The sequence below is a fragment of the Mytilus californianus genome, unplaced genomic scaffold, assembly GCF_021869535.1.
Source record: "Mytilus californianus isolate M0D057914Y unplaced genomic scaffold, xbMytCali1.0.p SCAF_6, whole genome shotgun sequence".
Taxonomy (NCBI): Eukaryota; Metazoa; Mollusca; class Bivalvia; order Mytilida; family Mytilidae; genus Mytilus; species Mytilus californianus.
In genome coordinates, this window is record NW_026262712.1 from 114,924,400 (window position 1) to 114,996,488 (window position 72,089).

The 72,089-nt window shown below is 33.1% G+C and overlaps 3 protein-coding genes across 3 annotated transcripts; 2 read left to right on the forward strand and 1 right to left on the reverse strand.

Annotated features, from left to right (window-relative positions):
• Nucleotides 1-5,809: 5,809 nt before the first annotated feature.
• Nucleotides 5,810-9,989, reverse strand: LOC127704537 (pyridoxal 5'-phosphate synthase subunit PdxT-like). The gene is made up of 3 exons (XM_052208630.1): nt 9,882-9,989; nt 8,054-8,426; nt 5,810-6,232 (listed from the first exon to the last, which is right to left on the reverse strand). Exons 2-3 carry the CDS (start codon nt 8,414-8,416, stop codon nt 5,867-5,869), a joined length of 729 nt encoding a protein of 242 aa, XP_052064590.1. The 5' UTR covers nt 8,417-8,426; nt 9,882-9,989; the 3' UTR covers nt 5,810-5,866.
• Nucleotides 9,990-10,109: 120 nt separating this feature from the next.
• On the forward strand, nt 10,110-19,013 carry LOC127704532 (pyridoxal 5'-phosphate synthase subunit SNZERR-like). Its single transcript, XM_052208625.1, has 6 exons — nt 10,110-10,232; nt 13,305-13,364; nt 15,953-16,134; nt 16,862-16,982; nt 17,315-17,644; nt 18,638-19,013. The coding sequence occupies exons 1-6, from the start codon at nt 10,217-10,219 to the stop codon at nt 18,940-18,942; spliced, it is 1,014 nt and encodes a 337-aa protein (XP_052064585.1). The 5' UTR covers nt 10,110-10,216; the 3' UTR covers nt 18,943-19,013.
• An 8,691-nt stretch (nt 19,014-27,704) lies between these two features.
• Nucleotides 27,705-50,676, forward strand: LOC127704540 (peroxidase-like protein). The gene is made up of 12 exons (XM_052208632.1): nt 27,705-27,840; nt 30,791-31,034; nt 32,310-32,530; nt 33,047-33,235; nt 34,546-34,597; nt 37,477-37,577; nt 38,569-38,673; nt 39,100-39,192; nt 42,292-43,012; nt 44,864-45,039; nt 45,413-45,515; nt 50,434-50,676. The coding sequence occupies exons 1-12, from the start codon at nt 27,705-27,707 to the stop codon at nt 50,495-50,497; spliced, it is 2,205 nt and encodes a 734-aa protein (XP_052064592.1). The 3' UTR covers nt 50,498-50,676.
• The last annotated feature ends 21,413 nt before the right edge of the window (nt 50,677-72,089 follow it).

A 72,089-nucleotide genomic window follows, 5' to 3' on the forward strand; every position in this document is an offset into this window, starting at 1 on the left:
ACACATGTATATATATAACTGATTTTGCTAGTATAGTATTTCGATAATGGTGTTACCACTTGAAGGAAACAAACACAATTTCCCTATTCTGGATAAAAGTGCTGATTATAAAGAAATTTCAGTCTGTTTTCATGATCATGAAAAATATACAAGAAAAACAATTACTCAATCTAGAAAAAAAACCAAATAAAATCATGTAAAAAATTACAAATTCAATTGCACAATATTTGCCATTGACTGTGTTGCCATGGAAACAAGTAGTTCATTTGCAAAAATACGGATAAGTACTAACTTTTACAAATGCGTTTTAATGAACTTCGATACATATAACAATGAATGTATACAGTTTTGCTTATATGAGGGTAAGATTTTGTAAAAATGAAATGATCGATTAGTTATGGTTTGCTTTGTGTCCAGTGTCAAATATCTCATGCATATTTCATAAGAGAACAAAATCAATAAATTTAAAAGGAACATTGTTGGTCCAGTGCTAGTCTACTGACCCAAAATTAATTAAAGGCAATAATTTGATACACTTCAACACAATAAAAAATAGAACAAGAAGAGTCAGACGTTGGTCCTCTAAGTAAATGATAATTGACCATCTAACCTTTCTTTCTATAAAGGAAAAAATACCTATATTATGAGCTGTTTATTCATTATTAAACTCAATGTTGAAATGGCAAAGCATGTATAGCTATACGTTTTGAATATTATTGTATTATGAGATGATGAGTATCTACATGTAGATCATTTTTTGAGGTGAAGGTGAAAAAAATAGACAATTTCAAAAAGGTCCGGCAATATGGGTAGGCTGGGATGAAGGCGGACAATTTGAAATATCACTGGAAATCGGGATCAATTGGACAAGGACAGAAATTTCAATAGGTCAACTTGGTGCCCCTAAAAGAATTAACACAAGGGTTCTTAAGAAAACAAAGGGCGTAACCAACAAGGGCGGGTACTGTCGGCCGTTGACCCGATGGTCCCTGCTATCCATCCGACACATTTCTTGTTTGCCGTTCTGGCCGGGGAGGAATTTTCGAGATTTTCCAAAAATATTCGTTTCCCTACGAGGACCGACGGAAAATCTGTCAGATGGTGGCTGCGGGTCTTAAAACGAGCAGTGGGGGGAAATATACCATATGGACAATTTTCATATAACGGGTCCAATTGACTGCCTAAAGTGATGGCCCGCTACATTTATGCTTCAGTGATTCCATATGTAATCAACCAAATATTTCCAATAAATAAGGAGGGGACGGGCCCTCAGGGCCCCTGGATCCGCCTGTGGTAGCACTATCTTAACATTAGTATTAGGCATTGGATTATTGAAATTTGAGAAAATAACAATTATCTTAAGTTTATGGATTTTTAGCAGCAAATTAAAAAATATTGACCATAAATTATGCTAACTCTTTACCGTGAAAGGGTAACTTTAAGAGAATTATATATTACATGTACATATAATTTGATTTTCACTGAACATGCTGAAAGCCCCTTACAGAAAGATGTTTCTCAAAATTAGTATATTGTCTTTCTTCTAACAAAAAAAAAAAAATAGATTTTACTTTGAAACAGGACTCAATGTTTATTACATATAAAACATGTGACTTTTTGTCCTTGACTTTTTGTCTGTGACTTTCTGTCCTATATTTTGACCGTTATCATGACAAGGAAAAATGACTTTATACCTATTTATATGTAATAGGCTTGCATCAAATTTATAGAAACACTTAGATTGAACCATTAATTTTATCAAATAAGAAAATATAAAATGCTTTTCAAAAATATTAGAAAACGATAAATGTATTGACTTTCGGGAACATTTGGCATACCTCAAGTTAAGTCGTTGAATATGTTTACTTATATTTTATTAAAATATTTTAAACTACCAAGATATCGTGCATGCAGGGGCTCGGGCATACCTCAAGTAGTCCGCGAAATGTTTATTTTTTTATGAAAATATTTAAAACTACCTAGATATCCTACACAAGGCTCGGGCATGCCTTAAGTTGTACGTGGAAATAATTATTTACTGTTATGAAAATATTAAAAAACAATTATATTGGATTTATCAACTTACATGTATTTTTGGCCTACTTCACACCTTTTGTGTGTTACTTTGTGTTTGTGATCAAACGTGTCAAATTATAACCGGTAATATACAACATAATTTACAACACAGTAAAATACAATATACTACTCAATACCATAAAAAGTTTAAATAACCTGGTGCCCGTCACAGAACCCTAAACTTTTTTTCCCAGTTTTTATTACTATTTGATAAAGACTTTACCATTCAATCTTAATGTTTTTTTTTATATAAATTTTAAGCAAATCCTATAAGATATAAATAGGTATTAGGTAGTACAACGATCAGGACACAGTCAACGTTGGTCAGGTCAAGTATTTTTTTACCCAAAAATATATATTTTCCCCCTTTTTTAAATGATATAAAATAACACAGTAATTTTCATCGGTTAGGTCATTGCTGTTGTTGGTCAGGTCATTGTCAACGTTAGAAGGGTCACATTTTCGGAATTTTTCGGAATTTTTAAATATTTGTGTCTATATTTTTTCATATAGTTATATATTAAATGATCAAATTTTATTATATTTCAAATTTAACATAAATCCTTTAAGAAATAAAAAAAGTAATGAGCATTTTCATTTGGTCCTGTCATTGTCAGTGTTGGTCAGGTCACGTTTTATGAAGATTTAAAAGTTTTCTATATTTTTTCTTATATTTATGTATTAAATGGACTAAATTTATAGCAATTCAAATTTGACAAAATTTTTAAGAAATAAAAAAGTTATTAGCATTTTCGTTTTGTTCCAGTCATTAGTGTAACCCGTTTGTTTTCCCGTTTGAATGGTTTTACACTAGTCATTTTTGGGGGGCCCTTTATAGCTTGCTGTTCGGTGTGATCCAAGGCTTTGTGTTGAAAACCGTACTTTGACCTATAATGGTTTACAAATTATGACTTGGATGGAGAGTTGTCTCAATGGCACTCATACCACATCTTCTTATATCTATATACAACGTAAACCAGACGTTTCTCAGACTGTTTTCTTTTTTAATAAATCCTTTGCCGCGCGTTGTGTACTGATTGATACTTCAGTCTGGGAGAACAAGATTTATTTCAGTACTAGTTGTTATTAGCTTTGAGCAAACTTCCGCTGAGTAATTGAAAATACTCTAATGTCGGTGCTTTGTGTCTATTGTCTTAATGTTAGTTTTTTTTGTGTGTCTCGTACCGATCTTTTAACTAATTGCAACTGATTAGTGCAGGTTGTTCTTTTATTGTACTGTTACACCACTGTCCCAGCTTCGGGATGGGTTGAGTGCTCACAAACATGTTGTTGTACTGTTACACCACTGTCCCAGGTTAGGGGGAGGATTGGGATCCCGCTAACATGTTTAACCCTGCCACATTCTGTATGTATCTGCTTGACCCAAGTCAGGAGCCTGTAGTTGCCGTTTGTTGCTGTGTTATACATATTTGTGTTTCGTTCATTTTTTGTACATTAATTCGGCCGTTAGTTTTTTCGTTTGAATTTTTTACATTTGTGATTTCAGGGCCTTTTATAGCTGACTATGCGGTGTAGGCTTTGCTTATTGTCGAAGGCCGTACGGTGACTTATAGCTGTTGATTTCTGTGTAATATGGTCTCTTGTGGAGAGTTGTCTCATTTGCAATCATACCACATCTTCGTTTTTATATCAACCCTACCATATTCTTTATTTGCCTGTCCCAGGTCAGGAGCCTGTAATTTAGTGGTTGTCGTTGGTTCATGTCTCGACTCATATTTGATATTTTGTAAATTGTTTTGTTATGTATAATTAGGCCATTAGTTTTTTCGTTAGAATTGTTCACACTTTTATATCGAGCCTTTTATAGACGACTTTACAGTATCAGGTTTTTGTCATTGTTGAAGGCCTTACGATTGTCTATAATTGCTTAAATCCACTTCATATTTGAACTCCGGTGGATAGTTGCCTTATTATCAATTATATCCCATCCCATCTCTTCGTTTTTATATTATATACCTGACTTCCAAATTCGTGTTTTCCTGAACAAGCATGAAATATTTGTCACTGGGCGTTCAAAATTAGCAACAAACAATCAATCAATTTAAAATTGTGTTAAATAAGTGGAAAACCATTTGATATTTATCTATTTGTTGGGGTGGGGGACAGAAGGATTTCATATATGAATATGGTTGCCTGGTAAGAGCTGAAAAATAGGCATGATAAGCGACAGATTACAATGAATAAGAATACCCTCTATTCCCTTCCCCGTCCTTCATCTATAAATTTAAACTGACCACCACGGAATAGCTCAATAGTGTTCAAAGTAGCGTTTAACACCAATCAATCAAAATCCCTTCACTAGAATATCAAATAATCGTCCCTTCACTGTTATTGTCCGACGGTGTAGTTCTTGTATTTATCAAGCTCATCGTCCTACAGGGATGTCCTACTAAGGCTGTCATACCATAAAAACGTTTATAACACAGCTCACATTCTAATATATCTGCATTCATAAATTTATTAGTCATTTAGACTAAACGACGCCATATGCTTGTTATGTTCCTCTACCGTCTAAACAACCTATCAAAAAAGAATAGGTGGAAGAGAGCCAGAAGATCTTCCCAATGCAAAAAAAAAAAAAAAACAGAAATGGACTTCTTCTGGCTCACTACCGAAGAACAAAAAAACGCGCCCCATTAATATGTTTAAAAAAACGCCTTGTCCCTACCCCTTTTTCCCAAAAATTGGCATTGTTAAATATATATACATATATATAATCATCATTACAATGCTATTGTATTTTTATGACATGATCTGGGACTAATGACATCTATCTATAAGTCCAAGCATACAGTAAATTATTATAATATGAATATGTTTCTTGTTTTAATAACCACACATGATGCTATGCATGAGTCACCATTTATCAGGACAGGAATTGGGTTTACATAGAGAGAATAATGTGCAAAAAATAGATAAGGGGCGGGACCAAACCTATAGATAACATAATAAAGAAATGATGAAATATAAAGAATACGTTGATTGTTTTTGGTTGCCTTCTGTCCAGTGGCAAATATTTCACGCATGTTTAGGACAAATATAATAGAGATCAAAGGAGAAAGAAAAGAGTGAAATGGTAAAAACTAAAAGATTTAGAATTATAGAAACAATCTTTGATCTGAACCCCCTCCCCCTCCTCTCACACACACACCATAACCATTACTGCCAATACTCGCATATATACATCTCTATACAAATATCTAAATCTGAACCCCTCCCCCCCCCTAGACACCGAGGTTCTGGATCCGCCCTTGTTAAATGTCTCTTATTATATACATTTTGTACGGTTCTAGATAATAGCTAAACATACAATCCTACAAAAATATTGCATTTAAATGAAAAAATATACCATTTAAATGAAAAATTATACCATTTGAATAAAAAATATTGCATTTAAATGAAGAAATATACCATTTAAATAAAAAAAAAAAATGCATTTAAATGAAGAAATATACCAATTGAATAAAAAATATTGCATTTAAATGAAAAATATCAAATTTTTGCAACCAATACCATGCCATAGTTTTAAACACTTAAGTTATATATACTTTACCCAATTAAAGAAAAGAGATATAAATTTATAACTGGCCTTTAAAATTCATGATAGTAAAACAGCATTATAGCCGACAATAGTGCTAGTGTGCTTATAAACTCACCATAGATACATATAAGATCTGAAGTTCCATCGGGTGCACAATTAACACAATTTAAATATTGCTTTGAAATTTAATTGAATGAATAATTGTAAAATACAAATGGTAAAAGTGATTTATAACACATTGCTATTTCTCTTTGCCGTACAAATCATTTCAATGAAGTGCGCATGCCATCTCACATCATCTGTCAGTTCCGGGTGAAAGGCGGTAGCTAACATATTACCCTGTTGCACTGCAACGATAACTTCAGGCTGTTGACTACCTGATCTATCGAGTGTCGCTAAAACAGTTACTTCCGGACTGCAGATTTCCACAACTGCAGGTGCTCGGATAAAAACTCCATGATAAATGTCATCTGCATCGCAGTTTTTAAAAGCCTCAGAAACAAACAGTTTTTGCTTTAAATTTACTGGTGCTTCAAAGCTGTTGATCTGACGACCAAAGAAGTTTCTGGAAACGTCTATGTCCATTTCAGCTAGCTGTTGAAATGAAATAAAATAGGAGATTTAAAAGTATATTTGACAGTGTTATAGAAATTATTTTAGACCCTGTTTTGTCTGAAATATTATATATCTTTATGACTTTTAGATCTGGAGTATTTCAGTGGTGTCGTAAGCACTGTCTACCGGTCACTATGTGTATATTCTCTTATGGCTGTGGCCTTTTATCTATTTCTTGCATGAATAGATATTTTCTCGTATCACACTGCACGGAGTGTGATACGAAAAAGTGATACGAAAAGTGCTTTAATTTGATTGGTTTATCCAACATCATGAGACGATATTACAACATTTCCGTAGGCTATTCGTTAGGTCATTGGTGACTTTCAAAGGTTAAGACGATGTACATTTTGTCCATGGCAACGGACAAACATTGTAATTGAATTCTTCTATCATATATACAAAACACTCACAATTTTCACATGAATATCTTCTTTTTGTCAAATTTTATAACATTCTAAAACGTGCAAAAAGTTTTAAAATGTCTGATGTTAAAGTTTGACACTCGAACGGGACACATGATGTCATGCTGGTTGTGCAAAAGACTAGATCAACTATTCGCGGAATTTTTAAATTAACATAATATAAAAGTGTCGACCATAAGAGAAATAGGTTTAACAACTCGTGAGAATTGGATATCGCTTGATATCAACTCTCATTATTTATTTTTTTTAAATAGATGGCTCTTTTATTATTATATTGAAGTTAAATAACTCGATTTGATATCAAGCGATATCCAATTCTCACTCGTTATGAAACCTATAATTACAACAAAATTCTGAAAACAAAAAGAAACACGAAAAAGACGCTAAAAACACCGACACGGATTTTAAAGTTCCATGCGGAGACATTTTTATATATTCAAGAATTTTTTGACAAGACAAATCTATAAATGAGACATCGGACGGTTAATCTTGGTTATCAGTAGTTGAATTCATAAAACAAATCACTTCCAAAAGTATCATGAAATCCTTTCTTCAAAGGTCCTGTCTTTAAACAACCCTCGCTCTTGTGTCTTGTCAGATTCATAACATTTTTGTTGTACCGACTCTTAATCCCTTACTAAACTGTTCATGCCGCGGAAACCCCCCTCCTCTCACCTTGAATATTAAAATGGTCGTTCCCTTATCTTTAATCGCTAATCATCTTAAGCCAGTATATGTGACATCAGATTTTGGCAGACGACGCGAAATGTAATCTTTTAAATAAATATTTTAGTCTGATTTCTTCCCTAGAGGATAAAAGGTGTTCCTTTCCCTGAATATGACAAAGAAACAATATTTATTTAAATGATTTAATAATTGAAAAAGATGAAATAGTTGAAATGATCAAAATTTTACATTCTAAAAAGGCATCTGGTCCCGATGTCATAAGCCATAAAATGTTGAAAGTTTGTCCTGAAAAAGTAGCAATGCCTTAAAAAATAATATTTAATAAATGCCTGCAACAATGCAAATTTCCAAGCAGCTGGAATATTGCCAATGAGATTGTGTCTTAAAAAATGGTTGGTGGTTTTTATCAGCAAGCTGATAAATCGAGTGTATGGCTTATAATATAATGGTTTCCATACTCGCGTGCAAAATGTTGGGTCTGTGGTTTTTTCAGAAACAAATATTTCCTATTTAGAAAGATTATGAATATTAGCGTTTTGAATTCTTGAGGTGGTTTAATTTTTTTTTGTGAACCTGACAGAAAATATTCACTTATTCTGACAACATTGTTTCATTATAATTTAAGAGTTAGCACCAGGTTGGTGATATTTTATAGTGTAATATAAAGTAGCTTAACTTATCGTTATACCGAAGGTTGTCCTCCGATCTTCTGATTTTCTGTCTGCTTCGATAACAGTATCATTCCAGCACATGTCCCCCAGGTCACGTGATTTTTCGAATCAATCCACTTCCGCAATGGTTCGTCCATTTTATTACGTTTCAGAAATAAGCTAATGGTTGTACTTTCACCACCAGGAATTATAAGGCCGTCTATTTTGTCGGATATGTGGTCCGGATATCTTACACCAATAATTTCTAAGTCAGGGATATTAAAGCATTTTTGTGCTTTGCGCAGTGCCACGTTATGTTCATTGAATGCTCCTTGTACTTCTAAAATACCGATTGCTAATTTGTCTTCTTTGGGGGAGTTCGTTGGCATTGAAGATGGCATCCTATAATATCTATAAAACACAAGTAGTAATTTGTCATCTCGATGTGAACAGCGCTAATTAACTGTACTTTTTAGATGTTTAGATCTATAATTCCTGTTAAGATTTTACAACAGTTTTAGCTCCGTCTGATGTGTTTCAAAATCGGTTCATGAGAAATCATAAATTAAAAGGGTTCTTGTGTATAGACTAAGTGCTTTTGTTTCTTTCAGTTTAAAAGATCTTAAAGATGAGACAAAATTTATTGAACAAGGTAAAGTGAAGAGAAAAACGTAATATTTTTTTCATAAGATACCTCCCCCTTATTTATCAACTGTATTCGACGACAAATGATGAACGAAGTCTATTGATATGAATCTTATTTATTTTTATGCACATACTTAAAATATGAACCGCATTAAATCGTTCTCGAAATAGTACCTAAACAGGAATAAATATTTAAAAATCCTAATTAATTCCGTTTAGCAAAAATTGATCCAAATCTTATCTTTGTTTATTAGATTTTCTAAAATTTTCATTCATTTGTCCCCAGAAATTACAAAAAAAAATAGTTTAAAAAGGTTTCACGTTTAGAGAGGAGCCTTTCTCCCGTCCCTAACACTTTTGCAACCTTTATATTATTTTATATTTCGAAACGATGAAGTTGTATAAAGTTGTGAATTGGTCAACTGTTACAGTATGTCGTTATTGAAAGGCAAGAATACATTTTAAATGAGCAGTTTATCTGAGGTAGTTAATGTGTAAGAGATAAATTAGTCCTGGTAAAATGTGTCCGGGCGGATACGTATTACTAGTATAAAAAGGTCAGTGGTTACAGATTTTTCTAGTATTTTTATTCCGATGTCAGTAATTTATGTGCCCAGACTAATTTTCCTAGGAATTCATGTCCATGTCATTAATATTCCTAGGTAAAAACGTCCATGTCCTTTTTTTTACTAGGAAAAATTTGTAAGGAAAGAAATCATTTACATGTAAACAATGGAGTTTTTAATTGTTATGTTTTAATAATTTGTTTAACAGTTGTGCATAAATCTTTTGATAAAATTTATGTCCCCAGACTAATTTTCCTAGGAAATCATGTCTATGTCATAAATATTCCTAGGTAAAAACGTCCATGTCCTTTATTATAAGGAAAATAGTTCCAGACATATTTTACTAGCTTATGAACTTATTTTCCTAGGATAATTTATCCTGGGACTTACATTTCTAGGAAAATTATGGTCATGGACTTGATTACCTAGGAAACAAGTCCAGGGGACAAAATTTACTACCGGACCGAATTTACTGTTGATTATAGCACGGTTAGATAGAGATGTTGCCTATGCCATGTGCTAATTAATAAATAAACCCCATTTTTATTATTTTACATTCGTTCGTCAATAAATCATTTACTTGAAAAGAACATACTTACTTTTTATCTTGACAAACAAGGATAATAGATTAAAAGTATAAAACACAATTTCTTACCTTTTTCGTTTACATAAATTTGAGTTATATAAATCACTTGTATAACTTAACTATTGTTAACAGTAAACAACACGTTGCATAAGTCAATGGCTTAACGTTCTATAAACAAGATAATATAAGAGGCTCATTAAAGATATATCCGCAAACTAATTATTTATCTCTCGACAAATCCTTGTACTTATATGTCAGATAAATCTGTTAAATAATTGTCGTGTTTAATTACCCTCCATTGAACCCACAATCATATGTTAATGTCAGAACAAACTTATATTTAACCGGATGAGTTTAGTTCATACTTGATCTGATATAGGAGGTGTGTGGACAGAAAACAAATTATGTCGCAGAAACGTGGTAAGAAGTCTTTGTTAAATAATAATGTTTTATTTTTACACTTCTCTTAGTACTAAGTATAAAAATAGTTTCGATTTGATCACTATTGTCATCACTCTCCCGTCTCTCTCTCTCTTTCTCTCTTGTTTGGTTGTTGTTTTGTGTTTAATAGTTTTATTTTTTGGGAGGAGGGGGGGCTTTTTTCTAAACGAATAAATTATTAGGGGCGTTTCTAGGGTATTGGAAAGAGGGGGCGTAGAATAAAATCTTTTTTTTTTACCTTTTTTTGCTGAAAAACATAAAATAATTGTGAAATGCACTAATGTAACGGTTCCTGACTTGGAGCATGTATATTTTATAGTTAAAGGGTCAGGGTTTGACATTTTTTATGCCGAATTCTCTCCATTAATTGTCTATGGTATATTAAAATGATTGGATGCAGTAGACCAATAACGAGAAATTCCAAATTCTAGGGTATAAGGCGTTACCTAATATTTAAATAGTCCTAGGCCAGGATTTTATGAACGTGAGGCGAAATTACGGTTGCCCTGGTAGAGGGTCCATGGGGAAGCTCAGAAGCTCCTGGATTTCAACAATTTAGCATCAAATTATGAAGTAGCCAGACTGATAAATATCTCTCTATTTTAGATTAGTTCTGGTTTCGTTGAACGACATACATGATACAAGACAAACAAACACTGAAGTATAAAGTTCTTTCGTTCTAAATATTGTAGGCTTTAATGTGGAATACATGATTGAATATAAAAAAATGACGTCATTGTACTACAGTACTAAATTAAAGCAATCATGTCTAAACAGTCACTGTCTAGTTCCGATAGGTGGTATATGGTACATAAATAAATATGGTGCTTAAACTTCATGGCAAAATGTAGATCAATGTCACTTAGTTACTCACTAATGGATATTGAAACAATATGATACTACCAAAGGCTATCCAGATGGGAAGTAACAATGCTCTACCAAATATACATGTTACTAGTATAAATGTACCTTAACGCAAAACCTAAAATGAACACAGAAATATTGACGGACTCTCATTTTCAATGAATGGTTAGACTAGAGTGGATTCATTAGAACCATTTTCAGAGTATGTGTTTAAATAATGAATATGATAAATTGCCATATTCAATACAACATTAGCAGATTACGATAGTTTTTTTTTTGAAAAGGGGGGGGGGGGGGGTACGCCCATTACGCCCTCACCTGGACCCGCCCCTGATTATCTATTTACTTACCCATCATGGGCCTTTTATTTGGAATGAAAGTATCTTATGATGTTAAAAGTAACTTTCAAATCACATTCACAAATATATGGCCTTTATCTCTTATTCCACCCTTAAAGGGGGTGAGAGTGGAGGGTGGGGAGGGGGGGTCTAGGGTCCTTCCACCAGACTATAGTCCACAGTTGCATCATTTTCTAGAGAAAAAAAATCTGCTATATATGCGTCGCTACATTATTATGTGAATTATAAACAGCCCCCCTCGAAGTAAATATTTATTTATATTATTACAATGTAAACAAAAATATGTATTCTAGTCAACGGATTTAATTTGCCAATTCAGGCGTCACGTTGATTGCTCACACTAGACACAAAAACCCATGCTAGAGAGGGTGTTTGTTCCTGATGTTTGAATGCTGACACGCAGTCATGTCCGGTCTGATTTGGGACGTTAAATCCGATGTTTAGAATACAAGAAAAGTGCCATGTTCACTGCACGTTAAAGAAACATCCAATCAGTAGTCAGTGATTCTGTACTGAAATGATTTATAACATACACGTTTTTAAAAACATTCTCCGTGGATGAATTAAAAAAATATTAAGAAAATAAGATTCCAGCTCCCTCCGACAAATTAATTTTATGTCGATTTATTTATTGTTTTTATGTCTCTTTTGGTCTGATAGCTTTTCAAGTATGTATACATTCTAGTCTTTCAAATGTTAGGTTTCGGGCTTTCCTGATGAAGGTAAATCTAGAAAAGAGCTTCGAATGAGCTAAATTTATAAAGTGTTATCTTTTTTTTATTTTCCAACATCTCTTTTAGGTGCTCGTAAATGGTTGTTAGGCAACATTAATGTCCATTTCCAACATAATTATTTTGCAACAGTCTAAATGTCCCGCCCTTTCTCCCCACGTTCGACCAAATTTGCAGATATACCATTTATTTTTTTTTCTCGTCCTAAATATGCGTGAAATATTTGCCACTGGATGTTAAGTAAAAACTATAATAATGATAATCGAATACAAAATATATAAAGAGGCCTTATTCATCATTTATATGTTGATTAAACGATATTTTGATAGTTGGGTATTTATAATAATGTCATATGATGTTTTTGAAGTTCTCCGTTGCAGTTTAATACGATTGAGAAAATTATTTTTAAAAGTTATCAAGGCTCTCATGATTTATAAAAAATAAAGGACAATTGCACATGTTGACAAGTGTATATATGCAGCGTAAACAATTCCCCGGTGTGCCTTTTTTATGACAATTAATAGTAGTAACTCTTTGTTACATGTTTTTAACATTTAAATTTAACCATTACACGAGCTTTAACATGTATGCATTAGTGATAAATGACAATACATATTTCATAGGTTGGAGCTGACAGAACTATTTGTTTTTCTTCATTAAAATACATATATCTTATTAGTTTAACCATGAAATGTAGCAAAATTAATTTTGTTTTGTCGCATATATAATTATAAAGACATAATTTGTTGATTATCCCGAGACTAATACTATCGAAGACATGTATTTTGATATCCTAATTAAATTTGTGTTATCCAATGGAACGATCTTTACAAATATTGAGCTTGGTCTTCTTGAGATAAACAAAAGCACAGAAATGCGTTATAATTCGACTATCATCAGAATTCATTTGAATTAGATGTGCACGTTTCTTGTTTATATTTTTGTTTTTGTTTTTGTTTTTTTAAATTCTTGAACAGTTGAACGTTAAGACGATAGAAATATAATGTTCATTGAACTACTCATGTTTGTGCCTTCCGTGTCCTAGACTTAATCTGATATTCTTTTACACTGTATTTTCTTTTTTTCTTTCCGAACAGATATTTTAGACGTAATGAATTTGACGCTGAAGGATGGAGTAAAAGCTAACGGCCATACAGGTTAGTATAATGACGATTTCAAGATTTAACAAGTGTAAAGTGGATCTTTCTAATTATTAAATACATATCTGAGTTTACTTATCACTAGTCATCTTCTTCTTGGGATCTTCGATGTGTCACGGAGTAGGGCAATGGATGTATTATTGCTCACTTCAATAATCTGGTCGCTAATTCCTGAGGATCTGCAGAGTTCACCCCCGGTGTTTTGATGGGTAGCGTGTTGCTCAATCTTTTGTCTTGTATGAAGTGTTTTGATGGGGTGCGTGCTGTTCAATCTTTTGTTTTGTATGTAGTATTTTGATCGCGTGCGTGTTGCTCAATCTTTTGTCTTGTATGTAGTATTTTGATGGGATGCGTGTTGCTCAATCTTTTGTTTTGTATGAAGTGTTTTGATGGGGTTTGTGTTGTTCAATCTTTTGTCCTGTATGTAGTGTTTTAATAGGGTTCGTGTTGCTCAATCTTTTGTCCTATATGTAGTGTTTTGATGGGGTTCGTGTTGCTCATTCTTTTGTCTTTTATGTAGTGTTTTGATGTGGTCCGTGTTGCCCAATCTTTTGTTTTGAATGTAGTGTTTTGATGGGGTTCGTGTTGCCCAGTCTTTTGTCCTGTATGTAGTGTTTTAATGGGATTAGTATTGCTCAATCTTTTGTCTTGTATGTAGTGTTTTGATGGGGTTCGTGTTGCTCAATCTTTTGTCTTGTATGTAGTGTTTTGATAGGGTTCGTGTTGCTCAGTCTTTTGTCTTGTATGTAGTGTTTTGATGGGGTTCGTGTTGCCCAATATTTTGTCTTGTATGTAGTGTTTTGATGGGATTCGTGTTGCTCAATCTTTTGTCCTGTATGTAGTGTTTTGATGGGGTTCGTGTTGCTCAATCTTTTGTTTTGTATGTAGTGTTTTGATGGGGTTCATGTTGCTCAATCTTTTGTTTTGTATGTAGTGTTTTGATGGGGTTTGTGTTGCTCAATCTTTTGTTTTGTATGTAGTGTTTTGTGGATTTGCTCGTCTTTTCGTCGTTTTTCGTCTCTACCATGGCATTGTCAGTTTTTCATCGACTTACGAGTTTTGAATGCCCCTAGGTATCTTCCGTCTCTTTTTTATTGCATTTGTCTTCGTGTCTGAATTTATGCCACCGATCTTTTTATAATCAACATATTTTTGACGTTTGAAGTCGTTTGTTTGTTATGATCTGGTAGGCTAATTATTATTTCCTATCAGTATTAATTGAATCTTTAATAAAGCGTTAATTTTCAGTTTTATACCACAAACACAATCCGTGAGCACTAATATATAGATATTACAAGAGAGCTTTTATGCGTTGTCAACTACAACTGGCTAACACAGATATCTTCCTAACGGAATTATTGTTCCTATATCCTTGTGGGTCATCTGTTCCTGAAGGAATTATTGTTCCTATATCCTATTGGGTCATCTGTTCCTGAAGGAATTATTGTTCCTATATCCTAGTGGGTCATTTGTTCCTGAAGGTGGTTATTGAACAGATATATCATGTTATGGAGGGGTATTTGCGAAAAATACCAGTCAAGGGACTGTAAAATTTCCCGAGCCGCTAGAAATTTATTGCGAAAAATACCAGTCGAGAGAATGTTAAATTTCACGAGCCGTAAGGCGAGGGAAATTCATTCTCAAGACTGGTATTTTTTGCAAATACACCTCAAGAACATGCTATATCTGTTTAATTACACCGAATGTTAACGTTCAAAAACGCATTGATGATCGTGACGTTACAAGCGTCCAGTCGGATAGAGTATTTTTTGGCAAATACCATGGCAGAGAGGGTAAAAAAGGCATATCCGTTTTGCATATACCCCGGCGGCGTTAAAAAATGAACGATATTCTTTTGATAACAGTAAATTTGTGAAAAATACACTGGCTATCAACCAATCAAAACCCAGGATTCTTACATAAGGTGTAATTAAATGAAATAAACAACGGACTCGTTCTTTAATATGACATACCAAGGGGCACCAATAAGTCACCATTTAAATTGGTATCTTAAATGATTATACAATTTTGAAATGTTTGATTGACATTAGATCGTTTGGAAGTTAATCATTTGCCACTGGATGTTACAAACAGTCAGTTGTATTTAGCTCGTAGATTAGACAAAACTTTTAGCACAATTTTTTAATATAACGGGATTGAATTCGGATTGGTTGAGGTAAATTCAGAAGATTTACAAAGGTATGAGTTCTCTCCTGTAAGACGATTTAGTTTATTCAACCACTTTTTAACCAGTTATTTCCATGTTTCAGTTTCTATTTTGAAATTATTACATATAAGCTTTATTTGTCAGAATTTTACAAAAGGGTAATATTCATCGTATTTATACCTCCTTTTTGTAGCTTATTTATGTCTAAGGACTAACAATGACTCAAATCAATTTTTACCATAATTTTTCAAAAATACACCAATTTCGAGTTCCCGAATTTTGACTTCATTTCACTCTATGTTCTCAAGAAAAATTCATATACATACATTTGTAATTATACATAAACCAAATTGATGCTACTGAATATACAATGCACGTTATATATTGTCTATAACATTTAAAAATATTTGCATTTTAGGAACCTTTAAAGTCAAAGCAGGCCTGGCTCAAATGACAAAAGGTGGGATAATCATGGATGTCACAACACCAGAGGAAGCAAGGATTGCAGAAGAAGCCGGAGCATGCGCTGTCATGGCATTAGAGAGAGTTCCTGCAGATATACGGCGAGAAGGCGGAGTTGCGAGAATGACGGACCCAAAGGTAATATAATATATAATAACTTTGATTTGTTGTCCGTACACTTTCTACGATGAGCACAAATATGATATTGCAATACAAAACACTTATCAGTGTAAGTATTTTCAAAAACAAATTAAACACTCCTTGAAATTTGACAGCACTTACATATATTTTACAAAACTGCATATCCTACTAGTAGCATTGCGTCATTCCGTAGCAACGATATGCTTTAACTTGTACATTCCTGGAAACGTAATTTAGCGTAAGTTTCTTTTCAGTATAAGATACATTTCATTGTCTTGAAAGCGTTATATACGGTCTAGCTTAAAACCCTTGAGGTTGTGCTGAGTGAGATAGAAAGTTGTTTGATTATCATGTCAGACCCCCTCTTTCTATTAACAAAATGATAGGGTGGTTATAATAAAGGATTTGACTTATAGATGTCATATCAGAAAGTGTTTTGATTATTTATTTATATGGTTTGCTGGCCCATTGACTATAACTCAACATCTTCCATTGCTGGTCTTCACCTCGACGATGCGTTATAATGTCTTTATTTTTAGTACACTGATTTTGTCGATAACCGCTACATGAATGTATTTGAAGGAACATAGTATGTGTGTGAAGGGAGAGAAGTTAATGAAAACAACTATGATGGTTGTCAACAGATTCTACAGATCGTTTTGTCAATGTTGTCTTAACTTTTGGTCGCTACATCCTATCTTAAACATTCTGTTATTTTTTTCAGAAAATCAAAGGAATAATGGCAGCTGTAACGATACCAGTAATGGCCAAGTGTAGAATAGGACATTTTGCTGAAGGACAGATCTTAGAGGCTTTAGGTGTTGATATGATTGATGAGTCAGAAGGTATTGTTTTTAATGGCAAAATTGTGATTGACCCCCTAGGTAGAATTTAAGACCACTTGCATTGGTCAACCAAAAAAATAACCTACGAAAAAAGAATTTTCATGCAAACAAAATGGTTCTGTAAATGTCCGTATATATCTTGATATGCAAATGAATTTTTTAGAGCTTACATATATAATATAAAAAAAAAATAATAGTGTAAATGCTTATGAAACTACAAACCTTAAAAAACCTAATGCATATTTTACCAATAATAACTGGGTTGGGATTCATGGTTTACCATAAAAACAAATAGTCAGACGGCTTCATAAAACTGTCATAATTTTTTTCAGTTTTGACACCAGCCGACGAGGAAAATCACGTGAACAAACACGATTTTAAAGTGCCATTCGTTTGTGGGGCCAGAGATTTAGGCGAAGCTTTAAGAAGAATATCGGAAGGTGCAGCAATGATCCGAACGAAAGGTGAAGCTGGTACTGGAGACGTTTCTGAAGCAGTGAGGCACGCAAGGACAATTCGAAAACAAATAAAAATTGCCCAGGCAATGGACTCAACAGAACTATACACCTATGCCAAAGAACTCCGCGTCCCAGTTGATTTATTACAAAAGACATCTGAGCTTGGACGATTGCCAGTTGTTAACTTTGCTGCTGGTGGATTAGGTATGTATTACTGGAAGTGTCATTATCAATAGTTTAAAAAAGCGTAAGATATTAAGGGGACATTCAAAACTCAAAAATCGAGAGAAACTGACAGTGCCATGGAAAAAAAAAAATCAAAAGACGACGAAATGTCGAACTATTCAGAAAACACTGCATAGAAAACTAAAACCTGAGCAACACGAACCGCACAGAAAAGGGAGGATGAGACTGGTATTCATCAAAACTTCTTAAAGTTACTGGTAATTACCAAAAAATACCGCGAGACTACTTCAATCACATTCAAAGGCAGATGTATAAAAATAGAAAAAAAAAAAATTCATATATTAATTTATAAACTGATTTTTACCTGCATTACAAACGGAGAATGCATGCAGGTCTGATAACCGCTCTACCCTGAAGACTTTGTGTAGAAAATTTCGTCAAACATTTCTTAACTCCTATGAAAGGAAATGATTTTGTATTCGGGATACAACTTGATAATGTTGAGTTGTAGAGTGTAATCAATTTTAAGTTTCTAGTTTTCATTTCTTGCTGGTGAATCTCGCGTATTTATCACTTAAAAAAAGCCTAAATAGAGAGGAATCGAAAATAAATACTTTATATGTAATCTACTTTATTGATACTCCAAACCAAGTATCGAATTACGATTTAATATCTGTATTGTTCTTTGCCATCCTCTTAAGTTGTTTCATTTATAATTATTGGTAAGAGGACATTTAACTTACAATGTAATATTGTTTTAAAATAAGGAGGTATGGTATGATTGTCAATGAGACAACCATATATCATCAGAGACCATAGGATGAAGATGTTAACAACTATTGGGCACTATACGACATTCAACAATGAGCAAACCCCATAGTGATACCATATAATGAGCTATAATTTACACCGGCATGACAAGATGTGAAACGTGAAACAACCAATTGTAAGATTTTGTTAAAATATATTTTACGGAAAGGTAAACGTCATGTTTTTTTTTTTATTTTTCAGCAACTCCCGCTGATGTCTCTTTACTGATGCAATTAGGAGTAGATGGTGTATTTGTTGGATCTGGTATTTTCAAAAGTTCTAATCCTCCAGAGCGAGCAGTTGCCATGGCACAAGCCGTTACTCATTACAAAGACCCTAAAATATTATCAGAGCTAAGTTCCGACCTGGGTTCCGCCATGTTTGGTGTACCGGTAAACCAAAGAAGCAAATTTTTGTCTTACTCAAAGCAGAACAGTGACACAAACAATATTTGGGATGCTACTTTAGGTGATCCTGCCAAATTTCCTGTAAATAAGGCCCAATGATAAAGTTGTCGGAAATTGTTCAGTTTACATTTTAACTAATCATTGCATATGCATTAAAATCATGTTAAAAATATAGGCTTTGTTATTTATACATCGAATGCATGTGCGTACTCGAGTTCTTTTTGTTTTTGTTTGATTGTCTTTTTTCTCGAATGATCAGTATTTTATGGTGTCGTCTAGTGTACAGTTTGATATTTTGTTTTGTAACTCCTGATATTATGTTGCCCGAAAACATTATGGAGCATATAGTAATCGCTTTGTCTGTCCGTCCGTCTGTCAGTGTGTCCGTTACACGTAGTTTCCGGTGTTAACTCAAGGCATCCTTGTTTGATTAAAATGAAAATTTAGTTATACAAAGAAAACTAGAGACGGGAAAGAACCCGATTGATTTGGAGGTCAATTGGTCGAAGGTCAGGGTCACAAACTAAAAATAGAAAAACACTGATAAATGGTTTCCGGTTGGTAATTTGAGATTGATATATATGAAACGTATATAAATGGAATATAGAGTAAATTGGAAGAAACCTATTGATTTCGGGTTCGATAGATCAAAAGTCGAGGTCACTGTTAATATAAATACAATAAAATGGAAAAATGGTTTCCAGATAGTAAATTGAGTTTCATTTACTTGATTGGATTGACACTGATTCAGAAGGACGATATAGGGTAAGGAAAAGGTCTACTGATTTTGGGTCAAGGTCACTTATTAAAACATTTGATTAGTTTCGGATTGGTATTCCACTAGTAATTGTAAAACTTACATATATACATTATTGGTGTTTTGTACACTTTTTCAAGCATTAAAAGACCAACCTTCAAATTTAGCATGTACCGGTTATACAGTATTTTAAAATATAAATAAGAAGATGTTGTATGAGTGCCAATGAGACAACTCTCCATCCAAGTCACGATGTATAAAAAGTTAACAATTATAGGTCAAAGTACGGCCTTTATATGATCTTATAAATGATCGGGTTATTTTCATCACCTCTTTTTTAAGGCGATAATAAGACCGGGTTCAAGCTAAAACATACATAAAGCATCTGTAAGTTGACGGCGATTAAACTATCACAATCAACGGAATCCATCGATGCCATATCTTGTGTATATATGTACACGACAGCGAAACACTAAAAACGATGACTAGACATCTAGAGGTTAATATAGTTTACGTTGTCCAACGATATCGATGTATTTATACCATATTGATTGTAGTCTAAGCAGATTTTGTCACGAAACCGTCAAGTTTTCTCGTATTTTACATTTATAATAATATAGGTAAAGCCGATCTAAGACGTATAATCACTTCCTTAACATCTCCTTGTATGAGGATAAAAAATTGCAATAAATATATTTTTATGTTAATGTCAATATAGTTACGATTATACTTTAGTATATGGTTTAAAGGAAATAAGATGCGGTATGATGCCAACTCTCTTCTCCAAATTGATTACTTGAACTTGCGAATTACATTAGGTTTATTTTATTTAAGAATTGAATGCTTCATTTTGTAAATTCATTGGGGTGTGAAAGCGTTGACCGAAGTACATTTTGTATGAAGCGCGGAAGCGCTTTATTCTAAAAATGTAAGCACGGTCAACGTTTTTACAACCCTATGAAATTACTAAAAGAAGCATTCAATTCTTAAAGAAAATAAACCTAATGTAATTGGCAATTTCAAGTAATCAATGTGGAGAAAAGGGGGGCGGGAGGTGGGAGAAGGGTACCCCTGTCCACCCCCTCATAACTGCATCGAACCATTAAGACATAAAGATATGCAAACAAAAAAGTATTAACTAGAAAAAAGCACCTCGGACCCTGTCTGAATATTTTAACACTGTCTTGCAAGAAAGGTTATATGAATTTAGTTATCTATAGTTGCTAACCTTCACGTCGTTTGGTCTCTGGTTGGTACACAGTCTACTTGGAATGTTTAGTACAATACATAACCTTTTCTCCGACAACACATGTTTTTACTATTGTGTTCGTCCTTTCTATTCCACTGATTCGAATTAATACTTCAAATACAAGTTCAAATAAATATTATAAAAAAAGAGGAGTTGGTAGAAATGCAAAAAGTAAAATAACAAAATACCGAATTCCAAGGAAAATTCAAAACGGAAAGTTCGTTATCAAATGGCAAAATCAAAAGCTCAAACACATCAAATGAATGAAAAACAACTGTCAGATTCCTGACTTGGTACAGGCATTTCCTTATGTAGAAATTGGTGGATTAAACCTGGTTTTATAGCTAGCTAAACCTCTCACTTGTATGACAGTCGCATAAATGTGTGAACAAAACAAACAAACATGTCAAAAATAGGTACAGCAGCCAACATTGTGTTATAATCTTAATCACTATAAAAAAAAACAAGACAAATATGTCAACAAAGAAAAACAAAATGACATATAGACAAAGCACATAAGTAAAAATGAAAGACAAGACTACAAAAATTGACCATACCACAATAACACAATGGAGGGATGTATAAGTACCGAGCCACGCCAAAAAGGATATAACCAAAAATGGACTAAACAGTAAAGGTTAATGATTTACAAAGACAAATAAAAGAACACTATAACATGTAATTAAGATGATAAACAACATCAGTACATAGAATCTATACTTCAAGACCATCATGTATTATTTTTGAAGTTGGTACGGAATATTTATCAACAAGGTCTTGGTATCTTCCGATGATTTTTTCAGAAAAAGGACGAGACGTTCTTTGACATAAGCCTGGTTCATCAACTTTCTGCTCAGACACTGGTGACGTTTTATAAAGTCTGAGTAGCAGCTACAAGCACTTTAATATAGAATGAGTTGGGAAATGTATATCCCATATGCAGGTGAAGTTGGTATATTGCTACTAAGGCGGGGGAGATTGATAATTTTTAAGCTAAAATCATCTCGTTTGTCATAGATTATGGTACTGAGATGACCGCTTATGTCAAATTCGAGGTATAAGTCTAAAAATGATGCGGATGAAGCCGTGTCTGTTGTTTCTAGTTCTGGAGGATATATTAATGGAACCCAATCAGAAAAGTTTGGATTATTAATGGAAAGAACATCATCAATATATCTGAATGTGGAATGGGACAAGTACATGTACCCACGAAAGACCAAATGTCGTAGTTATAAGCAGCTATAAGTCACCGTACGACCCTCAACGATGAGCTAAACCCATACCGTATAGTAAGCAATAATGACATCGATATGAAAAAATGGAAAACAGTTCATACGAGGAAATCAACGAGCTGTTTTATGTACAAAACAATAACGGAAAAACAAATATGATATAAAAGCAACAAATAAAAACCACTGAATAACAGGCTGCTGACTTGGGACAGGCACATACAGAATGTGGCGGAATTTACCATGATTGTGAGCGCTCAGTCCTACTCCCATCTGTGACAGTGATGTAAAAGCAAAACATAAGAACAAAATGTCAAAATCAGTTTAAAATATAGATGAGACCGTTGGTTTTCCCATTTGAATGGTTTTACACTAGTAATTTTTGGGGCCCTTTATAGCTTACTGTTCGGTGTGAGCCAAGGCTTCGTGTTGAAGACCGTTCTATGACCTATAATGGTTTACTTTTATAAATTTTGACTTGTATGGAGAGTTGTCTCATTGGCACTCATACCACATCTTCTTATATCTATTGCCTCAACAGATCGATACAAAGCACAAAAACAGCAAACAAAAAGACTTAAGACGCAAAGTGCCGATCTAAGGATACTTGCAGTAACTGAAAACTAGTATCAAGTCGATTAGAACTAATAAATAAATCATGTTTCCCAGATCATATAAAAATAAGAAGATGTGGTATGATTGCCAATGAGACAACTCTCCACAAAAGACCAAATGACACAGAAATTAACAACTATTGGTCACCGTACGGCCTTCAACAATGAGTAAAACCCATACCGCATAGTCAGTTTTAAAAGGCCCCGAAATGACAAATGTAAAACAATTCAAACGAAAAAACTAACGGCCTGATTTACGTACAAAATATTGAACGAAAAAAAAATATGATATACAGCAACAAACGACATGCACTGACAGACTCCTCACTTGGGACAGACACATACAGAACGTGGCGGGGTTAAACTAGTTTGTTGGTGCCAACCCTCCCCTAACATGGGACAATGGTGCAACGGCACAACACAAGAACAAACTATACAAAACAAAAAAGTATCCGGAGCAAAACTATTTTTCGTATTTTACTGATAAATGGACTTTGTCTTTTTACAATTAACATTCAGATTTTTTCTGAGGTTAAAGTTTTTCAGTCATCAATATCTTTGCCAAACCTACATGGAATTTTATGGAATTTGGACAGAAGCTTGTTTATGACCAAAAGACAGTATCCAGAGCAAAATATTGAAAATATTTATTTTCATTTTTCCGTATTTTACTGATTAATAGACTTTTTTTTGCAGTTAACAAGTAGATAGTCTTGGTGTAAAGTTTGTTTCACATCAATAACTTTGTCAAACCTTCATAGAGTTTTATGAAACTTTGGCAGAAGCTTTTTATTGATTAAGAGAATGTCTGAATCAAACCTTTCAATTTTTTTTTCATTTTTTAATATTTTTCTGATAGATGGACTTTTTTTACAGTTGACATTTACAGACAGACTGGGATTAAATTTTTTTGACATGATAAATTTGTAAACCTTCATGAATTGTTATGAAACTTGGACAGAAGCTAATCAGTAGCATCTAAAGAAATGTTTGACTTATTTTTTAATTCTGTATTTTACTGATAAATGGACTCACTTTTTATGTCATCATTATACTTTTACACTGACAGCAGCAATCGCAGGCGAGACACATGGTTGCTCGAAACCCCTTACATTTTTTTTATTTATAAGTTAGATAAGAATGCATTTGATGAATTTAATTATAAATTTTATTTAGATGTTCAAATATACGTCAATTATGTAGCAATTAAACGACAAAAATAACCAAAGGACATCTAGAGGGCAGTCTTCAACAAACGACAGGTGTATATTCATTATACCAAGCTTATAATAGTCTTTTCAATAAACCAAGCTATAAATCGTCTATTCATTAAACCAAGCTATTAAAAGGGCATTAGCTACGAAAAATAAAAAAAAAAAAAAAAAATTAAAATATGATTTTTTTTTGTTCAAACATTAATGAAATTGAAATAGTGAAAAAGCAATTCGCTTTTAGCAGCCAGTTTGGTTTTATTTTGTCAAAATAAGCTAAGAAACATCGCTGATGAATTATTCACTTGCAAGTGGATAATTCGGCCTCATTGAATCCGTATTCATGTGTCCATCATTTTAACCCCTTAACTAGAGAAGGGCTACGCATAAACTATGTGTGTTCAGCTATTAAAAAGAAAAGAATGTCAATATTGATATTGAAACAAGGATAAACCTTTTGGTTGATCACAAAAACTCATTCTTATACGGGTAACAATGATGATTAACATAATATGTTTAACCTATAATATGAAATTAAACAGATCTAGAAAAATCCAAGTGTTCGTGTTTGCTATCTTTTAATATCTTTATTTATGTTAATATAGGGTTATATGACCGTCGATAGTCTTCGGAGGTCATATCGATCGTTTATTAGATGACCTGTAGACTAAAAAACATACGACATGTATCAAGTCCATGCATCGTAAATTGTTTATTTTAGACTTTTTATAATTTGGATATACGTTTTAGTATGTTATAGATCAAATATGAGAATTTGAGTCAAATCGATGAATATAAATTTGACAGCTAATGCCCTTTTAATAGTCTATTCATTAAACCAAATTATAAGGCATCTATCGATTAAACCAAACTATAAATCGTCTATTCATTAAAACCAGTCGCAAATCGTCCATAGCCTTTCAGAAGTCGTAAATAAATTAAACGGAAAATATCACATAAAAAATTATAAACATGTTCTATAACACCAATAATATGAATATATTGATAAATAGTTACCCTTTGATTGAAGTAAAAAGTGCTTTATACTAAATTAGTACTGTATAGTGAACATTAAATATTATAATATTTGTATAAGTCAAAGTACTAACCGCATTATGCTTATTTGCATGCGACATATTGAGCAATTGTTAAATCGTCTCGTTACGAGTATTGCAATGCGATAGCTTTCATTGGTAGAGGAATTGTTAAATCGTCTCGTAACGAGTAGTGCACTGCTATAGCTTCCATCGGTAGAAGAATAGGTACGTAAAATAACTCTGTTTTAAATCAAATGTCTGTCACGCTAAGAATAATTTGATATGCTGTGAATACATGACTAAAAGTTGGCTCTTTTTTCTCACAAGGTCATATCAGGAACAAATGGAACTATTATGAAGGATAATTGAAGTGCTTCTTAGATCTAATTTTCAATGTATGATAGTTTGCTTTAAATTTGTGTCATTTGATTTTTGAAGATATAAATATCCCTGCTAGCTTAGTAATGATATAAATTTACAACGGAGATATTATCCACTATGGTATTAAAGTCTTCAAAAACAAATGATTAAACTCAGATTTTTGAAATATGATCTTGGTTTTGTAGTTTCTCTTTGTCTTATACAGTAAACGAACTCTGACAATTGATTTCAATTGTTTTGCTCGAATAATTGTAAAGTTTGGTCAAATAGTGCCCGGTGAACTCTTTCACAATTCTGTACATTCAGATAAAATGTGCCCCTCTTACCAGTCTTTTAACTCTGCTACTATAATTTAGTGCATATGCTCTTCAACGTCGTATTTTATTTGGCCTTTAACTTTTTGTATTTGGAGTCACTGATGAGTATTTTGTAGACGAAACGAGCGTCAGGCGTACAAAATTATTAGCCTAGTTTCTTTGATGAGCTTTGTTTATTCATAAACTCGTTTTTCGATCAAATAGCTCGAATCTGCATTTTAAGTGTTATAGCATTTCCCTTGTACTAAGTAAGGCTACACATAGAGGAACACAAGGATGATATACTACACAAGTGTCGCAGGCTATTGTGACATGGAATAACGTGTCTTATTTTAACCTATTCTGTTAAATTTATTTCCAAAATATTAATTCATTTTTATCGTTTGAATGCATGAATGTAAATTAGAGGTACAATAAAATATTTTTAAAAGCACCTGGCTAGCCTATTGTGTAGGTGAAAAAAAGCCGAATTTGAAGTTTTTCCTGCAAGTTTGAACACCTCTACGATGCCTCCCCGCAACAGCAAATGGTAACTAGGTTCTAGAATCCTAGGCAAAACTGAAGAAGATCTAGCAAGGACTCTGGCCATCAGACCTGGGGTAATCGTAATTTATAATTGTAATGCATTGTAATATTACATTTTTTTATGTAATGCAAAGTAATTTGTAATGCACATTTTCTACATTACAATTACATGTAATGTAATGATTACTTTAGTTAAAAATCAATGTAATGCCTCCATTACTGTACATTACTTTTCATTACAAATTGGTAAAATACATAAAATTGAAGAATATAGTAAAATAAAAATAAAATATTAACAAAAACAAAAGAAAATATTGAATAACATTATTGTCACAGTTAGTAACTGTATTAAATCATTATAGATAGTTTGCCCTTAAAAAAACTATATAGATGAATGGACAAAATATGAAGATGAAATTTACATAATTCTATACACACCTTACATGTATTTCAATGAAAGATTGAATATGTCAATCAACATTTTTACACCAAACTGTGGTTGTTATTTTACCTAATTAATATCAAAATGTTTTTATTGCAATCAAATCTTCTCAATTTATGTTTGTCCTCACAGAGCCCTTAGGCATTTAACAAGATAATCCTTTAAATAATTGCTCATTTATTATATCCCTTTGAAATCCCTTTATGATGTCTTAATGATTAAGTGATCAATGTTAGAAACAAAATTATATGATATTTTATTTATTTTTCAAGTATTTGAAGTCTATGTCACTAACACTGTATATGTATGTACATAGACCCTGGTAATATTAATCAGTTTCTTATAAAAATTTGTTTTTAAATGTTATTGAAAAAGTAATGTGTAATGTAAATGCATTACACAGGCAAAGTATTTGTAATGTAATGCATTACATGTGAGAAAAAATGTAATTGTAATTGTAATTGTAATGAAAAAAATCACAAAGTAATTGTAATGTAATGCATTACATTGCAATGTAATGGCCCCAGGCCTGCTGGCTATGGAGATAAGGTATTTAGACGCGTTGGGGTGTGTACATGGCATAACACTCATCAAACTTGCCCCGGCTATGGATTAATAGCCGACCGGACGCAGGTCATCAGCCTTGGGTCAATGATTCATCTAGGAGAAGAAAACTATTATATAGATTCAGGTAGATTTTGACTCGGCAACCGATCTAATTTGAAAGGAAAGAAACATTTAGTGAAAACTATTTGGCTCTCAAAGTTGTGGATGAAGCGACAGACAACAACACATACTCGTAAAAACCCAAAATATTACAAAATATTATATACTCCGGAGTCAAAAGTCGGTAATATTGGAATTTTTAATATCTGCTACTCTGTAGCAGAAATTGGGATATCTAGATTTGTGCTAGGATAATCCTTCTAGTAGATTACTTAAATAGACACAATGATAACAATCTTTTGACGGCTCGGTATTATTGTCATGAAATTAAATAACTTCAGTTGATATCAAGCGATATCCAATTCTCAGTCGTTATGAAACCTATGAATACAGGAAACGATGAAAAGGTTAGCCTTTATTTTTCAGGTCAGAGATGAGGTTGTTACTGATTTCAGCCTACTTGGGATTTTTTATATGTTATGCTCAAAACATTGACGATATTATCAAAGGAGCAGTTGATGCTGCAATAAAAGACACTCCGAAAACAAGTACACAGCAAATAAATACCAGTAAGTATGGAACACATTTGTCTGTAACCAAATAAGCTGTTTTGAAAAAGCGGAGACCATCGGCTAGCTTATTTGTTCCCTGTTGTATTGAAGCTCAGTTTTTCTTTTTCGAACTGGAGTCCAGATAACTCGAGATGAGTTAGAGTTTATGTAATCTTTTCGTGTTTCTTTTAAAAGAGTTGGTTCTGCTTATTCATAAAAAAGAATGGCCAACGTAAATACAAGTATCTTGTCTTAGTGAGGGATAAATGCTACTTTGAAAAAATCACTCTGATTCAAACAAAAAATTCTCTTAAACTGTTCACTCGTGTTGATATGCCTTTTGATTGAGTTAAGCCATTTCAATTGATATTTTATAGTGTGTCTATCTATGTTGATATGTTACGCTATTGTTTCAGATAAGGGTGAAGGTTTGGTACCATTAAAACGTTTCAACCCGCTGCAATTGTTTGCACCTGTCCTAAGTCAGGAATCTGATGTTCAGTAGTTGTCGTTTGTTGATGTGGTTCATAAGTGTTTCTCGTTTCTCGTTTTTTATATAGATTAGACCGTTGGTTTTCCCGTTTGAATGGTTTTACACTAGTAATTTTTTGGGGCCCTTTATAGCTTGCTGTTCGGTGTGAGCCAAGGCTCCGTATTAAAGACCGTACTTTGACCTATAATGGTTTACTTTTGAAAAATTTGACTTGGATGGAGAGTTGTCTCATTGGCACTCATACCACATCTTCTTATATCTATTATCAAGATGATTGATTTCCTGATTGACAGCATATTTGTTACGTTTGGAGGACATGTTTGTAAACAAACAATTGGCATTCCCATGGGAACCAACTGTGTCCATCTTCTTGTCGTCTTGTTCCTTTATTCATATGAGGCTGACTTCATACAGGAAATTCTTAGGAAGAGAGAAAAAAAGTTAGCAGTATCCTTCAACTTTACTTTTCGCTATATAATAGATGATGTTCTCTCACTAAAATTTCAAAATTTGGTGACTATGTTGAACACATCTATCCCATCGAACGTGAGATAAAGGATACAACAGAAACAGATAAGTCTGCCTCATATCAATTGAAAATGAGATTTGGTTGAATACAAAACTTTACGACAAAAGAGATGATTTCAGCTTCCCAATTGTGAACTTTCCATTTCTATGTAGCAACATTCTAGCAGCGCCTGCACACGGAATATATATCTCCCAGTTGACACGATATTCCAGGGCTTGTATTTCCTATCATGATTTCCTTGATAGAGGGTTGCTGCTCACAAGAAAGCTAATAAACCAAGAGTTCCAAGTGGTGAAGTTGAAATCATCCCTTCGTATATTTTACGGACGCCATCACGAGTTGGTTGACCATTATGGAATATCCGTTTAACAGGTGATAGCGGATATGTTCCTAATGTCGTTACTACAATCCCCTTTTCACGAATGTGACCTACCGAATTAGACTTATGACCGGGTTTATACTAACATGTGGAACACGACGGATGCAACATGTGCAGCAGGATCTGCTTACCCTTCCGGAGCACCTGAGATCACCCCCAGTTTTTGGTTGGGTTCGTGTTGCTGAGTCTTTAGTTTTCAATGTTGTGTTTTGTGTACTATTGTTTGTCTGTTTGTCTTTTTCTTTTTTAGCCATGTCTATGTCAGTTTATTTTCGACTTATGAATTTGAATGCCCCTCTGGTATCTTTCGCCTCTCTTTTGGTCATATATTTTTTTATCCTATATTGATGCCTACCGATGCTCTTTTCAACTATAAAAGTCCCCGCCATAAAAAATGTGAAACTAACGAATGATTGATTTATGACTAATCAATAGACTAAATACAAATATGACAGATAGCAACCGATGACAACTACTAAATAATAATCTCCTGACCTGACTGTTGACAGGCACTTAAAAAAAATATGGCGGGATTTAACATGATTGTGAGAGGTTAATCCTCCCTTAACCTGAAAATCTGTTCGAAATTGCTTAACTAAACAAATTAATACGAAGAAAAAAGAAACAAAACAAACTAAATAATAGTTTAATAGTGAAAAGGAATTTAGCAAATTACAACTGCAAGTAGCAGTCATTATTGGTAGACCTGTATCTCTAGAGTATGCAAAGTTATAAACTAAGATTTTGATCGCGACCTACTACATGTAGTAGTAGTAATCAATTAGTACCTTACGATACTCACACTTAAGACTTGATAGAATTAGTAAACATACAACGAAAAACTATGATTGCTAGATAGAGATTTTATCCTTGTTTGCTGCACACATTATCAATGATGAATCCCAACTGACACTAAAAATGATAACTGACACCTTTTGTAAATATACATCTGATATAAAATATTTTGTTAACTTTATTTTGACGTTGCTTTCAATGGGCCTATTAGTAGTGGGAGACAGTCGTACAAGGCACCAATAACTAAAATAGTAACTCAAATCAAGAGCAAAACGGACACATTTTTTTTGCACACAATCGATGATGTACCAAATTTGTTGCAGGCGGACGGCGTCGAACAACCTGACTACAATAACCTTTTGTGAACTCAGACACGATACCTGAAGTGACAATTTCTTTTCGAGATTTGTATATGTTTAAACATCAATGAGACGACACAAATACATAAAAGACATATATCTGTATGGCCTGATTTTAGTGTCAGATTCCATATATCACTGTTTTAAAATCGCAATGAAACAATCTCTGTGTCCTATTAGAGATCCGTTTGTACGTTTGTTCTTTGAAATTAAAAACAGCATTCTGCCAAATACGTACCTGTATTGAATTTTATAAGAAGCTGTAAGAATTTGAAAAGACTAAAATACATCCTGAATTTCATGTATAGAATGATATCAAACATGCGTCAGTGAACAAAATGAAAAAAGTAAAACAAAACAAACACATAGAAGAAGGATCAGTAAATATATATCCGCTTTATTTCATATTGCAGACTTCAAACAGCTTTTGGGGAATTCTGGACCTGGACAGCAAAGAGCACCAGGAGGAACACCAGGAACACCAGGAATTGCAGCACAGTCACCACAAGTATTGCAGACGGCATCTGGAGTTCCACGAAGAGGGTCCACGCGACGTGCCAACTTGTTCGGAAGACGCAGACCAGTAAGACAGAAAGGCCTGTCCTCGACAAGAGCTGCTACTCTAATTGAGAAAACAGCTGCAAATGTACAAAACATGTAATTATTAACACAAAAAAGTCATTATAAAGTGGTAAATATGTACATCTTAGATGACTATTCTACGTTTTTTTCCACAAATGCGTACATGTTAAAGTTTCAGCTAACACAACCAGCCCTTTTTTTCTTCTTTAGGTTTGGTTTGTTATAGCTATTTTGTTTTAATTTGCTGTCAAAGTCAGAATGTTGGGACTGTAAAACATTGTTGAAATTACCGAAAAACAATGTTTTTCCTACCTATTTACTAGAATATACTTTTCAGAGCATTATAGCAAAATAGAACCATTTTAGCTTGACATCTCTGGATGTCATTTATATTAAACATAGTAATTTATTCTTGAAGAATATTAGTTATATTGGTGTAATAAGGGGTGTACAGATTGAATTTTACACCGGTGTTGAAAATTCATACACCCTGAGGTACATTTTAAACACCAGTGTAAAATTCCGTACACCCCTGATCGAACCAAGATAACGAAAGCGTTCCTTTACTCATTTTTATACCGGGGTGTAATATTGAAAAATTATTATGAGGAACTCCTACTACACATATTTTCAACAGCAATAATGGTGCGTTTTGTCAAATATTACTTTTTTTTTTTAATTTGAAAAAAAAACTTTTTTTTTTTGAATTTTGGAGAAACAAATCTGTGGAAAATGTTTTTTTTTAGAATTTTGGATTACTTTTTTTTTTTTTTTCTTTTTGAAAATTCGGACATTTATTCCCCCGGGTGAACTGGGATGTAGTGGTATTCACCACCGAGGTAACCAATCAGATCGCAAGTTTCTTGCTTTATTAGAATTAACATGATTTATTTACTAGTTGTAATTGGCTTTGCACTACATATATGCAATTCATTAACTGCGAGTACTCTTATATCGATGCTTTGTGTCTATTATATTTCTGTTAGTTGGGATTTATGAGCTTTGTACCGTCTATTGAGTTAAGCCATTTGCAACTGATTTTTATATTTTGTTTATATGTTGTGATGTTACATCACTGTATCACGTTAGGGGAGGATTGAGAGCTCACACACATGTTGAACCCCGCCACAGTCTTTATGTGTCTGTTCCAAGTTAAAAGCCTGTAAATAAATAGTTCATGCTTAATAATAACTTTCTGTTTTAAATACTAAAGTACAAAAGGAAATTTGTTTGTTTATATTTAACATCAATTTTACACAATCAAAAGTGGTCACCCTCGAATAAAACACGATTCCAACTGGACATTATACCAAATGTGTTACCGGTCAAATCATTTTTAAACTTTTGAAGGTCAATACCAACACGACCGGCTTTAGACGACAATTTAAGTCGAGGAATCGCCAATGGAGTTCAAGCCGCTGAACCTGAGCTATTTGTTGCTAAAACAATTGTTTGCAATCCCTTTGATAAATACCGGAAGCCGGATGGTACATGTAATAACTTGTTCCGAACAGACATGGGAGCTGCAGGGACTCCACAGTCTAGATTTGTACCACCAGAGTATGGTGATCGTAAGTAGAATAATACAAAAAACAGGTCCGCGGCGATGTCAAAAAAGAACAGTAATCATATTTTAGTAAAAGTAATAAGTAATAAGTAAAACAAGTACATGTAAATGAAATCTTCCTTATTTGTAAGTTTTGAAAATACTTGATAAATAATAAAATTGAGAATGGAAATGGGAACGTGTCAAAGAGGCAAAAGCCCGACAAAAGATCAGAAAACTGCACACAAGGCCACCAATGGGTCTTCAACACAGCCAGAAAATCCCGCAGATTTATGCTAACATTTCTGAAAAGTTCATAACTGGTAAAAGTGAAAGTACTGTACTAGAAGGTAATTCAAAATTTAGATGATAATGTGGGAGGGGTGGATGGGGGGTGTCGACACTGACTTGAAAATTTGGAAAATATCATACGTATCAACATAGTACAATTTGTTTTGTATATACACATGTATGGGTTTTAATGGATGTTACGGTTTTCCTTGATATAGACATGTAAAGTACATCTTAAATACATTTACAGCATGGAATCTAGGGTTTTATCCGCGCACACTTGGAAAAGATGGAAATCCACTGCCAGGACCAAGAGAAATATCGAACAAGATTTTTAGAAGTTTACCATCTTCACCAAAAAGTAGAAAGTTTAATGTGGCTTTGACACATTTTGGTCAATTTATTGACCACGACGTCGTCGCAACCCCGATTGAAATTGGTAAGTCAAGTCTTAGGTTAAAAACACGATCATTTTATGTTGGAGGCATATATTTCAAATGGAATCTCATATTACATGGCTGACATAATAGTTAATAAAAGTAAAAAAATAATATGTTCATTGACGTAATTCATTTCACTATATACCATTTATAATAATTTTTTTTATAGATTATCTTGTATTGACATTGATGTCTGCATGTATGTTTGTAACTCCTCAGTCAAAAAAGAAGAAAAAGACATCATTTTTGTACTTTTTGTCTTGAATATTTAAGGAATGACTGTAATATTTTTTCTGTCTATGAAGAAATAACATCAAAAGTGTGCACCACATTTTTTAGGTTATTTCGAATAGACAGAAAGAAATATTACAGTCATTCCTTATAGTTTAATTCTAAATTCCAATTGTAAGGAGTAAATTTTATATAAAAAAAAAACGTTGGTGACGTCACGGTCACATGACAAAATTATGTCTATGAGCTGATAGACAAAACCCTTTCAGCCAATCAGAAGACGTGTTACATCCAAAATTAAATTATATGACGATAAATGAAAATAATAATTATTGCTTTTTTTTTGGTTTTTTGTTTGATGACAATCCAGATTTTAGACTTTATATTAATATATCTCTGACTTTGACTCTTTTGACCTTGTAAATAAAAGTAAAGAGCTGTGGTTTAAATGCATATGAGGCAACTATCCTCTAAGAACAAAGAACAATTACAGGCCACTGTGCGGCCATCAACAATTAGCCAAACTTATACCGAATAGTAAGCTTCACAAGTTCCCGAAAATAATTGTCACACAATTCAAAAGAGAAAACCACCAAACCGATTTAACTAATAATATCAAACGGAAAACATTTGTGGCAGACAGAAACAACAAATAATACAGATAGATTTATGACAGACAGATAGAAATAAAATACCCCACAAAATACAATTTTTGAGAACCACGAGTTACGTTATGTACTACAAAATGTATATAACGTAATTCCCCTTTTTCAAAATGTTGAAAATTGAAAATAAAGTTGAAAACAAAATATCATAAATATCTGAAAATAGTAGACAAAACTGAGCTTCTGTTCTCCAACTAGATGAATACGCTACATTATAATTTAAAAAGTAGTAGAATGTAGAAATATCGTATTAAAGGTGTAAAGGGAGATAGACCATTGCATTTGAAATATATAGCTGTCTCCGTGTTTATCAAAAATTGACATAGAACACTATAAGACTCATACGACAATTCTATTTAATTTTTCTTACTTTTTATTTTATATATATTTTGGTCACTTTACCTTACTTACAGATACTGATGGCACTGATATAGAATGCTGCAATGGGAACATTCCTGTCATCAGGTAAGTTAGGGAATACTGATGGCACTGATATAGAATGCTGCAATGGGAACATTCCTGTCATCAGGTAAGTAAGGGAATACCGATGGCACTGATATAGAATGCTGCAATGGGAACATTCCTGTCATCAGGTAAGTAATACTGATGGCACTGATATAGAATGCTGCAATGGGAACATTCCTGTCATCAGGTAAGTAATACTGATGGCACTGATATAGAATGCTGCAATGGGAACATTCCTGTCATCAGGTAAGTAATACTGATGGCACTGATATAGAATGCTGCAATGGGAACATTCCTGCCATCAGGTAAGTAATACTGATGGCACTGATTTAGAATGCTGCAATGGGAACATTCCTGTCATCAGGTAAGTAATACTGATGGCACTGATTTAGAATGCTGCAATGGGAACATTCCTGTCATCAGGTAAGTAATACTGATGGCACTGATATAGAATGCTGCAATGGGAACATTCCTGTCATCAGGTAAGTAATACTGATGGCACTGATATAGAATGCTGCAATGGGAACTTTCCTGTCATCAGGTAAGTAATACTGATGGCACTGATATAGAATGCTGCAATGGGAACATTCCTGTCATCAGGTAAATAATACTGATGGCACTGATATAGAATGCTGCAATGGGAACATTCCTGTCATCAGGTAAGTAATACTGATGGCACTGATATAGAATGCTGCAATGGGAACATTCCTGTCATCAGGTAGATACGTGTAGGGAGTATTGAATCATATAATTATAAATAGTTGTGGACGATAATCGGCATTAATACAGTAAAATATGAGGTTTCTTAGCTTCGAGGCGTTGTTCATCAATTATAAGTAGGAAAATATGAGATGACAAAACAATAAGAAAACAATACTTAAAAATCATAAATAAAAACAACAATGTCATGATACCAAAAGTTGTTACAGATAAGCGTAATTTATTTTTTATGTGACTGGGATATGCATTAATTAAATACTCCTTTAAATAGCTCATTTATACTCCGAGGAGTTGGTGGAATCGCGGCAGAACAAATTAACGTCGGCTTAATTACTCACTAAAATAGCTGCTACACATTTTAGTTTATGTCATGTCACAATAAAAGAACTCGTAAACATTTTGATTTAAAATTTTCTATGTAGCACCATTCCAGCAGCGCCTGCATATGGAGTATATATCTCCCAGTTACGATATTCCAGAGCTTGTATTTCTTTTCATGATTTCCTTGATAGAGGGTTGCTGCTTTCACGTAAGCTTTTAACCAAGAGTTCCAAGTGGTGAAATTGAAGTCATCCTTTCGAAAATTATACGGACGCCATTATGAGTTGGTTGACCGTTATGGAATATCACAAATGACAACGGCTATGTTCCAATTGTCTTGACCACAATCCGTCATATATTCCTCAATGAGACCTACCGAATTAGATTTATCACTGGGTTTGTACTTACATGTGCAACACAACGGGTGCCACACGTTGAGAAGGATCAGCTTACCCTTCGGAGCACTAGACATTACGCCCCTGTTTTTGTGGGTTCCGTGTTGCCCAGTCTTTTGTTTGTTGTGTTGTGTTTTGTTTACTGTTTGTCTTTTGGTAGTATATCGCCATGGTATTGTCAGTTCGTTTTCGACTCATGGGTTAACATATCCCTTTTGGTATCTCTCGCCTCTCTTTTACACTGTAAGTTCTTTTAAAAACCAGTATGAGAGGCACTTGTACCTGTGGTTTAAACTTGTCGGTACGATTGAATATGAATAAGAGACAAAAGAGATGAAATATGTGTCAACAAGACAGAACTCAACGACATACACACCACATGACGTATATATTTACGTCAGGTAAAGGTGACTGTTAATTGATTTGGTTATTCTGTTAGGCCCCTTTTGATCATATAGCTCTTCACTTGTTTAGGTACTTATACATCTTTAGCTTTTAGTTTTGTTGGTATGAGCGTTTGTGGTGAAGTAAATCAAGGCAAACGCTTATAATGCAACAATTTAATAAAGTGAGATTTTCATTTGACGGTCTTTATCAATACACATTTGTTTATGCAATATATTTATCCCTTGGAGAATACGTTATTAAGTTGAAAAAAACTTGTGTCTAATCTGTTTGTTTGTTTTGAACTATTACTTATGTTTAAACTAACAGTTACTATTAAAGATTTGCCAGTGACACCAAGTTCTTCATATGAAATAACATTAACGGTACCAGACTTAGTAGTAGTAACTCTTGGTTAATACACTAGATTAAGTTTGACAAATTATGCCTCTTCAGTGATGATGTAGTCATAATAGAAATATTAAAGTAAATGAAATGATCATTTTTAATTTGACAAACTGAGTTAAATGATAAAAATGCCATTGTTTATAACTCTTCAAAAATACATACTATAATTGTTTATAACTCTTGACCTTCACTTTATATATAAAGTTACTTGAAAGAAGTATCTTTTTCAGTTAAATATCATATATTTATGAATATCTATACATAAAAATTTTTCAATCTAATTTCATAGTAAATCTCTGTTTTTTTCTTTTTTTTCAAACCTCTTATAATTAACAAATACTAGTTAAGATTTCATTATTTGCCAAATTAAAAGAGTATTGGTATCATTTTAGCTTAACCTTATTTAGATTTTTCAAATTGAAAAGTACATATGAATAAGAAGATGTGGGATGAGAACCAATGAGACAACTCTCCATCCAAGTCAAAGTGCTGCCTTCAACACGGAGCCTTGGCTCTAACCGAACAGCAAGCTATAAAACACCCCAAAAATGACTAGTGTAAAACAATTCAAACAGGAAGACCAACGATCTAATCTATATAAAAACGAGAAACGAGAAACACTTAATCTTGATATTTCATTATTGTTTTTAGATCTGAATGTTTTCCATTTTCAACACCGCCGGGAGAATTTTTATACACCTGTATGAATTTTGTTCGTTCAGCGCCAACATTGACGTATCCTCCTTATGCAGGTATTCACTATATTCTGATTTCATTTTAAGATTGAGTTTCATGAACAACTTTCGGATAAACTTTTTATTTCTTAACTCGTTTTGTTTTCATCATTTATAATAACAATGGCGTTACTCGGGTGATTTATAATTGTGTAGAGTTACATAGAAAAGGTCAGTTGTGTGAGTAAAATGGGTCTGTTCCGTTGATCTTGGTTGTGGAAGACACGTTTGAAGTTAAGTTGCAAATCGAATATTATTCCAATTTGTACAAATTGTTTCATGTAAGAAAAATAAACAGCTTTTTGAATGTCACTTTCTCAATGCAATATTTATAAATTCCTCTATAAAAAACGGTTATTCAATCGTTGGTTTTATAGGAACAAAAAGAAAACAATGGTATTGTCCTATGTTTTACAAAACAACACTATAACGAAATTATCAAAGTTTGAGCATGTGCAGATTATGGTCCGTGGATGAGCTACTTTATAAGAAAGCAATCAGTCGATTGATCTACTGGGAATAATATTTTTGATGTTGACTTACATAAGACTGTCCACTGTTTTTGTATTTTATATGTAGATATTATAGGGATATATCTTTGATTGTTTTAATTCGATATTTAAAGAATACTGTATTTTACTTTTTAAACATTTTGAAACCAATCTTTTTCTTCTGCAGTACAGTTAGTACTGTTTATGTTATAGATACAATTTGGTTGATACAGATGCTGGTAGACTGTTTGTCCACGATCGATGATATCACCAGCTCTGTAACACGTACTTTGGTACTGGTATAAAAATACGGGTACTAGAAGTATTGTTTAATGCAATTTGCTGTTTAAAATTTTAAGAAATAACTATAAATTAAGGCATGTATCTACATTTGTGCCTCATGCATAGCTCTGAATCTTTTTCCGGGGTTGGCTATCCTTTTTTGTTTTATATGCAATTCAACGTTTGTATTAGGTTTTGAATTTTTACATATTTAATGTGTCATTTTAAAATTGAAGGTCCACGACAGCAAGAGAATGCAATAACTTCTTGGTTAGATCTCTCAAGTGTCTATGGAAGCAGTGATGAGGAATTACAAAACCTACGCACAGACGGTGACGACGGTAAATATTATTTTGCCCAAATGTACTTATTAATAAGTGAATGGACATATCAAGTAAAAATTGAGATCATACAGAAAATATTTAAAGAGAAACACAAAGGCCTGATTTGTTCGGACACAGAAAATTATGAAGTGTTGTTTTGCTCATAGATCAACAATAAATGTAATACAAGGTGTTTGTAGAAACCAACCACAACCACATCATTTCAAGCGTTTTGCTTGGGCCAGGAAAATAAAGAATGTATTTGTTTTAAACACTTTAGTGAGCGGTATAATTTGTCCCCGCGTCAATGACGGTATTTTAACAACATAACATAAGAACTGTAAAATTAGTTTGATATGTCTTGACTCTTTATGTTGGTACTAAGCATAAAAGCAAATCAAAACAGCTGACTGTAATTCTTAATCGTTATATATTTTACTTCAGGTAAGCTGAAAACAGGTTACAATGATTTACTGCCAGACAACCCAGCAGATGATTCATGTGCCGACGCATTTCAATCATTATGTTTTCATGCAGGTAAGCTTTACACTTCTATTCCCCATGCTAAATTGAAAGATCGACTTCACCATCTCATTAAACAGAGCTTTTTCTATAAAAATGGGAATCGTAGATATACATTTCTTGTTTTGGGTTATGATATTCTTATTTTGTGAAGAGCCACTCTGATTCTATCAGAAAATACAGTGAAGATGATATTATCAAAATGCTGGAATTTTTAATCGACATTATATTTGTTGAGTTTGAAGGATTGATATTTCAACAGACAGTAGGTATTCCAATGGGTACTAATTTTGCAAACCTTCTGGCCGACTTGTTTTTGTACTCGTATGAAGCAGAATTCACTCAAAACCCTCTAAAAGACAAAAAGAAAAAGCACCTTGCAGAGTTCTTTAATTTTACTTTCAGATATATTGATGATGTCCTATCACTGAATAACCCATATTTCAGTCAGTACTTGCATCTCATTTATCCCAGTGAACTTGAAATTAAGGATACTACTGGTACAAGAAGGGCTGCTTCATACCTCATCTTTTCCTCAATAGTGACACAGATGGACGACTTCACACTAAAATCTATGACAAACGGGATGATTTCAACTTCCCAATTATCAATTTCCCATTTCTCTGTAGTAACATACCCTCTGCTTCGTCGTATGGTGTGTACATATCTCAATTGATACGCTATGCTGGTGCATGTTCACAATATACTGACTTCATATACAGGAGTGTGCTCATTACGTAGAAACTGCTACAACAGAGTAATGAGGAGGAAAGATTAAAAATGACACTCCGTAAATTTTATGGACACCATCACGAATTGGTTGATCTATACGATGTGTCTGTTTCTTAACTAACTAATGAAATTTTTACCACGTCTTAGATTGTGGTTTAACATCTATGTCGTTTGTCTGCTAAGTACCGAACGTGACCTATTCCCGAATATGACTGTTATACGAGAGTGAATTTACATTGCTATACGACTTGTCTCGATATTTTGTACATCCAACATTCATGTATTAATTTTTGATTTTGTTGTTATGGTTTCGGTTGAATAATGTGTTATGTCGTATCGTTTGTTGTCCAAATAATTATAAAATTGCCTTTCAATACCATCATTGTCATACTCCCGAATATGACTGTTATACTGAATGTGAATTTGCATTGCTGTGCGGCGTGTCTCGGTGTTTTGAACATCCAACATTAATGGATTTATTTTGATGTTTCTGTTATGGTTTTGGTTGGATAATATGTTATGTCTTTTCGTTTGTAGTCCAAAATAATTATAATATTGCCTTTTCCTACCATCATTGTCATGGAAGTTGTTTTGACGAATATTGTGAAAACAATTGTAAAAAATTCGAGATTTCATGTTTGTTACGTAAGCGCGTCACTGTTTTTGATATCCTGTGGTGTTTTTCGTTGATGGAATATGTTCGATGTTGTTCTGTGGTTTGCATGTTGTGTCGACTATTATATTATTCGTTTGTGCGTTTCTCTGTTATGAATGTTCTTGCTTGTGTTTGTGCTGTATTTCTGTCACGTAGTGTTTTAGCCATTTTTTTAACATTGTCATAAAGCGGGAGGTTTGGCATACCATGAAACCAGGTTCAACCCACCATTTTTTCTTTAAATGTCCTGTACCAAGTCCGGAATATGGCAGTTGTTATCAAATTGTTCGTTTCTATGTGTGTTGGCGTTTGTTTTTGTTGCACTTCGGTGTTCCTGTTGTTCCTTTGTTTTCCTCTTATAGTTGATGTGTTTCCCTCGGTTTTGGTTTGTAACCGGGATTTGTTTTCTCTCAATCGATTTATGACTTTTTGAACACCGGTATACTGTTGCTTTTATTTAAATCAGCAAAAGTAACAACTTTATTGCTTGTCATCACAATGCAAAGCTATAGGTTTCAGTCGATACATGTCATCTAGAAATTATTACTAAACAAAAGTTAGATCTTATTCGTTGTTTATTGGTGTGGCTAAGATTGTATTGGCTATAATGAGTTATTATGAAAACACGTTAGGAGAAGAAATTATATACGGATGGCCTTACAGTATTCGAGACCCGATCGATAAATATGTTGTTATAATTACATTACATGTATGTTTGACGAAAATGCGTTAGTTTGATTGGCTAACAACAATCACGTGTCACTCAAAAATTAACCTTCATATCAAAATGAAAAGTTACATTCGTGAAGACCCGTGTTTCCAATGAAAAATGGACAGGTAAATAAAAGAAAAAACTATATATTTTTTTTCATGGTCTTATTAGCATAAAAATTTAATTATTAAATTTTGTTTGGGATGTAAAAGTGTTGATCGTGCACACATTTTTAAAATGAAGCGCTTCAGCACTTCATACAAAATGTGCCTCGGTTAACACTTTTACACCCAGATAAAATTACAAAAAGAAGCACTCGTTTCTTAAATATGGTCACCAAGTGTCGGATAAGCACTAACAGTCAAACATTCGTTTGTTTTGATTTGTAATTTAATGTTCAATATTACTACTCATAAATTAACAAAAACAAAATAATTATTCCAAAAATTGATAAATAATTGAGAATCTGTCATTTTCTCTAAAAACATAAAAAATACAAAACCAAATACGGACGATCATTTATGATACTACGAAAACAATTCATACCGTTTAAAAAAAGTTACACTGTTATCACCCAAAACGATATATTTTCTGTAATATAAAGTATAATTTCTTTAAGGAAAAGTGAGTGTTATTGATGTGAAAACATTATATGTTGTACCTAAAAACTAAAAAGTATCAACAGTAACGGGATTTTTGTTGTTTTTTTTTTGTTTTTTTTCCGTGTCTAGATTTGTTGTCTGTTTTTGATGTCCATTTTTTTTCATGTGGATTTTAATTGTTTAATGGTATCTCTGTTTGTAGTCTATGAAACGTAAGAAAAAAAGTGAGATAGAATATGGTAACAGTTGCTAAAAATACATAATAGAAAAAAAAACAATTCACATCAGACATCAAATAAGTAGATTGAATTAAGCCTGTGTATATGATTACATTCGCTTTTCAAAATTTAAAATTTCAGATCGTTTGGTGAATATAGAAACGTGTCACGTATGATATACTTATTTTTTTTCAGGTGACCACAGAAATTCCGAAGTACCACTCCTAACTGTCATGCATACTATTTTCCTACGGGAACATAATAGAATTGCAGAAAGACTAAAACTTGATCATGGTTGGGACAACGACAAAATATTTAATGAAGCACGGAAGATTTTAACAGGAGTTTATCAACATATAGTATATAACGAATTTCTTCCAGCTCTTCTTGGTTTTGATTGGTCAATAGCAGTTGGTTTGATGAGTCAACCACAAGGTCATATACATCTGTATAGCAGTTTTTTGGACGGTTCAACACGTAATGCTTTTGGAGCAGCTGCGTATCGGATGGGTCATTCTCTCGTCGGTGATTCTGTTGGTGCTTCAAATTCATTATTTAACCAGATTCAATTTAAAAAACTTCATGAAACATTTTTTAACACGGAAACTATTCGAGATAGTGCTCAATATGGTCCAACACGGATTGGAAGATGGATGTCTTCAACATATGATAGACAGATGGATAGATTTTTGTCTAAAGAAGTAAGGGATCATTTGTTTCAAGATACAAATAACCCCTTAGATGCTCTTGACCTTGGAGCACTTAATATTCAACGAGGTCGAGATCATGGTCTACCAGGATATAATAGATTCAGACAGTTCTGTGGCCGTTTTCCAGCTGTATTTTGGACAAATACACCAGGAGGATTTGTAGACCATGATTACAAAACTGTAGAAAAGCTACATAGTATTTACGGGTATGTCTTTTTGCTGTAAAAAACAACAACAGAAAACGGAATTAAAAGATCGGTAGTTTGTCATGGATAAAGCTGAACAGCTTATTGTGAAATCCATTTGGTTTAGTTATCTGTTCTTTGTTAATCAGATAGGACTGTGTGTATGGGAACTTTGTACAACATTTGTTTCGTACTAAACGGGTATTACATTAACAAAATTTAATTTTCTGATAATTAAAAGTAATAATTCATAATACTGATGTTAGGATAATATCACTGTTGAACAATTAAAATTGACAATTCATATTACGGATGTTTGAATATTAATATCACTGTTGAATAACCTAAAACGGAAAATAGTTTAACTATGTAAACGACATGTTTCGTTTAAAACAAAATGTAGTTTCTAAACTGTTGGTTTCTTTTTTTTTTTCATTTTTGACGTTACTCGATTTGGCATATTTTGTCAGTAGTTTTTTTTGGAGCGTCATATTACTATTTCTAACATGACAGAAATAACTAAATAGATGAACATCCTTCAAAGGAGAGAAAATGCAAAATATAATTAAATAATCTCAGCTATATTACTATATACATGTAGCTAATGTCTGACATAATGCTTGTTATCGAAAGTAGTTATTCATATATGAATAAATCAAACTAGAGGCAGATATAGTTCTAAAATGTTTTAATCCAGTGAATGCATTAAGCATATATCAGTTTATATTAAAAGAAAATTCCGATGAATGAAATGAACTCCAGAACGGAACAAGACCGGATGTGTCGACTAGGTATACGTCTCCTCGCTCACCTTGCAAATCCGCACTCAGTCAAACTGTTACAAAATAGATCACAATTGGTAAATTTAAAAATCAAAGGACTTTTCTGGTATCTTAATGACTTAAAACAAGAGGGAAGGTACCAGGATTGGGGACAATTAAGTCCAACTAGAATAAACAACTCCACCATGGACAGAAAGAATAAATAGCTGTGCCATGAGCCCATAATACACCCGTAGCTTTTTAAACGAATAAAGTTCCATAACTCCTTAATGTCATATCAGAATTTTATATAAAAAAAAAACTAAAGGGAGCTTATTCTAATATATATAAACCATTCACCAAAGTTTCATAAACACTGCTCAAACAATTTTTGAGTTATTGTGCGAAACTGGGAAATCACCCATTTTTATGACTAAAATCCCATAACTCGGAAAAGTAAGTCTGAAATTAATTAAGATCGAAATGGAGCTCACGTCAATAGATATAAACAATTCACAAAAGTTTCATGAAAATAGGTTAAATTGTTTTTGAGCTATTGTCCGACATATTAACGAAGGACGAACGGACAGACGGACAGACAGACAGACAGACGGACAACGGTAAACCATAATAAGTCCCGTAAACGGGCGTATAAAAGTGACGAAAAGACATTCATCAATAACACAACATTCAACAGAAAACTAAATATTGAGCAACATGAAACCTAACATTAACTTCGGGTAGTCCGAAAGGGTAAGCAGTTCCTGCATTTTCATGTGGATCCTGTCGTCTTGAACATGTAATCTTATTCGGTAAAGCTAAACCCACGAAAGTCTTGTCGCTTGAGAACAAGACATTTCGTACCAATCAACCAATTCGAAGTAAGACTTCATCAGGAGGCAATATAAACAAGGAATCATGACATGGCATAACAATCTTCAAAGCGGATGGTACTTTCGTGAAAACATTCTTCAAACAAGATTTGACCATGTTATAGATATCTCCCGTAATTATTGTATTCATTAAGTGGGAATGTTTTATTCATTAATTGGAAATAAATCAATTTAAATATAACGATGTGATGTAAATAAAAGAGCAATTTGTTTTGTAGGCCGAATGTAGATGACGTTGATCTGTACGTTGGGGCTTTATCTGAGAGACCAGAATCACCAAATACAGTTGTTGGTCCAACATTTAGATGTCTAATTGCCGTACAATTCCTCTACTATAAATATGCGGATAGATTTTTTTATGAACATTTTTCCCCAACAACTGGATTCACACTAGGTATGTTTATCCGCTATTCAGGCTTCGTCAAGCTTATATTTAGATCATCACGTGTTTCAGAGAAGGAACGAGTTTGAATTATATAATAATTCACAATTACTTATCTTTACTAATCGTTCATTCAGTCAATTAACAGTCGTCCCGACCCTTGACTTACTTCTACTAACTCTGGGGTAAAGATATTTTGAGTAAATTTGAACAGACCTTGCAGTAATCCTATAATGACCTTGGTTAAATTCAACATACGTAGCTAGGATACAAAGATTTTAAATGGAAACCGTCCTCTTGTGTCACGGTAAATGTAAAATAATGGTTTCCAGTTGATAGCAATATCGATATATTGAGAGACTTACAACATGTTTATTAATTTCAGCTCAAGTCAATGATATAAAAAAACAGACCCTTGCTGGAATATATTGCAGAAATCTAAATATAAACAAAATTCAACCCAAAATATTTCTAAACCCAGATAACACGTAAGTTTTAATTAATAACTTTTAAATGAAGATAACAATGATTCCGAGAGAGAAACATGAAAACCCTAAAATACATTATTGTGATGAAAGATTGTTATATCTGACTGGTACAAGTCCTTAATAAATCATCTTTGGACACGTCCAATAACCGAATGGTGTTGTGCAAATATAGAAATAAGATGTGGTATGATTGCCAATGAGACAACTTTCCACAAGAGACCAAAATGACACAGAAATTAACAACTATATTTCACCGTACGGCTTTCAACAATGAGCAAAGCCAATACTGCATAGTCAGCTATAATAGGCCCGGAAATGAAAAATGTAAAACAATTCAATAAAGGCAACAGTAGTTACCGCTGTTCGAAATTCATAAATCGATTGAGAAAAAACAAATCCGGGTTACAAATTAAAACTGAGGGACACATCAAATATAAGAGGATAACTACGACTCAACAGAAACACAACATTAAAATGTAACACACACAAAAACTATAATATAACAATGGCCATTTTCTTGACTTGGTACAGGACATTTTAAGAAAAAAATGGTGGGTTGAACCAAATATATCGTATAAATTCAGTTGACCCAAACTAAAATCTAATGAATGAACTGGGGATTAATTATCTTTACCATAACACACGAATACAACAGAAAAAAATAAGATTTACAACTACAAACGATAAGACATTTGACAAAATCCGATGAGAATAACAAAATTATATAACATCAAAACTAAATACATGAATTTTGAATAGAAAAGTACCGTGACACGTCTTAGCTTATAGCAATGCGAATTCACACTCAGCAAAACAGTCACAATCGTTAACCCATTTCTCTGACGTCAGTCTATTGTTCTGACTGTAGATTATTTTTCAAGAATCCACTGACCATAGTATTAACTTAAGAGAACTTATATTATTACTTTAAACTTTTAACTTACGATCTTTTATCCTCTCAAAAACGAGTGGCATGTGTAGGATTCGAACCCGCGCGTATTTTCTTCGTAATCAATACAGTCTTCAGTCTATGCATGATACCACTAGACCACGATGGCTGACATCTATCATTATATAAATAGTACTCTTAAAGCGCTTACTTGTCAATACATGTCATTTAACTGTATTTCTGTCTCATTGATAATTCGCTTTTGTAATCTAATGATATATATATATATCTTGGTTTGTTCATGTTTATTCAATTTGTTTTATTTTGGGTGTTATTTTTTTTTAAGAAATGGGTTAAAACTACTTCTTTGACAATAAAAACAGAAACAAAATCATCGCCATTATATGAAAATGAAATATATGATACTTCTACATGTTCTAGGATTAAAACAATATTTTGGTCCAGAAAAAAAAAATTACAATGAAAAAAATTCATTCCGGGTACAAGGTTCGAACTTTGCACTGTTAATATCACCGTTATGACATTCGTTATCAACGACTAGACTATCACGGCTATGAACAGCTTGATGGTAAGTTTATGAAATCAACATAATTATTCATTGTACATCCGTAGCAAGAGCAATTCTGATGTGGATTCAGAATGCGTACCACAGATAAAACTATTTTACTGACCGGTGAACGATATATGCCAAATGTAATAACGCTAAAATAATCTTAACTTAAATGAAACGGAAACAGTTTAAACAAAATTTAAATATAATTGTTCAATTTAAATCGTTAGCGCATAATTTTAATACTTTAAACAGCAATATGAATTATGAAATGGCAGATTTATGGCATATACGCTAATAATATTTAATTGACTAAGAACGACATAATGGTGTAACGATTTCATTATACCAAATCACGTTGCTAAATATTATACATATACATTTTGAAGATTCTAAATTTTGGTAATTAAAATTTTTTAACTTTTCAAAACAAGATGAATAAATTCTGTATATCAATATATGTCTTTTTGAATAAATTAAATATACCAAAATCTATTTAATTTAAATAATTTGTAATGATTAAAGATTAAATGAAATATGTATATACAAAAATAAAATCTGGTATTAAAAAGGGGAGCTAACACCCCATTTAAGTTATATTAAACTTATGTTAACTTGTCAAATGTCTAAATATAGATGCGAACCGTGTGGATATATTCATTTCCAGCTATTATAGAATAAAAAAGACAAAATACCAAACTTTTTTTATGAAATATTGTTGATTCATTGTCAAAACGTAAAACAGACAGTCGTTTTACTAGAAATGGGTTAAGCTAGAGAATTGATAAGAAGTAGTGGATTCGGAAACGATAATCAACTTGCGACTAAAGTCGCTCGTTGATTATCGTTTACGAATCCACTACTTCTTATCAATTCTCTACTACGGAATAAGTCACGTTCGGTAATTAAAAAATAAGACGACGTAATGTCAAACCACAATCTAACACGTGGTAAAAATGTCCTTAGTTAGTTTGGACAAAGACATCGTATGGATCAACCAATTTGTGATGGTGTCCGTAAAATTTACGGAGTGTCATTTTTAATCTGTCCTCCTCATAGCTTTGTTTGAGCAGTTTCTGCGTGAGGAGCACACTCCTGTGTATGAAGTCCATATAGTGTAAACATAAAATCGAGAATGGAAATGGGGAACGTGTCAAAGAGACAACAACCCGACCATAGAACAGACAACAGCAGAAGGTCACCAACAGGTCTTCAATGCAGCGAGAAATTCCCGCACCCGGAGGTGTCCTTCAGCTGGCCCCTAAACAAATATATATACTAGTTCAGTGATAATGAACGCCATACTAAACTCCAAATTGTACACAAGAAACTAAATTTAAAAATAATACAAGAATAACAAAGGCTAGAGGCTCCTGACTTGGGACAAGCGCAAAAATGCGGCGGGGTTAAACATGTTTATGAGAACTCAACCCTCCCCCTATACATCTAGCCAATGTAGAAAAGTAAACGCATAACAATACGCACATTAAAATTCAGTTCAAGAGAAGTCCGAGTCTGATGTCAGAAGATGTAACCAAAGAAAATAAACAAAATGACAATAATACATAAATAACAACAGACTACTAGCAGTTAACTGACATGCCAGCCCTAGACTTCAATTAAACTGATTGAAAGATTATGTCTTCATCATATGAATATCAGGCACAATTATGCATGAGCATAACGTATCAACTGAGATATGTAAACACCATACGAAGGGGCAGAGGGTATATTACTACAGAGAAATGGGAAATTGATAATTGGGAAGTTGAAATCGTCCCGTTTATCATAGATTTTCGTGTGAAGTCGTCCATCTGTTGCAATATTGAGGAAAAGATCAAGGTATGAAGCAGTCCTTCTAGTATCAGTAGTATCCTTAATTTCAAGTTCACTTGGATATATGAGATGTAAGTATTGGCTGAAATATGGGTTATTCAATGATAGGACATCATCAATATATCGCAAAGTAAAATTAAAGAATTTCGCAAGGTGCTTTTTCTTTTTGTCTTTTAGAAGGTTCTGAATGAATTCTGCTTCAAACGAGAAAACAAATGGCCTAATTTATGTACAAAATAATGAACGAAAAACAAATATGGTACACAACAACAAACGACAACCACTGAATTAAAGGCTCCTGACTTTAGACAGGCATATTTAGAATGTGGCGCGGAGCAAAATGTATGTCATTAATGCACATATTTCATTGTTATCTTATGGTGATATGAGTTTCTGATTGTTTTAGTGTTTCTTTTTGTATTTGGAGAATCTTATTTTAAATTGTGATTGTTTTAGTGTTTCTTTTTATGCCTTAAAGTATATGGGGAATCTAATTTTAAAAATAGTCGACTTTACCTACACACATTTCTGAATTGAAAATCGGGAGTTGCGCCGATCATTTACAAACGTGTCAATGTGTACTCGACTAACCTGTACGAATGATGAGCAAACATAATCAATTTTGGTTTTTTCCGTAAACAGATTGCTATTTAAAACTATTTATATAACAGAAAATATAATATGTAAAAAAGGAGATGTATTATGATTTCCAATGAAACAACTATCTACTAGAATTTATATGACGTGGATGTAAGCAACTATTGTTTACCGTTCGGCCTTCATGAATGAACAAAACAAATACCGTACGTATAGTCTGCTGTAAGTGCCCTCATAGAATAATGAGATGCAGTTTGACTGTCAAAGAAACAACACCCCACCAGAGACCAAATGACGTATACGTAAATGTTAACAACTATCATCGTTCGGACTTCAATAATGAGCATTACCCAAACCATATAGCAAGCTATTAACCGCTAAAACAAGGCAAAACAACAAACAAAATCAAGCGAAAAACAACAACCTCTGAATTACTGCTGTCTCCTGACTTCGGACCGGAACACACAGAATGTGGTGAAGTTTGACATGTTCCCCCCCCCCCCCCCCCCCCCCCCCCGGCCAACGACAGTGGTATAACAGCACTAAATAAAAAAATGAGCTATAAAAATCAGTTGAAAAGGGTTCAACTAATCAGATCGGTACATTGAATCCAGTTTTACATCAGGTGATAAATACAAACAAATAATGAGTAAAATACATAAAAAACAGAATATGCAGAGAGTATAGCAGTATATCAGACAATAGCAGCACAAGTGTGAACACCTCAGATTCCGATACACTTTAAAAAGACGCACGTCAGTAGTCAATGACAAACTGGCAATACCACAGCAAAAACGACAAATTACCAAAAGACAAATAATAGTCTACAAATTTAGACAAAACACAGAAAACTAAAGACTACGCAAAACGAATCCTATCAAAACACCGAGGGGATTTCAGGTTCTCGGGAAGGGTAAGCACATCACGAAACAGTATTTGCTTTGTTTGATTTAAATGATATTAAGAAATAAAAAGAAAATCAATTCTACAGATATGTTTTAAGATTAACATTGCTTTTATTTCAGACAAGATCCAACGAACCGCATTGATTGTAAACATTTACCTGACTTAAAATTTGATCTTTATTAGGAAATAGTGATTACTCTGCAGGAGCAAAATGTATGTCATTACCCACATATTTCATGGTTATATTATGTTGATATGCGTTTGTGATTGCTTTTAGTGTTTCTTTTTATGTTTTTAATTATTGGGGGAATCTAATTTTAAATCGTTGCGTTTGATGAGAAGGACTGTGGATTAATGAAGATATGGAAACATTAAACCTATTGAAAAAAATGCTTTGCTATTGTATATTACGAAGCTATCGGTAAATAAAAATTGTTGAAAAATATATCATTTGAGTTATTGCGTTTATGTATGCACAATTTATAATTTTAAAATCGACCTTATGCAATTGCACGTATGCATGTACATGTGTAAGAGGTTAATTGATTTTGGAACATTCAAATACGAAATAAAAGATGCATTTTGGTATGTGTTGTAGGGTTCTTATATCAACTCAATTTTCAAACAGTTACAGCTTTGCTTAGAGATTTTCAACTCGAAATAGGTTAACAAAAAGATTGATATTCATCTGCATAAGGTCGATTTCTATCTAACACAGCTATTATATTACTTCCAAAAACTTCTTAAATATGCAAGACTGATTAACATTTAAATTTTTTGAAAATGAAAACAAATTCTTTTTAAATCTGGCAATTTGTTTGGAATAATTATTAATATAGATTTTTAAGTCTTCCAATAATCAAGATTTAAACTTGGCAATTCGTCACACCGTATTCTTTTGACCGGAAGTTTTCTGAAATAAAAACAATATGTCATTAATTTGGTAGAATACTCATTGCATTTACATGTAGGAACATATGAGTTGTGTACTTTTAGATACGAAAAATAAAAAAACTATTTATGTTATATATTTACAGTTTTGTATACAGCTACTAGCAAACAAAACCAACTTAACAAAGACATCTTGCCTCCAGTCCGACAATAAATTCCCGCAAACGTATGTCGCTTTATCTCATTCAATTGATCTAAATTAAAAGATAATTTTAAACAATCAATAGTGTTTGTTCCTCAACTTGATGTCCCAAATATATAGATAATTACGGAAGAAGACGAAGAGAGACGAAAAATACCAAAGAAGTCAAGAACTGACAAAGCCATGGTAAAACCGAAACCGACCAAAAGACAAACAACAGTATAGAAAACATAACACAGAAAACTGAATAAATTTTAGTAATTAATCTTTGGTTACAACCCCTTTCAGTCTACAAAATTAAGTCATCCGATTGGAGGTTTTCCATTTGTGCTTTTTTGTGGAGATCCTATCATCCTATGCTATTCTTATAGATTATCGATGGTATTTCAAACGGGAGGGTGTTTCTCAGCTACCATCTCATCGAAGGGCAACAGCCTTGAGATGAGATGTGACCGAGAAACATCATCGAGTTTTAAATACCATTGATATATAAAAATATGGGAGATGTGGCATAATTGCCAATGAGAAAACTATCCACCAAAGTTCAAATGAATCGGATGTAAGTAATTATAGGCAACCGTGCGGCCTTCAACCATGAGAAATACCCATACCGTATAGTCGGCTATATAATCTGTTTATCGCTATTTTGCCTGTAATGTCGTTAATGTTAACATTGACAACGTCACCAGCGTCCTTATTTTTTAGTGACAACTGTCTATCTCAAGCGAGTGGTATGATATGAAAAATCATCACAAAAACAAAAATAAAAGATCAAAGGAAAAACACACCCAATAGCGATAATAAATGCTTATTTGAGTTTGTTTTCCAAATTTGACGTCTCAAAAGTATATCGTTCATAGTGAACGTCATTCAAGTATGACGTGTATGTTTTTTTTTACTATGACGTTGCGCACGATGTTGGTACCAATTCCATTTTGCTATAGATTAGCATAAAAATAAATACGTAGACTGGTCAGTTCGATAAAAATATAGTGATTTCTGATTGAATTCATTCCATTAGACTTGAAATTAAAGAAAAAAAGGAACCGAAATTTAAAATACCAGGAATTATAACACTTAATTATCCCATTTTTACGCAAAAACGTAATGTCCAATGTTTCATTTTGTGTGCAAAAGATCAGAGTTCCGTTTCTCTCCTACGGTATGTTTTCTCTGATCATCGTAAAACTTCACAATAATATTGCTATTGTTATAATTATTCGCGTGTTAAAGCAAAATCAATATCACTGAAACCTTAATCCGGAAAATGTTATTTTTGTAAACGGTCTGAAAAATGTCCAACCGTATGCAAAGTAAGTATATTTCGGGTTTGCGCATTTATACCATGAAATTGAAAAAGCTGAGAGAAAAAATATTTATTATATTTTGAAAGTTTTTTTACTTTTCTCCTGTTTCATGATATTTGTTTGCCGGAAACCATGCGTATAGTTTCTATTGCAATGACTTCAAAAAGTATAGCCATCTTGTCCCAACGAAAAAAACGCTGTATTTTCTTTAAAATTGAGGTTTTAACCAGCTGTCTATCAAATAAGCATAGTTAGATCATAAAAAATAAAACTTGGCGGTAAAGGTTTTTCTGTTTTTCTTCTTAAACAATATAGTGTTTAATATTTTTTCGTTAGGCAACAATGTTTTTAGATCGTTTCAAAAAGTATAGCCGTTTTGTCCCAACGTTCGCAAAACGTAATTGATGTCATGCTCTGGTTTTTAATTTTATATCGTAATTATTTGTTTCCAGTTTAATTCGAATGAAAATAAAAATACATGTATAAATTACAATACAACCAATGTATGAGAAAGGAATAGTTTAAGTTTAAATTCAAATGTTGACCAAATGAGATCGATATAAAAAAAATATCGGGATCTTAGGTTTTTTTTTATAGCATATTTGTTTTATATAAGGAACATTGTCTATCTGCAAGTTTTAAATCTTCAAAAGTAACATGTATATTTTTTTGTTAATAAAATAAAATAGAGAAAAGCCATTGCTGGCAATTATAACAAACAAGGGATATGCCACAAAAATACGGAAATGAGAAAATTTAAAACATGAGTCCCGAATGTTTAACTTCCTAAATATTTTGAGACAAAGAAAGCATCGGGAAATGATAAAATATAGAAAGGAAACGGAAACGGGAAGAAATGCAACAAAAGGAATAAATATGCAAAAAATAGGAGAATATGAATTCAAAATCTAATTTATATTAAAAATACATCTGTGTAAATTTGGACATTATTGTATCGGTTTCAATAATGCGAACTGCTGCCGAAAGGAAAATTATCAATTATGGCTTGGAAAGACTGACAACTCCTGTAAATGAGTTTCATTAAAAAAATATCTACACGACCACTTTTATTTGTAAATTTATGCATTTTTTCAGATAAACCGAAATCGGTTACCAAATTCACAACAGTATATTGACATCATCAATAATATGCTTGAACGCTTGAAACTTTCTTTGAAATCGTCGAAATCGCCTTATTTTGAGGAACGTCGTGAAACGCTAAGTAGTACCAACATCGTGCGCAACGTCTATATACCGCTTTAAAAAGAATGACGTTGAATTTAAACAAAGAACTAATATTTTACTGAGTTGGTTCTAAGATCGGTGAAAGGTTTTTAATAGATGAGGTACTAAATGTAAGTGACAAACAAATAAGAGAGACAACATAAGTTAACCGGTGATCTTAACACGTGATTAATTTCAAATATACACAACCAACTTATTTAACTGAGGAAATGGCATTTGAGACAACTCATGGTCATAATCTTACCTAGTTTAAACCCTGTAGCTGGGAAGTTATTTTCGTAAAAGAATCTGTCACCGTGTTTATAATTGAGGAACTGAAGAGCTATAAGGCATCTGAATGTTGGTCCTAGGATAGATTCTCCTGATGCAGGTTTTTCTGACATTCCTCCAACAAATAAATCAATATCATCAGGATGACTAAAAAATGAATTGAAACTGGTTATAAACGTTTGAACAAAGTTAGCCAGTCTCCTGTGTTGTAATTCATGAGTCTTATGGTTGTGAACATAAAAAATATATCCAAACGATACCACGCAGGTGTATTTTCACAAATATTGTGCTTTAAAAAATGCACATTCACTACGATTAGCAGAGAATTAACAACTATTTATACAAGTCTCTCACAGTATAATTACATTAATAGTTATCATGGCAAGCTAATTGAATGGTTAAAATGTTATTTTTGTACTCGCAAATTACAAGATATGGCGTCATAAGTGACCGGTGTAATGACCGGTTTGAAGGGAAAGAAAGGCATAAGGATATGTTAAACAAATCAACGATATTAATTGAAAGTACAACATCATATTTGAATTATTGATTCTGTATATTCCACATTTTCTTGTACATGTTTCACTATTGACCAATATGAGGTTGTTTTTTATTTGTTTGATATTTGTTGGCGCTTTTAGATTTTGTTGATTTTATTCTACAAAAATGTTATGACATATATTTATTCTTATAGTTCGATGTTTTATAATTTATTATCTTATAATTAGTTTTTAATTTTTACTGCTGTATTCGTAGCAGATGAATGTTTTCATAAACACGTGCAGTAGATTTGTCATGATCAACCAGTCCACCATATGCATTACCAAAATGTTTTGCACGATACAGACGCAGTATTCTCTATATTCATTGTACCCAGCTATACCATGATCACGTCTATGTGTATATTGAGTGCACCAAGGTCAAATATTTCCCCTGGTTGAACTTCAAACAGATGATTACGCATAGTGTTGCAGACATCCACCTACCCATACGCTTGACGCCAAATTTATTGTTTTTACGTCAAAGGCTCCATTCTGCATTAAAGACCTTCGAAGATCCTTGAAATTGACACCTGATGCACCCATGTGCTTTCCTACTTGTGAATGTCCATATCGAAAGGCGGTGTCACCAAACTCATTGCATGTAGCTCCATCGAGATAAGGAGAATAGAAAGTTTGGTAACCTTTAGAAGTACAAGTTAGGCTTATGATGTTAGCATATTTTGGTCCAACCAGAGCTGCTACAAATTCGTTAAACACAATGTGTTGGTAGACTCCTGTGAGAATTTTTCTAGTTTCTTGAAACAACTTCTCATCATTCCATTCAGTGTTCAAATCTGACAGTTCCTTTGTTATTCTGTTATGCTCCCTTACAAATATGATTCAAGAATAAAAAGAATAAGTCCACATGGGATGCTATGATCAGAAATCGTAAAACTGCCCTTCTTAATTTTGGGGTTTAATGCGTTTCAACTCCGTTCTTGATTTTGCCTGTTTTTGTTTATTCGAGCATCACTGATGAGTCTTCTGAATAAAGAAAAAAGAAACGTGCGTCTGGCGAACGTAACTATAATCTTTTTTAAGGTGAGTTTTTTTCTAAGATGAATTTTTAATAACCTTTTAAGAGATACATTGCTCAAGGAAAAATGGGTGTGCGTTGACTGTTTAGGATTGATCAGCGCCGCCACGTTAGATCGATTCGGAAGGATAAATCTGGTGACTCATGTAAGAAACTTTATACGCTCTCTGAATGTTGTCGCTCAAAACGTCCAGCACTTTGATAGCTTGATAATCGGTGTGGTTCCTTAGTGACCTAAAACACGACATGTGTACCTACAATTTCCATTTCTGTAGAAAAAGCACTCTTTATTTAGAAGATGTCGTCGATCTCTCAACAGAACATAGGATATAGAAGTATAGAGCTTAGAGAAATAAAATGTTTAGATATACTATAAAATTGTAATGTTGTGATTGAAGATTTAAATGAATATATCAAGATAGAAGTTTTAGAGCAGTAGACACATTTCTTATGCTAAATGTGCTGTTTCGTTGGCATATACCCTACATCTTTTTTATCCATTTCATACTAGAATTCCAACTTAAACCCTTATCCCAAACTAAAATAGTTTGAAGTTGAATAACGACTAAACATGAACTATAATATCAATATAAGAAGATGTGATATGATTGCCAATGCGACAACTCTCCACCAGAGACCAAATGACGTAGAAGCTAACAACTATAGGTCACCGTACGGCCTTAAACAATGAGCAATACCCATACCAATTAGTAAGCTATAAATAAAATGTATAACAGCAATGAAACACTTCCGTTTACCCTCTTCAGGAGCACCAGGTGGCGTTTTTGGAAGTAAATCATTATCTCCAACTGCTAGCTCACCTGTAAGATAAAAAAACTTTTTTTTTACTTTTTTGGGTAAATATATCAACATTCGTACAAAGCTAGAATTAGTAGTGTATTTGAATATAACTGTTTTTTTTTTTTAATTCTGATAGGAAATCAACTTTGCATCTATCTGGCTGATTGTTGCAAAGTAGTGGTGAAAATTAAACAAAGAATGCACATCAGTTGTGTCTAACCAAAAAAGCGTTGTTAATGTACGCTTGTTTTAGTGGCAAAACTGAATTGCTCGATTGAAGACATGGAATTAAATCTTTTATCTTTTGTTAACATAATATTCAAGGATTTTTACCGTTTGTGTATTTCCGTAGCTGGTCCAATCTCTCTTTACTGCTACTATATACACTGAATACATCTAGATATGACGTAATAACGTTCATTTGATTTCTCGGGCCTTACAAAATAAATAATTTGTTTTAATAATGTACACATCTTTCTTGTAAATTTGGATTATTGTTGTCCTCTTTTTTTCCCTATTTAGCACAGTATTTTAGATACTGTTCGATTCTTTTTATTTATTTATGTATTTTATTCTGTTAATAAGTACACGGTTGTATGATGTTAATCAGAGTGTCTAGAATATTACAACTTTCCTACATCAATACGCTCTGCCACCAAAATCGAAATCTCCAAATATCAAACACAAAACATTCATAGCATGATAAATACAAATTTGAATGACCGAGAGGCAGCATTAGAAAGTTGGGAGTTTACCCTTGAATTGCGATTATAATTCCGAAACTGTCTAGTGAAATTTCAATTTTTGGTGCTCAGACTAAACAATTTTTCTTTGGATACTATGTTATTATCAAGTTTGAGTGAAATACTTCAATTAAAACAATCATTCAAACTTGATAATAAATTTCTAAAAAATTCAACACGCGCACTTTCAAAAACTTGTGTTAATTACACTTTTACATGGTCTATTAAATTTATTGGCAAACATGTCGAAAAGATAAACTTACTGTTAATTTTGGTTCATTTGAATGTTTCGAAAATTAGTGTGGCGTCCATTTCGCTGAATTAGTATACATTATTGTTCAGCCGAAGCCCGCCTTCGAGTGCGAGATTTCCTTGCTGTGTTGAAGACCTATTTGTGGCATTGGGCAGTGTTCTGCTGTTTGGTCGGATTGATGTCTCTATGACACATTCCCCGTGTCCATTCTCTATGCTATGTTTAATCATTAATCCGTCAATTATGACATAAACAATCCAATCGTAATCAAAATTATTATTAAATATGCTACACTTAGGTGGTGCCCTTTGATTGGTTGTGTTCGGAATGCTATTTGCTGCTAATGTGACCGCTTCATTAACTAGTGTTTTAACTATTAATTGAGTATTTCCATGGTAACATAAAAATAGAAGAGACAGTACAGATAGACACTTTACGTTCTCCACCAACATGTTGGATTTCTTCAAGAATTCAAAGAGACGACTGTTAACACTATAAAAGTCAGGAGATAGTTTACATTATTGTGTCTTCCAACCCTCGGCTTCGCTTCTTTTTTTTTAAAGGTTCATAAAACATGACAAATTTGACTTATCTAAATATGTGTATTAAGTTTACTTGACTTATATAAGGTAAAAGCAGCACATAAAGAAAGAACATACAAATAATTCATGATGTTTTGATTATCTAGGAAAAAGTAGTTATGACCAATACCCCTCCTTCTGTGTATGGTGTTTCTTTAGTGTCCAAGAAGAAAATATACTTTTTGTGTACAGGACTTTACATCTTGTTGGCGCAACAAGTATGTAATTATTCTTTAAATTTGTCACCAACTATTGTTCATCTGTCAGTTAAAATAATACTTAATATTTGTTTTATTGAATAATGACAAACTACATTTACATATAAACCAAGTAAATAAACTCATCTTAAATACACGGATCAAAATTTGTTCGCCAGACTCGCGTTTCGTCTACAAAAGACTCATCAGAGAGAGGCTCGGATAAAACAAAAGGAAAAAAAGGCTAAATAAAAGTACGAAGTTGAAGAGCATTGATAACTCTTATTGATCAATCGGCAATACTCGGATGAATCCGCTACTCTCTTTTGAGGAACGGAATCGACCGAGTTAAGGCGAGTGTCTTATTGATATGAAAATAATAAGATATGCTATGTTTGAAAATAAGACAACTATCCATTTAAGATATTTACAACAACAGGTCACAGTACGGCCATCAACAATGAGCAAAACACATACCGAATTAGACTATTTACCGGATTTGTAATAACATAAGCAACACGACGGGTGCCACATGTGGAGCAGGATCTGCTTACCCTTCCGGAGCACCTGAGATCACCCCCAGTTTTTGGTGGGGTTCGTGTTGCTTAGTCTTTAGTTTTCTATGTTGTGTCATCTGTACTATTATTTGTCTTTTTGTCTTTTTATTTTTCGCCATGGCGTTGTCAGTTTGTTTTCGATCTATGAGTTTGACTATCCCTCTGGTATCTTTCGTCCCTCTTTTATCGTAAGCTATAAAAGTCCACGAGATGACAAGTTCTAGTTCAAGTTGAAAGTTTTATTTAAAGTCGATATTCAATAAACTACATAAACCAAGTATTGCCGAAATGTGAACCAAATCAAAAGAGAACACCAACGACCTGATTTATGCTAAAAAAAAAGAAACGAATACAATATTCACAGACCTGAACTAACGCTAATATTTGGATTACAGATTTCCTGGCCTGAAACAGGCATATAATGAATGATGATAAATGTTAAAATATATGGATAGCAATACAGCTTTAGTTATGTATTAAACTACTAGCATTATAAATAAGACAGATGTTAGTACCGACACATAGATTTCAAAGATTTATTTACATTGATACGTTTCGTTCTGAGGGTATCAACAGCCCATTAGTCAGCACTTTTGCACTCATATGCTGACACGAAATATCATTGATATATATATGTTCATTTTCTGTAAACTTATTGTTAATAAAATTGTAATGTTTAACTATTCAATTTTCTATCTATTGCCTTAGCAGTATTTGGCACAAAAGTAATAATGCTTCTCAAAGTCGTAACATTTAATGGTGTTCTCTTGTTTTTGAATTTTTGCCAGATATTCGGAATCCTCTGGTTTTATTCATGTAGTGTAATCAAAAAATTTTCCCCGCTTACCCCTACTTTTCTTTTTATAATTTTATAACTAATAGTTTTAAAAACCATATTTGAAAATCCTATAAAATTCTTGTTATTTTTCATAATTTTTAAAAGAGTGCCAAAGGGTGCCAATGTTAAATGTAAGAAAAGTCTAAAGAGAATTATTTCCCGCCAAATTTTCAATAGCTTATATCTCTAAAACAAGCACATGGACCCTACATTTTTTCTGCTTTTTCAGTTCCTTTATTTACATACTATCAATTTATAATAGTCTTTTTAAAAGCTTGTTATTTTGAAACAGAGTAGCGAACATCCTTAATTTGGCATTGCAACTCTTTTGATATGTGTCTTATGTGGACGAAACGCACCGCAAGTCTGACGTACCAACTTATAAGTCTGGCATCTTTGTTGATACAATGTTAAATTGATCACCTTTAAGATTCAGCTTATCTAAAGGACTAAATCATACCACACCTTCTTAGTTATAAAATTAAACAAGAAAAAATAAAAATAGGAAAAATCGTCTATTTTGTGGTTAATTTAGGCAAAGAGTTTACCGATTCAGAAATATCCAAGTCAAGAAAAGGACATTTTGTGCTGCTGGTATTTGACATTTTAAAGAATTCTCAATATTCTTTGTAAGTAATCAAATTAACAATCAGTGTTATTGAATCAATCCTTTGTGAATCATTCCTTCTCACAAAGGATTTGTTTTTATCGAATTATCAATTTTAATAATGGGCAGATATTTTCCCTCGATTTGCAAATTTATCGTGGTACAGATTAATAAAAGATTTCATTTACACATGTAGCATTTTCAAACCAAAAAAATAATTTATGATCACAATAGTCATATCAACTCATGTAAAATGAATATTTCAAATCCCCAGACTTGCACTAAAAAGTTACAAAAAAAAATCCACCTTTACAATTCCACCTAAGTTTCTAAACCATATTTAAATAAAAACATGTTTAATATATATAATCCCTAAAGTATAATACCTAATGAAAGTGATCCAAGTTGTTAAACATAATTTATCACATTTTTATAGAAATTACTATGTACTAAATTGGCATATTTGAAGAAAACAGAATAATAAAAAAAATACATATTCTATACAAATCAATAGACAGATCGAAAGGGTGTTAGTTGACTTAATGTTTGTACTTTCTTATCTTAGCCGTCTGCGAACTTTTCCTGTATCAATCCACCTGTATCAATCAATCCCAGTTCGATTAACACATAAGTTTCAACTGCGTCGATTAGACATAGACATACATGTAGACATAAAAAAACTTGATCCTGCAATTAGCCACCTATTATACAAATAACAGGTACACAAATATATTTGCTTTATTGGTACTTGTACAAATAAAGTCTCCTGTTACTCCGCTTTCATGTTGAGCAAACGGTAATGTGAATATATCTTTTTGTGTGACAATTCATTTTAGGGTCTTTATAACACGGCTCCACGGTGGGTGCGTGACCTAATGGTTAAGACCGATGGCTGCATTGTTGAAGGTCCCGGGTTCGATTCTGATTCGGGGCACTGGAAATTTCAGAACATCAGAAGGGTGATTTTCACCCTCCAACAAACATGTCTGGTACCCAGACCGTAGTTTAAACTACAATTGATACTTTGGTTGCTTCGGTTAGTCAACATTGCTCCCGACACTTACCAGAAGATAAATCTGCTGAAATCTATTCGGTTTGTCTATTCCCGCCTAATAGCTCGGTGGTCCTCCCTGAGTAATTCGGATTCCTTCACCATAATAACAAACTTCCCTGTGTCCTAGGACTCCTTTTGTGTTGAGGTGGGGACTGTCCTTGTAAATAATACTGTTGTAAATATGGTGTCACATCTCCATTGTTCCCGATTCACGGATTCCACTGTACCCTAGCAGCTCTCGGGGGTTCTCTGAATAGCGGAGAAATCTACCAGTACATACATTCATAAATGTACATAAGGTTGAGGCTTTTTCACCTCGTGAAGCTGATAGATTGACAATATTGCATAGTGAAAGTGTATGAAGTATTTGGAAAAAAATCTTACAAAGCACTGATTAAAACTTTAAACTCTTAAATCAAATCCTGTACTTTCCAAGGGCAAAAGTTAGCTTGTCATTCTGACGAGCCACGTCACTAGGCGCCATAATCGATTTTGTAAAAAATAGTTGTTCAAAAGCTTACCGAGTCCATTATAAATGTAAGAATATGTGGAATGATTGCCAATGAGACAACTCTCCACCAGATAGAACATTAATATAATAGAATATGTAGGCAGATCTCTTACAAGCAAAACACCGTAACAGTAAAATATAAGGGCATAAACCACAGTTTTGCTAACAATATTGTTAGCCTATACAGATCGAGATCAAATCTTTGAACTATGTCAGACATATGAAAATACCCATTATATCGTCAACGGAGGTGATCTGAATGAAGATCTTAGTGACGCAGACAGAGGAAACAAGAGAAACATTACTTAATACATATCATTGAAGAGTGTGGACTTAACTATAACAACAGTAGTAAAACGGTCATTAGGCCAAATGATGATGAATGCTCCGAATTGGACTATTTCTTGTCTACTTTCAGCTATCACGATTGTACAACATTGCCAGCCTTAGAGAGTAATGTATCTGATCACTATCCGATAAAGATAATATTTGATATTTTCCCTTGAAAAAAGGAAGAAGAAAAACAATATTGATAAAGGAACATGTACAGAGCAATTGTGAATGAAAGGGATGAATTAATAGATCTATCGACACAGGAGGATGAAAACCGTATTGGTGAAACGATTTTGAAAAATTTGTAAAGCCATGAAAGAAGCTGCATAAGCAAGTACAAACCAAAGGGCATCACACAGCGCAAAACCTAAGCTGAAGTCTGGTCCCCACAGATAAAAAAATGACATGAGGAAAATACATGGGTTACAACTTGCAAACCCACACACCCTAATAACATGTACAGAATTTACATTAATAGGATAGAAACTAGAAAACAATTCCGAAATGAAATAAAAATCGAACAAATCAAGGAGATAAAATGCAGAAAATATCGCATTATTGAAACAAGAGATAAAGATATGTAATCATTCCATATGCTATTAAGAAACAACCGTATTAGAGGTAATGTCATCATGGACTTACATGTTTGAGATGACTGCTATGTTGGAGAAGAAAATATCACGCTTGGTTTTAAAAACACCACTTTCAGAAACTCTCATCCTCAGCCGAAACATACGTCCAAGATGATGCTAAGTACCATCAATATGATGAATATGAGATTATAAATGAGCTTGTGAAGAATAAAGTTTCCCACCTGCAACAAGCTTAAGTAAAAAGATACAAGATGCAATTAATTCAATAAATAAAGGAAAATCTCCTAGTATATATGAAATTAACATTGAGCATATTATACATGCAGAGAACAGCCTTATTGAATTTTTGTTGAACAAGATAAACATGGATGTGTACCAGCCATGATAAAAACTATACTTTTAACTCCTGTCTTTAAAAACAAAAGAGATAAGAACATTGCCACAAACAACAGATGTATCACGGTACTGCCTGTGATCAACAAAATAATTGAAGCCATACATAAACATGAAATTAACCCTAATGTTAAAAGCCATACAGAATAAAGTTTAAAGAGGATTCACCCAAGGCGTCACACCAATTGATTCGACACTTTAAGTAGTAAAACCCTGCAGAGAGTCGAAAGATAATAACATCGAATATGAGCTTGTCCTGCTAGCCTCAAAATCAGCATTTGATGTCATAGTGCATAGTCATCTTGTGAAGAGAGTATTTTCTGCTTTTATACAAGACTAGTTTTGGTCTATGATAAAGGATATGCAACAACATGCCACAAGTGCATTCAAATCGGAAGGGCAAACTTCCGAACTGTTTCAATCGACGCAAGGAGTACGCCAGGGAGGGATTCTAATTACTCGACCGCTTAAAAACTCAAATCTTAGAGCTAAAAATATTGACAATGTTGTTAATAATGTAAGCGGCGCCTGTGCAGATGATGAAGCGTTAATGAGTTTATCTGACAGTGATATGCAATTCCAGATAAACATATATAAACATTGGAAAGGTATTTGCAGGTATGGAAGGTTATAAATTACAACTAAAAAATAGCGTATCTATCCACATGCGACCTGTGAAAACAAAAGCGACATGTAGAACACCTAATTATATATAGAAGCGTCTTGGATTTGAACAGATGACAATGGTTGAAAATGCTATTCAATTAGGGTTAATGTGGTTACCATTAATGGCTTACATCCACTTCATTTGAATTTTGGTGGATAGTTGTCTTATTGGCAGTCATACCACATCTCCTTATTTTTATATGGGTCACTGAAACGAAATATTATCCAAAATGTCGAAGAAAATATTTTAAAAAAGCGCGGCGCAGCGCTTATGCCATAATGGGTAATAGATTTCATGCAGAAAATGATTTGGACTCTGAAACCCTTATTCATGTCTGTTATTCAAAACATAAATATCACCAATATTGCTCTATGGTATGGAACTTATTACTCCGAATGGACCAACTAGAAAACAACTAGAAAAATTTAGAAAAAAAACTTTGAAGCAAATATTGTCACTGCCTCCCAATTCACCTGATCCAGTAATGTATGTGCTAAGTGGTTTGTTTCAAATTAAGGCCCAAATTCTTATCAAGACATTGAATTATATCGAACAATTGTGTTTTAACAATTCATAGGTAGCATTGTTCCGGGTAACAAATGATTTTACACTTGTTTAAGTGCAGAGATTCAGATATTTCTACCTCTTTTTCCGTTTTAACTGACAAATTCGGGACAGAATTGACAATTTTATGAATGTTTACATTAATATCAATTTAACTAACTCGTTAGAACGATTTAAAAAAAAACTACACACTGACACTTACCGGCTTTCGTACCTCACCCTTATTCAAAAGTCGTAAATATGTAGAGTTGTATGAGAAGAAACATCATAAAAAGACAATTTGTCAAGTAATAATTCATGAGATAAGCAATTAAAAGTTTTAATGAGGTCCATTCAAACTGCGGCTATGTTATGATACTGATCAAGGGCCTCTCTCCAATCCTATAAAAGTCTAAGTAGTGTGGTCTGACATCCATGACCTCTTCTAAACGTACACAAAAATGGATTTTTGGGCGAAAAAATCTGTTAGCTGAGTTTCTAAAACCTGTTCATATAAGTTACTGGTCTACAATTAGATTTTATTGAAGGATATTTTTTAATGAAGTGGGATTCTTTGTTCCTCTTTTAGTATATCTAGAAATACACTACAGTAAACTGATGAATTAATTGGGCGCCAAAACAGATTTACTATATGTTTCGCATGAATTCTGTCATAGCCAGTAGCCTTTTTGATATTTATTTATTCTACTTATTATTTTTTTTACCTTCTCGGTGTGTTTTTTGTAATTCGAAATTTATCCCCTGGTCTCTATGATTTTGTATTTCTAAGATGCTGGGATGTGACGATTGTTCATATATAATATTTTTTCCAATTTCCCTATCTACAGTTGAAAACAAGGTATTAAATGATTGTGTTACTTGTTTTGTATAAGTCAAGACCATTTTTTTGGTGGCCTGAGATACACTTTTTAAAGAAAAAAGGTTTAATAATGTTTTGTATCAGTGAAGACTATTTAGGTGGGCCTGAGTTACACTTTTTAGAGAAAAAAAGGTTTAATAATTTTCCAAAAATCACATGACTTTTGTATGATTTTGCACAAACGGAGCATCTATTAAAGAAATAATTTTTCATTGATCGTTTTAAATTATTGTTTTCTATATGTTCCCCAAGTTATTGCATTTCTTTGTTTTGTGTAACATGAATATAACATATGTTAACGGTGAATGGTTTTTCTCAAATCACTATTCATGCATGGGTGTGGATTTTTCTAGAGTATCTTGTTTTTAAAGATGCATGTTTATCAAGTATATTTTTTATAACATTCTTTTCATTATTTGTATACATTTATCTATTATGATAATCACTCACACCTGTTGTAGTGTTGAGTGCATCCACACATTGTCTTTTCATTGGTGAGAAGAACATCCACTAATAATGATGTTTTAATTAGCTTTTCATAAAACATGTTGGTTCTTTCACAATTTGAGAAAAGTTAAAAATATCACATACATCATGTAAAGGTTGATATTTACTATGAATTAAAATATCAAAATTCAGATCATATTTAATAATATTTTTGTCTCAGATATTTTAGTATATTTTGCAAAAATATTGTCAGTCACAGAATGTGGTTTGTTTATACCCAATATAAGTCATTTCTTGGTTTTGAAATTGTCAGAATCAAAGTTGGTTTTCTACTAGATGTCTATGCAAATTATACCCGTCAACTTCCATCTTCAAGGATAAACTGCAGTATAGTAGTGAAATATATACACATGCTATTAAAGAGGGGTTTTTCGGTTTGGAGGGATGTATAAATACGCAACCACGTCTAGTCAGAATGGGAACAATTGCAGTAATTTGAGGGGGCTATAGGTGGTCTGTCACAAGACAAAATTTTAAAAGTTTACCTTTAACAAACCATGTATATTTCAGTGAAAGTCTAAATTTCCCATCATTCACTCTAGTTGACCCACAATACAGAACCTACATTTAAGGTTAAAACGATCCCGTCCTGTTTATTTATTAAAAGATTGTCAATACACAAACAACAGTCGTCGCTGTACTCACATACGTCATCTGTGAACAGCCATCATGGTTTTCACCCGAGCTCTTTGGCATAAATATTTTGAATCAAATGACGAGTATTGCATTTGAAGGGGTCTTATGTTACCTGATTTTGGCCCCTGTATATTCGCAGTTGCTTATCCAACCAATTTCTGAATCCTGTATATCCCAACATACTTATCCTAAGAGGTCCTTGACAATGGATCCCTGATAGAATTAAGTATATGTGATATTTTCAGTAAAGCCTTCATAATATATACTTTCAACATAAATGTAATCAAGTAAATCAGGCGAGACATTTCAGCATTATTGTTTAAAGTTTTACCAATTGTCTGAGTATTTTTTCTTCACCTGTTGTTGTTTTATACTACAGCTAGCACACTTCCTGTTGTCTTTTGTCGATTGCCAATTGCATGTCTCGTCACTTTTCTTCATAATCTTGAGCTTGGGAAGGAACTTAAGTTTAACTTTTGTGTTAACATTTCAATAATTATTATTTAAGCCATTTTATATAATAGCAATAGTAAATCAATGTAAAAGAATATCAACGTTTTGTGTTCGGCACCCAACTGTTGAAGGGCGAAGTTTTTTAAGCCTCATACAAAAAGGTTGATATTTTTTCTGACACTGACTTATAAGGATCTTTGAAACTTAAAGTATTTCAAATTGAGGTATTGGTATTTACTTATTAAAAAAAACCTACTAATGTCCATTTTCATTTAAACGAGTTTGTTTGAGCAAGGCGGCTGTCTAATGAAACCTCCTTGGTGTGAGCAACAATTTCAATTCCTCCCAAATAGCATCCGAATTAAATTGTTCGTCATCCGCCCATTCTATCAGGTACACATAATTCCAGATATAAGAAAAATTGCGAGGTACATCTGTTATTTTATTGTCCTTTATAAGAACTATTACTGTTTCTAAATTGCTCCTAATTCTTTCGTATTGAGCACTGTCTATCTCGAATGTACGATCAGGGGATAGTGTATATCCTGGAGTTATTACAAAGATAATGCATCTACTTTCTTTAATGGCTTCTGCTTCATTATCCGCATGAGAAATCCCAGCAAGGAAATCCCTCTCTCGTATACACATGTTTAATCCCCGTTCCCCCTCCAGTTTTGAGACTAGCGTTTCTTTGATCCAATAAACCACATTACCTTCGTATGAAATATACACATCGTAAGTGTACTGCCTTTTGATTTTTTGTTCAACTACACAATTTACTATTCCTTGCAAGGTAAACATGATTTTCCATCGTTTATTATACAACACTAGCAAAATCGTTATTATAAATCCTGTTGACAGTAACGTTGTTGCTACTGTAAGCCACATAGAACTTTCACAATAAGCAAACAGATCGGGGAAAGAGTTATATGCTTCGAATGTATTGCTGTTGCTTCCGTTAGGTAGTACACAGTTATACGAGCGACTGTCTAACATCACCTCTGTTGTCTGCAGCCATCTTATCAAGTCAATATTATTACACGAACATTCAAATGCATTTCCTATTAAGAACAGTAACATTGAATGCATGGTCTGCATCTGATCAAGCCAATTCCTTATTTTTAAATTTATTCCTGATAATAGATTATTTCGAACATCAAGTGTTTTGATTTTAAAATGATTTATCAACTGTATTGGAATACTTTGCAGTAAATTTTTCGATACATTTAATGGAGATAGATTTTTCATTGGATCTAACAAATTGTCCGAGAAGTACCAAATGTTGTTTTCTGATATATCAAGGATTTCCACTGAATTCAAGTTTCTGAAAAGGTCTTTCGGATGCGCCTTTATGCCTTCATTTAAATTGCGGTCCTTCCAGACAACTGTTTTCAGATTGTTGTGTGTAAATCTACCAAATTCTTGCCAGATAAAGGAATAATCACTTCCACTATCAATAAGTGTTTCCAAATTGGGGGGATGATGCTGAGAATCTGATTCGAAAAGCATCATCCCTGACGTCAATGTATATGACATGTCAAGATACTTCAAACTACTAGGGACTAGATATATAATGGGTAAGTTATTTGTCATCACGTAACTAGCATCAAATTTTTCTACAGATTTTGAAAAATTAAAAATAAAATCGGAAGGATTATCGAAACCTGCTGAAATGGTGTTTTCTTTAGACACAGGATAGCTTACAACAATATAGGAAATATCCCAAGTCTTCAAACGACTTGCTTGTCGTGTAAAGTTGTTTAGATATTGCAACTGTATTTTATTAGATATTATGGTAATTCTATTTGCACTTACCGACAGATTTTGTAGACATTCAGGATAACGAAATGTTAATAAAGATCCAGTTTCATAATCAATAATACCGTTTTGTGACAAATCCAAGTTTTCAACACAAATAGTTCGTAAATACTTTGTCATCTCGGTTGTTAAAATCAAAGAATAAGGAAACTCTTTGCTGTCAATGACAACGTCGCTCACGTGATGAAAATTTATAATTGTCATGTTTTCATTTGTATATGGATTAAGCATTAACAGTGCCTGCTTTAAATGCATAAATGTGTCAGAAAAATCGTCAACTTTCAGCTCTGGAAACGGCAATAGAGTACCTGTTTCAGCACGTACAAAATTCAATCTACAATTTTGCATTATAAGTGTTTCAACACTGGACGAGAAAAACTTAAATGTTTCATTGGTTAGGCTTACAACATAGCACAACTGGAATTCTGTCCTATGGAGCCTTTTTAATTGTTTAAATCCTTGTCCAAATTTTGGTTTTGGCATTAAGTCAATCGATAAGTTTGTCAATTGATTTAAAACACCCAATGCCTTGTCTGGATACGTAAAAATGGTGGAAAAGTTAATCGGCTGATCCATGTTCCTCCTGATGTTTAGAATATTTAATTTCCTTAAGGGCACGAACAGATCTATTGTATACACATCAGACAGATCAAAAAAATTATCAGTCATTTCCAACGATTGAAGATTTCTAATCCTTTAAATGACGAGTTTGATGTATGATTAATTTTGTTTGAATTCAGATTAAGTTCCAATAAGCTTTTGTAATTGACGAATGCATCATTTTTACTAACACCTGTTATGGCGTTCATACTTAGATCCAGTGCATTAATGTTTCGCGGTAAATTTTGAGGAACATGTACTAGTCCCATGTTACTACAGTTTGCCGTTATTATCGTACGGTTTCTAATATTTGTCTCTTTTATCTTGCAATTAGATGAACATAAAACCGGTATAAAATAGTAAATGAATGAATAAATGAACAATATTTTAACATAAAACTCCATCGTATGATTGTGTTAAGAATATATAAAACTGTTTACTTAAAGAAAGTTTCTTTTCTCAATTTGTCACATGAAACATTATCGGAATTCCCTGTCACGAGTTAACACTGTATTCTAGATCAGTTTCATATATTGTTGTAGAAGAGTACAATAAACCGAATGAATCGGTAAAAAATTTAAGCTACAAACTTACATGAATTTACCATTGAACCTTCCTTGTTCGAATATCTATTTTTGCACTTTATTACAATGTCCTGTAACATTAATTATAGCAGATTTGGTTTTAAATTTTATTTGCAGTGAATCGACACGATGGATATTACACTATTGTTATTAATATTAATATTGATATTAATTTCAGGTTAACACCCAACCTAATCTACATAAATAACGTATCTTACTTTATACGTCACAGTCATACCAGGCTCTTTGCTGACGACATTATCATTTACTGACAGATAAAATATTTATATCCGAGAGATTACGTAAAAGGGGCAAACAAATTGTAACAAAACTGGCCAATGCAGTTTCAGCCTGACAAATGTAACAAAGAAAACACCTATTAATTGCTATAATAATATTCATGATCAGTTTCACATTCTTGTTTCAGTTGGAAATTTATAATATCTTGGAGTAACAATATCATCAAATTTTAAGTGGAAGAAACCCATTCAGAATATTACATCTAAAGCAAACAAGTCGTAATCATTTATCAGAAGAAATTACAAAATAAACAAGGTGGCTATTAATGGCAGAGTATACCAAAGTCTTTTTAGACCAAAAACTGTATACTGTTGCATTGTAAAGATGTGGAAACCTTATTTAAGAAATAATACATGGAAGCCATAGATTTGTTGGACATTTACACATAGCCTGGTCCGTGATATTCGAATTTTATCCTGACATGTCGTAAATAAGGAGTGAGCCGCCATGTAAACGTGCTGAAATCCACAAATAATGCAAAAGAATAGAAAATAAAACAACACCTACCACAAAACTCAATTTGAATGCGATATTATCCGAACTAAGGGCGTATACGTAACGAAAAACCTTCAGCTTGAGAGTTTCTATTCGTATGACGTCATGTAATGACATGACGTTAATGCGCCAAGATCATTCACGAAATTTGACGGAATTTTATTTTATTTGGATTTTATACATTTTTTAAGCTCTTGTGCATTAATTCTTTTTATAATGCATTAGAATAGGAATAACGGTTCTGTAGTTTCTTTTTCAATTTCAATTTGAACACAACAAAATCGACATAGTGTTTGCACATGGGTTACGATACATGGGTATTTACGTGGGAGGTATATAGTAACAGACATCAATATGTAATCTCTGAGCCTGCTCTCAATATAGATATATCGAGAATTTTATCACGCTGCTATTTACAAAGCGAGAGAAACACGTCATAATAGAATTACAAATAGAACATCCAGTGTCACAAACATGCTATACAAAAAAGTTTATCGACAGGTTGTAGGTATTCCTATGGTCACTAATTGCGCCCATTTAATAGCAGACTTGTTTTTGTACTGTTATGAATCACAGTTTGTGACCAAACTCAGTAAAGACCTGTCTATATTGCATAATTCAACAACACTTACCGTTATCTTGATGATATTTGTTCGTTAAATGATCAAAAATTTTCTAAATATACTACCGAAATTTACCCAAAGGAACTGACTTTAAATAAATCAAATGTAAACGGTAATAACTGTCCTTTCCTAGATTTAGATATTTCAGTTTTACACGCGAAACTCCACACTAAAATTTACGACAAAAGGGACGACTTTTCGTTTCCTATTGTTAATTTTCCTTTTTTGGATGGTGATGTTCCTTTGGCAACATCTTACGGTGTTTATATATCACAACTCGTTCGCTATGCCAGTGTCTGTTTTGGATTTTAATGAACGTAATATTTGTATTAACACAGTGCAGTAGGTACATGTAAGTTAAAAAAAATCTACTTTTTTCTCGACCGAATTGAAAAGCATAGGGGGCCTCCAAATTCATAATTAGGGTGTTTTCTGATCATTCAGCTGTCGTATGGTCAGTTGTTAAAAATCTATTGTAGCGGGATGGGACTAGAGTTCGCTTGGAATTCTAGTCGTAACCTGCTGTATTAAAAAAATAAATGTTAGCTATTCGACCACCCGAGTGACCAGAAATGCACAGTGCGAGTGCTTTTTATCAACTCGGGCCCTACTGCGCACCGCGAGGTGTATAATTTTTTCCGCTATATAGTCAATTGGCCCGCTTTCGGGCCACAACATACTTCCCTATTTCTACCAGTGGTATGTGTACAGGTTC

What these genes read in the sequence shown, in the direction of transcription:
- LOC127704537 (XM_052208630.1), bottom strand. Translation starts at nt 8,416, where the DNA reads ATGCCATCTTCAATGCCAACGAACTCCCCCAAAGAAGACAAATTAGCA. An exon ending in AGATCGGAGGACAACCTTCG is followed by an intron (nt 6,233 to 8,053) that starts GTATAACGATAA and finishes TCATTTCAACAG; the next exon opens with CTAGCTGAAATGGACATAGA.
- LOC127704532 (XM_052208625.1), top strand. An exon ending in AAAAGCTAACGGCCATACAG is followed by an intron (nt 13,365 to 15,952) that starts GTTAGTATAATG and finishes TTTGCATTTTAG; the next exon opens with GAACCTTTAAAGTCAAAGCA. An exon ending in TATGATTGATGAGTCAGAAG is followed by an intron (nt 16,983 to 17,314) that starts GTATTGTTTTTA and finishes AATTTTTTTCAG; the next exon opens with TTTTGACACCAGCCGACGAG.
- LOC127704540 (XM_052208632.1), top strand. Translation starts at nt 27,705, where the DNA reads ATGAGGTTGTTACTGATTTCAGCCTACTTGGGATTTTTTATATGTTAT. An exon ending in AACAACTGGATTCACACTAG is followed by an intron (nt 45,040 to 45,412) that starts GTATGTTTATCC and finishes TATTAATTTCAG; the next exon opens with CTCAAGTCAATGATATAAAA. An exon ending in TTTCTAAACCCAGATAACAC is followed by an intron (nt 45,516 to 50,433) that starts GTAAGTTTTAAT and finishes CTTTTATTTCAG; the next exon opens with ACAAGATCCAACGAACCGCA.